The sequence below is a fragment of the Myotis myotis genome, unplaced genomic scaffold (genome assembly GCF_014108235.1).
Source record: "Myotis myotis isolate mMyoMyo1 unplaced genomic scaffold, mMyoMyo1.p scaffold_m19_p_7, whole genome shotgun sequence".
Taxonomy (NCBI): domain Eukaryota; kingdom Metazoa; phylum Chordata; class Mammalia; order Chiroptera; family Vespertilionidae; genus Myotis; species Myotis myotis.
In genome coordinates this window covers 18,016,238-18,088,326 of record NW_023416379.1, presented here as the reverse complement: position 1 = coordinate 18,088,326, position 72,089 = coordinate 18,016,238, and the positions used below count along the sequence as shown (strand labels likewise).

General features: G+C 40.8%; 2 protein-coding genes across 16 annotated transcripts; one reads left to right on the top strand and one right to left on the bottom strand.

Moving 5' to 3' along the window:
• Positions 1–40,967: 40,967 nt before the first annotated feature.
• On the top strand, positions 40,968–55,017 carry ECHDC1 (ethylmalonyl-CoA decarboxylase 1). 3 transcript variants are annotated; one of them, XM_036317791.1, is made up of 7 exons: positions 40,968–41,219; positions 42,161–42,250; positions 45,721–45,942; positions 46,835–46,977; positions 48,690–48,742; positions 50,424–50,504; positions 54,526–55,017. In XM_036317791.1, the coding sequence occupies exons 2-7, from the start codon at positions 42,235–42,237 to the stop codon at positions 54,932–54,934; spliced, it is 924 nt and encodes a 307-aa protein (XP_036173684.1). In that variant the 5' UTR covers positions 40,968–41,219; positions 42,161–42,234; the 3' UTR covers positions 54,935–55,017. The 3 variants fall into 3 exon arrangements, with proteins under 3 accessions (XP_036173684.1, XP_036173686.1, XP_036173683.1); XM_036317793.1 differs by lacking the exon at positions 42,161–42,250; XM_036317790.1 differs by lacking the exon at positions 40,968–41,219 and having other exon boundaries at positions 41,661–42,250.
• Positions 55,018–57,372: 2,355 nt separating this feature from the next.
• RNF146 (ring finger protein 146) lies at positions 57,373–71,345 on the bottom strand. Of its 13 annotated transcripts, XM_036316829.1 has the most exons (5): positions 71,235–71,319; positions 69,873–69,948; positions 69,046–69,151; positions 61,831–61,936; positions 57,373–59,246 (listed from the first exon to the last, which is right to left on the bottom strand). In XM_036316829.1, coding segments are annotated over exons 4-5 (1,074 nt in total). In that variant the 5' UTR covers positions 61,833–61,936; positions 69,046–69,151; positions 69,873–69,948; positions 71,235–71,319; the 3' UTR covers positions 57,373–58,174. The 13 variants fall into 13 exon arrangements, with proteins under 13 accessions (XP_036172722.1, XP_036172724.1, XP_036172734.1 ...); XM_036316831.1 differs by lacking the exon at positions 69,873–69,948 and having other exon boundaries at positions 71,235–71,321; XM_036316841.1 differs by lacking the exon at positions 69,873–69,948 and having other exon boundaries at positions 61,831–61,931; positions 71,235–71,321.
• Positions 71,346–72,089: the final 744 nt, after the last annotated feature.

The window sequence follows — 72,089 nt, the reverse complement described above, 5'->3', positions numbered from 1 at the left end:
TAAAACAGAAAGCCCCAGCAGGGCTTTAAATCAAGGAACTACATGATCTTACAGTTTTAAAGGTGTTGCTCTGACTATATTGAGTTGTTGTGTGTGTGTGTGTGTGTGTGTTTTTATGTAAACACAAAATTCTCCTTTGCCTTGAAAACACTGAGTCCATAAAAGTATTTTATACAGGGGTTGGCAAAAGTAACTTTACAGTTGTTCATATGGAAAATAATAGAATAATCTATAATAATAAAAGCATAATATGCTAATTAGACCGGATAGCTGAACGAACTTCTGGACGTCATTCCAGATGTCCTTCTAGTCAGTGGTTCTCAACCTTCTGGCCCTTTAATTACAGTTCCTCATGTTGTGGTGACCGCCAACCATAAAATTATTTTTGTTGCTACTTCATAACTGTAATGTTGCTACTGTTATGAATCGTAATGTAAATATCTGATATGCAGGATGGTCTTAGGCGACCCCCGTGAAAGGGGCATTCGACTGCCAAAGGGGTCGTGACCCACAGGTTGAGAACCGCTGTTCTAGATGAAGCTGTGGTGGCGGGGGTTGAGGCAGAGACAGTTAGTGGTGATCAGGCAGGCAGGCAAGCAGTTAGGGGTGATCGGGCAGGCAGGCAAGCAGTTAGGGGTGATCAAGCAGACAGGAGAGAGGTTAGGGGTGATCAGGCAGGCAGACAATTGGTTAGGACCCAGTGGTCCTGGATTGCAAAAGGGTGCAGGCTGGGCTTAGGGACAACGCCCCCTCCCCCCCACAATGCACAAAAGTCATGCACCAGGCCTCTAGTTAATAAATAACAATACAAGAATAAACTGTGTTTTGAGTAATCACAACTGTAAACCTGCTTTTGCCCACCCCTGTTTATCAACTGAAAAAAAAATCCCTTGTCCTTTGTATACACACACACGAAAAGTGGCAAATTCATCCTCACTTGAGCATTTGGCTGGAAAATGGTGGTAGTGTGGGAGCAGATCCACCCACCCCTCTAAACCGCCACCCTCATGACGGTTACACACCCAGGAACCAGCTGGTCAGGATTAGCTGCTTCCTGCCCCCACTGAGGAATGAAAGGAAGGTGTAGGCCACAGCAGCTTATTATTAGAAAGTGCAAGGTGTACTCTTATCTCCCCTCCTGCTCCCACTCACCAGCTTATAAAAGTAAGATTTCTTTACTTCAATTACTTTATCTAAAAAAGCAGAGTGCAAAATCACCCGAGTGAAATGCACAATCCCAACCTAACACGCAAGGCTTCCTCCACACAGCCCTGTTCACATTTCCCATTTTTCCTGAGCACGGACAGGGAGCTTCAGTCAAACCGAACAGCTGTTTTCTGTTCCTTTGTTCATACTATTTGCTACACTTAGCACGCTTTTCTAACTCCCATTTCTCCTGGTCCAAATCAGACCCCAAATGAAGCAACAAAATGAAGGGGAAAGAGCAAGAACTTAAAATGAGAAGCCCTGGGTGACTAATTTAAATTTTGGTGTCATTACTTTAAACTCCTCAACCCATTTCCCTATCTCTTATTACCGACCTCACAGAATGTGTTAGACACCGGCTAGATTATGCACGTAGACTGCAGAAGTAAAAACGCCACATTAATTTATTGAGTCAACAAATATTTATTTCATTGAAAAGGAAAGGCTGCCAGCCAGCATGGCTCAGTGGTTGAGCATCAACCTATGAACCAGGAGATCATGGTTCAATGCCCGGGTTGTGGGCTTGATCCCCAGTTTGGGGTGTGCAGAAAGCAGCTGATCATCATTGATGTTTCTATCTCTCTCCTCCTCTCCTTTTCTCTCTGAAATCAATGAAAATATATTTTTTAAAAAAGAGAAAAAAAGAAAAGGCTGAGGAGACTAGGGGGGATGTGGGAAGATAGTTAGGAAAGCTCAGTGGTCAGTACTATCTCAGAGGGCGTCTGTGGCTGCCTGTGGAATCTCCCCGCCACTGTACCTGTCATATGGTGGGAAGCAACCTGTTCCACCCCTAACTTTGGTGAGGCTTGGGGCAAAAGCACAAACGGAGGCCCATATTTATATGTCACATACCTTCATAACAAATTGCAAAATCTGTGCAAAGCTATGGTTTGTTTATATGACTTGAAAGTCTGTTTCATATTTGGTATTCTGTTTATAGACTGGTGATATGTTGAGTCATAAAATAAAAGACAAACATAATTAGTGAATAACCATACCCTTCCATTAACTTTATTTTTCTTGCTTTCATTTTGACAAAATCATTAAAGATGTGTTATGAATATAAAATATACAGTTTGAAGACTTGCTACCAAAAAAAATGAATGTGTATCTCATGAATAATCTTTATTGGTTGTATATTGACATAATACTTTGTATGTATTGAGTTAAATAAGACATTATTGAAATTTAAAAAAATCATATAGCATGCATTTACTTCACATGTTTCAGATAATACTAGACACTGAGCAGTCTAAATCTAATTTGGGATAACGCCCCTTTTCATTTTATTTCTGAGGCAGGGAAAATGATAGAGCAATCTTAGTGATCACTGGTCCTTCAGTTCTTTCCCTGAACAGATATGAGAACATACCAGGAGCCAGAGCGGGAGGTTAAGAACCTGGCTCAGGATCCGGCGCCCTAGGTTCAGTCAAGCCCACCTTTGGCTACGCTCTGCCCTGATCTATCCCTACCTATGGAGTTGCTATGAGCCTGATCATTAGACTGAGTGGATGGAGGCAGGGAGGGCTCTGAATCAATACTGGCTCTGTGAGCGGGAAGAGCCTGCATCGCATGGCATGATCTCAGAGTTCCCAGAACACCAGACCCAGAAACCTTCTTCCTCAGAGAGACCTGAAATACTGGGAAGAATGTCCTTCTAAATTAACGTCACAGGAGCAAAGGGACAGCCCCCAAACTTCCTCACACACAACTGTATTTCACATAGAAGTCAATGAGCAGCTTGTGAAACCAAGGACTTCAGAGTCCCCTGAAACCCTGAAACTGAAGTCAATGTAAGTGACTTAGCGCCTATCAGATAGTAAGTAGGTCCACACCTTTACACATAGCACTGCTATGAATTATCTGGCTAATGACTCTAACTTGAAAGGCTTAAATCTCTCTCTCTCTTTTTAATCTGAATGAATTAGAGTGTGGAAGTAACCCAGGGATTTAGAACATTTAGGATATATGTGTGGGCTGGGGCCTGGGGTTTGACCACAGGGACAGGGAGGTGAATTTCCTTCCCAGGAGCAGTGAGCTGTTTGGGAGAAAGGTGTTGAGGTACCTGTGTGGGGCGGGAACTTCTCATGGAACAGCAGGGGAAGTGGGGAGAGTGAGGGCCAGTGCACCTTCTCAGCACGGGCCTCAGAGCAGAGCGAGATTAGCACTGAGTGGGGAGAAGGTAAAGTGGTAACAGGAGAAAAGAGACAGTAAGTCTGCTTGCTTTCTCAGTCTCCTCCTGCTGCCTTTCACCCAATAAAAACCACATGCACACAACCCCTCATGGGAGAAGCATTTCCTGAGCATTAAAATACCAGGGCTGTATCCAGGATACAATTATGTTTTCATCTGAAGGCAAACACGCGCGCTCACATGCACACACACACACACACATGCACACACACGCACACGCACACACATGGACACACACAGTCCTTAAGAAAGTGCTAATGAGGCACTTCAAAAGAAAGCCCGTGCTAGAGTGCACCAACACCTCACAGAGGTGACCAGGGCCACTAACGGCAAAGGCATCAGGCTCAGGGCCCAGTGGTGACAGTCAGGAACCTTTAACAGGCCGATCGGAGGCCAGGAAGCCAAGCAGCCAAAGAGGTGGCAGAGAGAGAGAAAAGCTGTTGACACTGAGTAGCGGACCATCTGTTATAAGAGAGTGTTGTTTGTCCAAGCCGGAGACAAAAGGATACCATGATTGGTAAGATACTCCTAAGGTGCAGGACTCCTCTGCCTGGGCTGTAAAATGTGATGTGTAGCTTCCGGCAGGCAGAGAAAAGATTGAGGGAAAGAATCCGATTAGGAACCTCATCCACATGAGGGTGAAATGTAACACAAACATTACTGTCGGTATCAGGGTTCAAATGGATGTTAACTTAGAGAAAGACAGGGCAAAGCTCCTCCCTGATTTTTTTTTTTTATATCTTTAGGTTTATGCTATAGTGTCTTTAGCAATCAAAGTTAGCCTGCCCTTTATTATTTATTCTTTATTCTGGAGGACAGATATGCTGGTATTTGCCTTTTTTCATTATTCAACAAAAGTTCACTGGCCTTTTTCTTCTACTTAGATCACAATGAAGAAGAAGAATAAGAAGAAGGAGGAGGAGGAGGAGGAGGAGGAGGAGGAGGAGGAGGAGGAGGAGGAGGAGGAGGAGGAGGAGGAAGAGGAGAAACCTTCTAATCTTTTGACTCTTTTTATGATATAATGTAAAAATAACTATTCTGATTAAACATTTCTGAAAGAGTTGATGTTTGTATGAGTACTTAGTAGCCTTTGAATATGGAGAATATTGATTTTTTAAATCCAATCCAGACTGAGCAATTGGAAAACTATACTAAAAGCATTTACAAAATTATATTTGGGCAAAAGCTACTTGACAATTATCAACCAGCTACAGGAAAGATAGAAGGTTGAGACAATATGCCAATGTGCACATTATCAAAAGGAGGTCATGCTTCAGGGCAACTGCCAAACATCTTCAGTAAAGTTTTTTCAGTCTGAATTTTCCACGTGCCTGGGACATAATTTCATCACTGTAAAATATTATTTTTAATTTGAAGAAATATACCTCATTGATTCATTGCTATTCATTAAATAAACAGTGAAAACATGTATGTATTAAAAAGGCAAAGATAATTATACTGAGGAGCTACTGATGTGATTGCTTACGTGATGAACAATCACATAAACAATCTCTGTTTTCTCTGTTTTCTAAAATTTGGAATATCTTCTATGAATTAAATAGTAGTATTAGGAGGAGAGGGAAGTATTTGTGCCTAGCCATGTCATTCACCTGGGGAAAAAACTCAGATTTAGATCAGTCCGATGGTTTCTTTGCTCGTATCTATTGGGACTACGGAGAAACCCGGAAGAAATCCTACACCTTTGAAGTTTCTGTGTCTCCACAAAGGGCAACCCTCAAGTTTGCCTGGGCCTCAGTGCCTGGCACTCCTTCGGTTTTCCCGAGTCATCCCTCTTCCACTGCGCTATGGACGGTTCAGTCCTCCACTTTTCCCAGACCCTCTACTTCATAGCCCGTCCTGTTCCAGCGGTTTACCTCACCTCATTTTTAATTGAAAAAAAGAAAAAAGAGGCTGTTCTGCCAGAACAGGATCACCTTTCTTTCCACACTCACGCCAAGCCCATCTCCTGTGCCCTAGATGCTATCTCCAAAGTCCTCTGTCATGTTTCTGTATCCTAAAGTTCCCCCTCTCTACAATCATTTTCATGTGAGTCTTTAAATATGTTCTCTTTAAAACATGTCCCCAACTCAACGTGCCCCGTACCCCAAGTCATCTCCCTTTTCTCTTTCTGTGATTTCTATGGCTTTGTTTGCCTCACAGCTGTTCCTTGATGCACAGCATTCTGGCATGTACCCATATGAACTCTATAAACTTATTCTTCCCCAGGGCCCTCAGTAATTTCCTTGTTGGAAGTAATTTGGAAAGTTTTCAAATTCTACTCCCCTCTTTGCAGCATAAGTCATTAAAAACACTGACATTGCTCTTTCTCTTGAAAGATTATGTTTTTCCAGTCCTCTGATCTTCCTTTAAATGTAGATGGCCCATGGTCTTCAGTTCTCTTCTTTTTATACTTTTTAAAAAATTTATCTTTATTGTTGAAAGTATTACAGATATCCCCCTTTTATGTACTTTTTGTATATTTCCCAGGAAATTTCACTCACCATAATGGATTTGATTAAAGCTTTATTCCAGTCTCTTATTTTTTACTAGAGGCCCAGTGCATGAAATCTGTACACTGGGGGAGCGGGAACCCCTCAGCCCGGTCTGCACCCTCTTGCTGTCCAGGACCCCTCAGAGGATGTCTGAATGCCTGCTTAGGGGAGTGGGCCTAAGCTGGCAGTCAGAACATCCCTTCTGCAGTTTGGGACCCCTTGCTCCTTACTGCCCGCTTGCTCCTGCCTGCTTGCTGCTCCTTACCACTTGGCTAGCAGCTCCTTATTTCCACGGAAGTGGGAGAGGTTCCCACCACTGCCTCTGCACTTGCCAGCTATAAGCCTGGCTTCTGGCTGAGCAGCACTCCCCCTATGGGAACACACTGACCACCAGGGGGCAGCTCCTACGTTGAGCGTCTGCCCCCTGGTGGTCAGTGAGTATCATAGTGAACATTTGTTCCACTGGTCGTTCCACTGTTTGCATATTAGGCTTTATTATATAGGCTTGCTCCCTATATATCCACTATTATCGGTATTTATGTAAAAGAATAAGTATTTATAATTAATAATTTAAAATTTTACATTATTTATACTGAAATGTAGGTCAATGTGATGGTTTAAAAAATGGCCACAGATTCTTTCTCTTCCTGAACCCATGTCATTGCAATATAACTTTAAAGATCTTCCCATCAAATGGAGGGATCTAGTTTTCCACCTTTGATTTGGGCATTAGCAAAGGAGACACGAGCAGCAGAAGCTTCACAAGCGCTCGCACCTTGGAGCTTGGCTATGAGAACAGGCACACAAGGCTATTCAGGTCAAGGATGGCGAGTCACATAGAGCAGAGACAGCCGAGACCTCCCAGACCAAACCCCAGCCAACCTGGGCTGACTGCAGACCTCGAAGACCTGCAGACCAATGGAGCACAAACAAAATGGCATAAGCCCAAATAAATGTTTGTTGCCTTATGGTGCTAACGGGTGATATGGTTTGCCATGAAGCAAACCCAACGGATATAATCAGTACATTAACATTTAAGCCTAAGAAATAAAAATGAACAAAAGCAAGTAGAGCAAATCCAACCACAACCATGTATGTTATCTCTCTTGTGAGCTTTAACTCAACATGGTATGGGATAGTAAGCAAATTCTAAATAAACTATTAATCTCCTCCTGTTATTCACTCTATTTTTAAAACATATATATATATATATATATATATATTTTAATTGATTTCGGAGAGGAAGGGAGAGGGACAGAGAGATAAAAACATCAGTGATGACAAAAATAAACTCAAAATGGATAAAGGACTTAAACGTACGACAGGAAACCATAAAAATTCTAGAAGAATCCAAAGGCAACAAAATCTCAGACATATGCCGAAGCAATTTCTTCACTGATACAGCTCCTAGGGCACTTGAAACTAAAGAAAAAATGAACAAATGGGACTACATCAAAATAAAAAGCTTCTGCACAGCAAAAGAAACCATCAACAAAACAACAAGAAAACCCACTGTGTGGGAAAACATATTTGCCAATGTCATATCTGATAAGGGCCTAACCTCCAAAATTTATAGGGAACTCATACAACTTAACAAAAGGAAAATAAACAATCCAATCAAAAAATGGGCAAAGGACCTAAATAGACACCTTTCAAAAGAGGACATTCAGAAAGCCAAGAGACATATGAAAACATGCTCAAAGTCACTAATCATCCGAGAGATGCAAATCAAAACAACAATGAGGTACCATCTCACACCTGTCAGACTGGCTATCATCAACAAATCAACAAACGACAAGTGCTGGCGAGGATGTGGAGAAAAAGGAACACTTGTGCACTGCTGGTGGGAATGCAGACTGGTGCAGCCACTATGGAAGACAGTATGGAGTTTCCTTAAAAAACTGAAAATGGAACTCCCATTTGACCCTGTGATCCCACTTCTAGGAATATATCCCAAGAAACCAGAAACACCAATCAGAAAGGATATATGCACCCCTATGTTCATAGCAGCACAATTCACCATAGCTAAGATCTGGAAACAGCCTAAGTGCCCATCAGTAGATGAATGGATTAGAAAACTGTGGTACATCTACACGATGGAATACTATGCTGCTCTAAAAAGGAAGGAACTCTTACCATTTGCAACGTCATGGATGGAACTGGAGAGCATTATGCTAAGTGAAATAAGCCAGTCAATGAAGGAAAAATACCACATGATCTCACTCATTCATGGATAATAGAGACCATTATAAACTTTTAACAATAATAGATACAGAGGCAGAGCTGCCTCAAACAGATTGTCAAACTGCAGCGGGAAGGCGGGGGAGGGTTGGGGGGCAGGAGGTAGAGGGGTAAGAGATCAACTAAAGGACTTGTATGCATGCATATAAGCATAACCAATGGACATAAGACACTGGGGGATAAGGGAGGCTAGGGGACTGTCTAGGGCAGGGGGATAAAATGGACACATATGTAATACCCTTTGTAATACTTTAAGCAATAAATTAAAAAAAAAACACACATCAGTGATGAAAGAGAACCTTTGATCACAACCCAAGCATGTGCCCTGACCAGGAATCGAACTTTGACCTCCTGGTTCATAGGTCAATGCTCAACCACTGAACCGCACCGGCTGGGCTGTTATTTATCACTTTAATAAGAACCATGTGTCTTAGATTTCAGGTAATTCAACTTTTTTTGTTTCCAGGGTAACTGATAATGGTTTGGTTCCAGGTTTTTTTGTTGGTTGGTATACATGTTTTGTTTTAATATGCAAAATTAAAGAAAACCAGGGACTGCATTCTTTACTGATCTTTTAAGAACAACCCTTTACAGAGCATTGTCTCTCAGTTCTTTTGGGTGCAGTCCACCACCTAAAAAAACAGAAAGCAGAGTTTCGTGTTCAAGCTCTCCTTGGCCTTTCCCCTTTCATGGTGATTGTCTCTGATGATATTTTCAGTTGCTCACAATAAAGCTCACCAATGAGCATTCCCAGTCCCACGCACAGTTTATTATAGCCCACGAGAAATTCTTTCTTCTTCCAATGTCTCAGCTTTCTTCCGGGTGGGGATGAAAGTGAGCAAGACACATAACAAAGTTAACATTGAAGACAGAAGTCTAGTTCAGATACCAGCTTCGTCACTTAAAACCACGGGCACATTATTTAACATTGCCATTACTCGTTTTTCTCATTTGTAAAATGGGAATAAGTGATAATTTATAGGATTGTTCAGAATAAATGAACATTTATAAACGTATTTTGATAGTGTTTGATGGAATAAAATTCTTAGTAGAGGTGTTTTATTATGATTTTCATTTATTTACTACTAGAGGCCCGGTGCATGAAATTCATGCACAGGAAGGGTCCCTAGTCCTGGCCAGCAATCAGGGATGATCAGGGCTTTCCAGCTGCTGCCAGGGCCTTCCTTTGTTCTGCGCCACCCCCTGGTGGTCATCGCACATCATAGCGAGCAGTCGAACTCCTGGTCTCCTGGTTAACTTCTGAAAGGACACTTTGCATGTTAGCCATATATATATATATATATATATATATATATATATATATATATATATATATATATATTTGTCTAAACACATTGATTCCCTTCTGACCATCCAGACATAATGAAGATAAACCTGTAATGTTAACATTAATAACAGTAACATATTTAGCACTTCAAAATATTAAAAGCCCTTTCATTAGTTTATCTCAGACTTCAAAATAATCCTATGAAATGGTTATTATTATTCCAAAACTTACTCCATCATTGTATTCTGATGTAACTTAAGTGAGATATTTTTGATCAATGAATATACAGTATTTCATTTTGAAAAGAAGAAATCATTATTGGGTCATGTAATAAAAAGATCATATTAAGAAAAGTAACAAGTGCTACTTAAAATTACTTAAAAATCAGTGATAAAAGCAAATTTTTACTGCTGACTGTCGTCACAGAATGCAAAGACTTGTATCACCAGAACTGATTGGTGTGCTGAGCTAATGCTCAGCAGATGCCAGGCAGACAAATATAGATCTTACAGTTGCTCCCATCACTTCAGCAATACGTAATTGTGTGATTAGCGCCTCAGTCCTTGTTAACACACCCTAGAGGCCAAGGAAAATATTCGATACAGCATAGCACTCTCTAATTTACAAGTTCTATTAGCAATCTCTTAGTGTTGATTATTTTAATCCACAGAAATGTGATTAACAATTTTATAAATGAAAATAAATAAATAAAATTAAAACGTTACAAATGAGCTGCTCGTTTGATAAAATGAGAACATTTTAATATATTTCCTCATTAGCACAGCAAGCAATAATGAGAAATATATCCACAATGCCAGAATAATGCATTATGTTTTAAATGTTAAAAAGTGAAATCTTTTAAATGGCTTCATAAAGCTGATAAAATGAGATGACTGATTTCAGGGTTGGGACAAAGAACGTGCAAGATGAGCCGGGAACCCAATATTGTAGCAGAAATTAAGGAAGTGCTCACCAAAAAACCCCAAACCAAAAACAATGGAGGCATAACTAAATAACAGAGAAGCCAGCCTGAAGTGTCTCCCCCTTGGCAATCTGAGGCATTTTAGTTATGAGAACAGAAATATGTTCAAATAAAATAGGAATCCATGGATCCACAATGGAGATGGATAAGGAGAGGAGAGGAAATGGCTCTTCCTTAGAGTAGAATGACAACTGACCAACATGGAAGGAGTACTGGAGTTGTGAAATCATTATTTTGCCTCCAAGATAGTAAATATTGCTTTAGGCAAGAATAATCAATGGGTGGATATGAAGGCAAGGTGTAGGAATTAAATTTGACAAAGAGCAGAGTGTTTTCATGGTTTCAAAGTGTCTCCCCAAAGATTGTTGAATAGTTTCAATGGGAAAATTAGTAATTATATAGTAAGAAACCAGACAATACATTGAGCAGTGATCAAAATTAATATCACCAAGGAGGGCATAGATGGATATCATGTGCCTCCACATATGACACTCTAGAAAGGACCAACACTGTTTTTGCAGCATTCTTACCTACATCTAACTACAAGGAAACATCAGAAAAATAAATATTTAGGAATGTTCTATGAAATAACTTGCCTGTATTGTTCAAAATCTCAATGTCATTGACTGGAGAACTATTCCAGATGACAGTATACAGGGACAAGAAAACTTTCATCAATGTGTAATTCTAGATTGGTCTTGTACTGAAGGGAAAAATACTACATGAACATTATGAGAAAATTAACAAAATTGTAATATAGATTGTAGATTTGAAAAAAACTATTGTATCAATGCTAAACTTACTGAATTTGATGACTATACTGTGGTAACATAAGTTATTCAAATTTTTCTTACAACTTGTCTATAAATTTGAAATCATTTAAAAATAAACTTTTTAGAAAAAAGAACATATATTATATTGTTCTAACCCAATGGTTCATAATACTTTGTAATAGATTATGTAGATACATCCAAAGAACAATAGACATTTGAGCCAAATAAGCAGAAAACCAAATTACCCACTGATGTAAATCAGTTAATTTTTTTTTGTATAAAGGCTTTATTTCCCTTTATTTCCACTATCCAGATCTAATTTATTTTTATATGTGTGCTTCAACTTTGTGCAGGCTCTATTCATTTGCATTCATTCTATTTCAAGTCATTTTAATAACAAGTATTACAGGTTATGTGTGTAACTGTTTCAATTAATTAAAAAACTGATAATACTGGAAATCTGGACCACACTTCTAATGAGGTCCTGGGTTAATGAACTAAGTGCAGTAGAACTGTGGCCCAGCTTTCCAGTATTATTATCACTAGCCGGAAATAAAGTCTTTTTTTAAAATTAGTATCATCCACTGTATTTATCTATTCTTTTATCTCCTGGTTATTGAGAACAAAGCAAGACCACCTGTTTTTGTGAAAACTGTTTTTATACGATTCAAAAGGCATAATAATAAATGGCCTACAAATGACCTCTAGATTTCATACATTCTCAAATGTTCCAAAATGAGCTCTATGCTATATTCCTGGACTTGCTTGCAAATGTATCTACAACGTGCACTGTTTATTCTATTTTCTAAGATAGAAAGTTTGGAGCTTCTTTTTTCCAACATCCATCCAAAAAAGTTCTGGTGATGTTACATCAGAAGTATCTCTTTATTTTGCCCACACGAAACAGCTTATCATTTCCCACACATCACAGGTCCCTTTTATAACTTTGTGCTTTTGTACATGCTATTACCTTGCAAGGAAGAGTTTTTCTCCTACTGTCTGGCCAAGTTCTCTCGTTCTTCAAGTTCTGTGTCAGATGTCCCCAAGCATAGTTGGTAATAGTCTCTCCTGTGCTCCAACAGTAGTTCTGTAATTTTTTGTGATATCCTGGTATGGTAATTTATCTGTTTACATACCTATCTGTCACAGGAGACTGTGAAATCCTTCAGAATAGGAACGTATCCATCATTGCATCTCATCCAGGATGTGGAATGTGCATCATATAAGGCACATATTTAATAAATGCAAAATGAAAGAATAATAAAGAAAAAACAAACAAATCGTGGAAGAAAGCAGGAGAATAAAATTAAAGAGCTAAAGAAAGGGAAGGGGGCAAGACTTTTTAGCAAATAAGAGCTAGAAACTTTTAGCCACTGGGGATGTATAGAATATTCATAAACATCTGTGTACTGTCATTTTTTTTAATGAAAATTATCTGGGGTCCAGAAGAAGAGTTCCTAGATCAAACTTAGGAAAAACTCATATCAATGCCAGAAAAAAAGGCCTGGAAGTCTTAGTTTGCCAGGTAGAACCAGCCAGCCAGGTCCCGGCGGGAAAGTCCTTTCTCTGAAAAACAACAACCCTTTTGCACAGCAACTCTGTGAGCTGCCTTCTGGCATGTGACAATTCTTACTTTCCATGCAATTATATGGTGCAGACCATCTCTCCCTTTCTTTGATCATTCCTCACCTAGCACTCTGAATCATATATCTAAGAATTGCATGTCCCTGTTCTGTATAAAACCCTACAACTTCACCTTGGTTCATGGGATAGCCTTCTATCTCCACCAACAGCTGGCCTGGCCTCTGATTCTTCTATCTATATACACTGAGTGGCCAGATTATTATGGCCGGCCTGATTATTATGACCACCCCATCAGTACAATGAAGTGAATTAGTTATGCAAATAATAATAATAATAAAACCTTGAGAGAATTTGCTTAGGAAGTTTTCAATATTCAGTTTTTTTTGGAAGTGTCAATGAAGTACTGATGGGGTGGTTATAATAATCTGGCCGGTCATAATAATCTGACCGCTCAGTGTATATAAAAGCCTAAGCCAGTGGTCGGCAAACTCATTAGTCAACAGAGCCAAATATCAACAGTACAACGACTGAAATTTCTTTTGAAAGCCAAATTTTTTAAATTTACACTATATAGGTAGGTACATTGTTATTAACTTAATTAGAGTACTCCTAAGGCTTAGGAAGAGCCACACTCAAGGGGTCAAAAAGCCGCATGTGGCTCACGAGCCGCAGTTCGCCGACAATGGGCCTAAGTGACTGGCTGACCAGCCAACCAGGCCGACTGGTAGCTATGACATGCGAAGACCACCAGGGGAGCAGACGCTCAACACAGGAGCTGCCGAGTGACAGCAACTTTGCAGAGTGCCCTAGTCTAATATAACGGAGAGAAACTTTGATGATCCTGAGGCTTCCTTCTAGCTATAAAATATTGTGATTCTAATGTTAATAATGGTAATATCAGGTTACAATGACAACACAGGTTACCCGGTGGGTTGCCAGCTAAAAGTCACCAGTCTGTACCGTGGATAAAGGTTTCTGAGGCTGATCGTTACATAACTCAAGGTGACTTTTGCAGTGGTGGGGCTGAGAGAAGCCACACGTTTAGTAAGCCACCTGGCCTGAGTAGGAAGCTGTGTCAGAAACCATGTGCTGGGCGTTCCCACAGAAGCGTGGGCCTCTCAGTGTGGCCCAGCAGAGCTAAAATATCTTAGACAGCTCTTATGTCTCTGAGGCTCAGTTTTTGCGAAAGTGAAAAACAGAAAAACAGTGTTGGATTAGGCCTTTCATAAACCATAAACTGGAAATACCAAAACACAAGCTTCCACTGGAAAGAAGGGGTCCGGATTTGTCATCTGCCTTGTGTGAGGGAGGGAGCAGGATAATTGATATGCCTGTTATTTATATCCAGGCAGCAACACCATGCTGGTAATTAGAACTTTGTAAGAAAGGAGTGTTTTTGATTTCTGGATAAGAGTTGGATCATATTTAAATGATTCCAGGCATCCAAATGAGAAAAAAAAACCCAAAAAACTTTTTGTGATCTATGAATGGGAAGGTAAACGAATGCTTTGAATGTTCTACAGAAAGCTACATATTTGATGGAATTTACATATTCACACAGATCATTCTTTTTTTTAATATATTTTATTGATTTTTTACAGAGAAGAAGGGAGAGGGATAGAGAGTTAGAAACATCGATGAGAAACATCGATCAGCTGCCTCCTACACCCCCCCGACTGGGCATGTGCCTGAAACCAAGGTACATGCCCTTGACCGGAATCGAACCTGGGACCCTTGAGTACGCAGGCTGATGCTCTATCCACTGAGCCAAACCAGTTAAGGCTTTAATATATTTCTTTATTGATTTCAGAGAGGAAGGGAGAGGGAGAGAGAGATAGAAACATCTATGATGAGAGAGAACCATTGATTGGCTGCCTCCTGCATGCCCCACTGGGGATCGAGCCTGCAACCCAGGCATATGCCCTTGGCCGGAATCAAACCTGGGACCCTTCAGTCCACAGGCTAACAGCTCTATCCACTGAGCAAAACCAGCTAGGGCCACACAGATCATTCTTGACATTACACAGGTATGGCCTTGGCAGTGAACCACTCTAAGGAATTATGGGCTTTGGACACAGGCTGGTGAATGGGTTGTCTGTGAGCTGGGTTGACCCTCCTCCTGTGAAATGTCCACCGAGCTTGCTAGCACGCAGTCACTGCAATGAGGTGCACACTTGTCCTGCCAATTAGTCTGTATGTGAGGGGTTCCTGCCTCTGTGATGATGTTAACACATCACATTCTTAGTCCTGGACATCGCTGAGCGTTGCAAAAATGTGTGATGCCCTCTAGCCCACTATAGTTCTTCATTCAGTCAGTCGAAGTGCCCAGCGACTTCTTGGCCCTATGAAGTGTGTGTTCTCATTCAAAGAAAATTTTTGGCTTGTCTCTGACCTTTTTTCATGAAAGGTATTTTGAGCTCACTTATTGTACTAGTTCTAGTAGAGAACAGAATATTTAAAATCTGTATGAGATGTTGAATTAGATTAGAAGGAAAGTGTTGTTACTACGTTTTTACATAATGGAAATATCTAATAAGTCCGGAATATGTTCTGCCATATATCTCTTTCTTCAACATCTTAAAAAACTGGCATGTTCAAGTTTTTCTCTTCATTTTAAATAATTTATGCAATGGATGACACCAGTATGCAGCTCTTATGAATGTTATTGTATTAATTTTCATCTATCTCAGAAGGGAATTACTAGGTAATTGGTAATTTATGAACCTTGTGGGTTAATTTTAAGTGAGACTTTTAGTTTTTGAAAGAAACTAAAATCAAAACTAAGACAAATCTTGTAAGAAAGGCACTTGGTAGAAAGAGCATGATTTTTAAAATCAGGCATGTCTGGCTTTGAATCCGAAGTTTGCTCCTTATTAGCTCTGTGCAATAGGAAAAGTGACCACTTCTACGAACCGGTTTCATCATCTTAGAAATAGGAAACTATTTTGCATGGAAAATGTCTTTTTTGAAGATTTAACGTGGTAACCTGTCAAACTCCTAGTGCACTGAAGGACAGATGCGGCATCAGGAAATGTTAGTTCCCCATCTACTCCTCCTTTCTTAGTAGCCTTAGACTTTGTTACAAGAAATCTCTCTTCCCCTTTAATTTCTGTACCCGGTAGAATAATAACTGTTACTAGGCTGTACCCATTATTTTGTTTGGTTCCAAAGAGCTTCACAAAAGAACTGGTTTGGAGCAGGGTGCCAAGCGCTGGAGCCTGGAGAATCGGGTCACCATTCTGTTGGGAACCTGCTCTGTGTCAGTTCACAAACGGGACTGCGGCCAGGGTTTCTCAGACTTGCACAGCCCTGATGTATAGCTGTGCAATAGGAAGAATGAGCGTGGGTTTGCATCTCTGCTGGGAAAATTCTTAGAAGCTTTCCCTGCAAAGTTACTGCTATTCTGGTTTCTGGCCAAGAACTCCAGGAAGCCAGTTTCTTATTACTTAATCACCTTATTAAGTGAGAATCCCTTTCAAAAGCTGTTCACTCAGCATTCCATACAATGTGTTCTTTATACAAGTCTGCCCGACATTCCGCTTTGACTGGGAGGAGAGAGACTATGAAGGGGATGCTGGTTGCCCAAACAGATATGCTCAGAGCTGTAGGGACACAGTAGTGACCACTTGGGCAGCGTGTGGAGAAAGCAGTTAGAAGAGAGATTCCTGCTAACTCCCGCTGTCACCACTCCTCTTGATGCACGTCAGAGCAAGACAGGCCGAGTTGATGTTGTAATGATCATCAAGTCAATCCAGGAGGCAAGAGCTTGTCTCAGTCTTCACAACAATTATACCCTCAAGCTCTCTGATTACCTACTGAACAATAGGGAGAGCGCTAATTCACTCTTAAAAGTCCCTTTAAGATATATTTATAACCAGTGAATGAGCATAGAAAATCCCATAAATCCAAAACTATCATATGTGATATAAAACATACTTGGAAACATGGTCATTTCACAGTGTTTTGTCAAATCATAGTTAAGCTGTACCTGAGGAATAGGACATGCTAACAAATCAAGGCAACTGTTTGCATTTAATTTAATAAATGTAAAAAGGTTGAAAAGGTGATTGCCTTTGAGTCATGTGCCTTGAAATGTTGTTTAAAATGTGAGCATTATTTGCAAGATACTAGCTCCTTACTATTTGGTAACAGGGCTGATGTGACAAGTTATATACACTAATAAGGACCAATGATCAAGGACCGTGATAAGGACACTATATATTATCCTGAGGGCAATGGAGAGACCTTGGAGACCCAATGAAATGTCACAATGTACATCTAACCCCACAGTTAGATCTAATATCTGACTATTTAACAGGTATTCAGGCGTTGGCTGACCACAGACATTGATAGCAACAACAGAAGTGAATTTTCAAGGCTAGATGTAATTTCACCTGGACATACTAAATTTAAATGTTAGGGAGAATAGACAATCAGACTTATGTAATTGGTTTTTTAGTGCTAGTGTGAGATGTCTGAACTACAGGTAAAGAAGTGAGAGTACCTATCAATAATCTACAAATATAAAAACTAAAGTAATAGTTAAAACTACTTAAGAAAATGATGGCATTTCTTTGAAAAAGGCTGTTAATGGAGCCTTGGGGAAAAGTTGCACCCAAAACAAATTTAGTAATTAGCAAGGACAGTTCCAATGGAGAAAATAGAACCCAACTTCTATGGGGAAAATATAAGAAACTAGAGGCCTGGTGCACGAATTTGTGCACTAGTGGGGTCCCTCGGCCTGGCCTGCAGGATTGGGCTGAAACTGGCTCTCTGACATCCCCCGAGGGGTTCCGGATTGGGGCTGGGGAGGGACGCGGGAGGTTGGCCAGCCAGGGAGAGGCCGCGGGAGGGCTCCAAGGCATGTCCAGCCCATCTCGCTCAGTCCCCATTGGCCAGACCCCAGCAGCAAGCTAACCTACCTGTCAAGCGTCTTCCCCCTGGTGGTCAATGCACGTCATAGCGAGCAGTTGAGCAGCCTTAGCGTATTATTAGCATATTACACTTTGATTGGTTGAACAGCCATCTGGTCAACCAAATATTTAGCATATTAGGCTTTTATTATATAGGACTAGAGGCCCGGTGCACAAAAATTTGTGCGCTCGGGGGGGAGGGTGGTCCCTCAACCCGGCCTGTGCTCTCTCTCAGTCTGGGACCCATCGGGAGATAACGACCTGCTGGCTTAGGCCTGCTCCCGGGTGGCAGAGGGCAGGCCCAATCCCTAGGTGCAGCCCCTGGTCGGGCTCAGAGCAGGGCCGTGGGGGAGTTGGGGCACCGCCCCTTGTCATGCACAGAGCAGGGCGATCAGGAGGTTGTGATGCCACCCTCAGTCACGCTCAGGGTAGGGCCGATTAGGGGGTTGGGGCACCGTCCCCTGTCACACTCAAGTCAGGGTCGATGGGGAGGTTGAGGTGCCACCCCCTGTCATGCACAGAGCAGGGCCAATCAGGGGGTTGGGGCACTGCTCCCTGTCACTCACAGAGCAGGGCCCATCAGGGGGTTGGGGCGCCGCCCTCTATCACCCACAGAGCAGGGCTGATCAGGGGGTTGGGGTGCCACCACTCTCACACTCTGGGCAGGGCCGATAGGGAGGTTATGGCTCTACCCCGTCACACACAGAGCAGGGCCCGTGGGGGAGTGGGGGGGTTGGGGCGCCGCACCCTGTCACACACAGAGCCACAGGGCGATCAGGGGGTTGGGGCGCCTTCCCCTGTCACGAACAGAGCAGGGTGGATAGGGAGGTTGTTGCCCCTCCCCCTGTCACACACAGAGCCGCAGGGCAATCAGGGGGTTTGGGCGCTGCCCCTGTCAAGCTGATCCCAGTGCCAGGAGGCCTCACAGCTCCGCTGATCCCAGTGCTAGGAGGCATATTACCCTTTTACTATATAGGGTAGAGGCCTGGTGCACAGGTGGGTGCCGGCTGGTTTGCCCTGAAGGGTGTCCTGGATCAGTGTGGGGGTCCCCACTGGGGTGCCTGGCCAGCCTGGGTGAGGGGCTGAGAGCTATTTTCAGGCTGGGGATGACTGAAGCTCCCAACCACTCCTTTTTTTTTTTTTTTTTTTTTTTTTTTTTTTTTTTTTTTTTTATTCTGGGCCAGCTTTAACTTTGAGGCTTGGCTCCAGCTCTTAGGCCTCCACTGCTGAAAGTAGGTTTCTGGCCTTTGCTTACAATGTTGCGATCCTGCTGGCTGAAGCCCGGCGGACTAAAGTAGGTTTCTGGGGTTTTGTTTAGCTTCTATATTTGTTACATAGTTGCTTAGAGTTGCAGCTCAGAGGCCTGCAGCGGCAGGCGGGGAACGTTGGAGTCCTCCGTCACTGAAGCAAGCAAGCCTCATGTTAGTTTCAAGCTGCCTGGCTGCCGGCCGCCATCTTGGCTGACAGTTAATTTGCATATCGCACTGATTAGCCAATGGGAAGGGTAGCGGTCGTACACCAATTACCATGTTTCTCTTTTATTAGATAGGATAGTATTGGAAGGTAAGGAGCTCTGAAAGAAAGAAGGGATAAACTTCCACACTATCCCTGATTGTCGGGGGAATTTTTCTGACCCTGAGCACATTGCAAAGGAAGGAGTTGGGTGCTAGCTAACTGGTGATTAGCCAGCCCACTGCACTATGCAGGGGTGGGGAACTTTTCTCCTGCCAAGACACTTGGATATTTATGACATCATTCAGAAGCCATAAAAAATTACCAGCTTAAAAATTAGCCTTCTATATTTGGTCAAACATCTAGTTAACCAAATGATTTCGAGGGGCCTTATATGGCCCATGGGCCGGATGTTCCCCACCCTTGACCTAGGGTGACAGCACAGGCAATTTATAGAAGATTTGAAGTTTTCACACCCCCCAGGGTCCATGGGAAGAATCCTGTGATACTTTCAGCACCTTCTGAAGTGATTGGCAGACCCACAAGTCACCTTTTCCCGGGAGCCAGCCCCAACAGTAGGAAGTAAAGGTCCCTAAAAGCTATGTCTGAAGAAAATGACACCTAACTACACCTCTGTTTATCATAATTGTCTATTTCCTTGTCAGAACCCCCACTAGACTGTAAGCTCCATGGAGAGATGGAACATGACTAATTTGCATACCAATGAAACCTATGCACTTAGCACAGGGCCTGTCATACAGTAGTTGTGGCAATATTGTTTACTGAGTGGAGGATTTAATGACCTAAATACCTTGTCATCCTCACCATGGCATATTTGGCCAACTTGGCTAAATTCATTTGTATTTTCACACTAAAACTGCTAGTACTACTTTCTTCTTATTTATTTTAGGGCTTCCATTCACATTGCCTTACAATTTTTTCTTTTTCTAAATCTTAAACCTAAGTCAGTTCCTTTGCTGTGTACAGCCAAATTTATCGTGAGCCCATACTATGAGCATAAGATCATGACTTTACTCAGAAACTGAGTTTCAAATATGAAAAATGAAGTACAGACTGGCAAAAAATAGCAAGTAATGTAACTTGCAAGGAATCACAAACATCTGGCCGAACAAATTATTTTTTTCTGGTCCATCCCTCCATGTGAGAAAATCAGTCATCTGTTGGTAGGCATCTAGTGTGGCTAATGCAATTTGCCAAGCATTAGTGCCCTCGCAGTCTGGGTGTGGCGGAAAGGAGTGAGGGAGGTGATTGTCTAGGGAGGGATTTGGGTCTGTATAGAAATAGCTGTGGAGAAACTGGATCCTGCCATGCTATTCACAAATCCTTTCTTTCTTCCTTCCAAGATCTGACACGTGAAAACATCTGACCTAAGGATAAGGGATCTGAATATTTTCCATGGCTTTCTGGGGAAAACAAAAACACCCTTGTTATAGCATTTACTGATTTCCATGGTGAACATTGCTTCTATCACGGTCAATGTCCGCATACCAATGGGCTATCAACCAGCTCACAGAATCCCTTAGTATTTGTCAGCTGAATCTCTGAACTGGTGTCAGTAAACTCCGGTGCACCTGGAGGACTGTTTTTCACATAACTCAGCCCATCATGTAGTTTGGTTTCATCTACTAACACATGCATCCTTCTATTTGTTTACCAAACTAACTTTTATGAAGTGTCTTGTGACAGAAATGGGAGCTAAAAAGATTAACCTTATCTTCTGAGGGTGGTAGTCTAACCAAAACAAGTTCATGTCCTATTAGAGATATGTACAGAGTATGCTGGACCACTAACAGCAAAGTACTTAAATCTATCTGGGGCAGCCAAGGAACATCATGTTAAATATTTAGTCATTTAATAGCATGCTTTTAACAATGACTATGTACCAGGAACTGCTAAGTAGCTGATCATACAAAATCAAATGAGATATTTCTATAGAGGGTCTCACACCACAATAGGAAAGAGAAGTGTGCAAAAGATCATAATCTAGTGGAGGTACAATTATATTATGAATATTAGAAACAGTGATGGCATATAAAAAAGCAGAAAATTCACCCTGCTTAGCACAGCTGACCAGACCCCAAGTCACAGTGACCCTTCACTCCTCGCTAGTCTCATTGTGGCCACACCACGGAGCCCAAGCTCCAATGTAACTGAGCATCCTGAAGCTCCTCTGAAATGCCTGCCAGGCCCCCGCCATTTCCTGCCACCAAATCGTGGGCTTAGCTCTTCTGGATCCACGTGGAACTGAATATCTCCATCTAACTTTTTGGAAGGGAAGCGCGCTAGAATAGTCTTTGTCCATCTTTCTGTCGGACTCTCTTCTGTTCTTTGCTTTTTAAAAAGTCATCTTAATTCATATAACTTTCACATAATAGCATAATAAAATTTACCATTTTGTTTGTTCAGCAATCGTTTTGCATCCCAAACTATCTTACTTCCTCTGAAGCACATCAGTAAATGCTGCTTTATGCTGGGCAGTAGGTCAGTAGTAAACTCAGTTTTCTACTTGTAAATGGTATTTTTATTTTCCTCTCATTCTTAAAAGGTTTGGCTAAACAGGCAATTCTAAGTTCAGAGTTATTTTTTCTCAATAGTGATTTCTTCTAGATTTCAATGTTGCTGTTGAAAGTGTTGTAACCTTATGGTTGTTGTTATTCTTTTGGAGTTTGGAGCAGAATGAATAACAATGGGTCTGTAACTGTTCCTCTCTTCAGATGGGCACCAGAAGCAAATTTAACCCTGAGCAGAACTCCTTGCAACTGTTGACTGGTAAAATTAACTAAGAAATACGTGAGTATCATGCAGGAGGTTCATGTACTGATTACAGAGCTAAGGATGCTTTTAGCCTGGTATATCTGTTCCATCCAGCTTGCTCATAGTAAATAGTCTGCAGTTTATAAACTGAATTGCACTGAAGAATGAAAGACATATAAACTAGCTCTCCTGGGCTAACTTGGCCCATTCTCTATGTTATGGGACTAAGTGGCGTGGCCCCTTCCCCACTGGGGACTGGGATGGAGTCCTCACAGTATCTCAAGAAAAAGAATTTTCTGAGACTCACCTGGGAGGATGAGTGATTTTTGTTTCTGTGGAATGACATCCCTGTGTTTCCAAAATCCCATTCCCCTCAGTTCAGGCACAGAAGTGTAGCTGGGGTTTCAGTAGAGCTAACATCAGAGCGAGTGTCCAGAGTTTCCTTTCCATGTTGGAGCTGGGTCCGGTAGAGCATTAGGCTAGCTCAGTCCATTAGTCCATTATATGTGGGGTCCACATGGCCATGGGCCACACAAGAGAATGAAGGAGAGTGTGCCCCAAGCCACAAGAGTCCCAAGGCACCAAGAGGAACCAAGAGAGCAAATTATTTTGTTCAGGAGATTCAGCATCCCAAATCCCACGCCCTTGCAGTGGCCTGGCCCATTCTAGCCACATGGCCTTTGTTCTCAGGTGTGACTGACAAGAAGCACCTTCCCTATGTCACCCCAACTTTGCTGGGCATGTGTTTACATCCCTTGGTTGGACCCCTGAGGAGTGTAAAGTTGTAGCTTTCCAAGTGACATGCCTATAATGGCTGACTTCCCCCATGTTCCTTTCCTGTTATTAATAACTAGGCTGATTACATCAGTATCATCAACACTCGAAAACTAAGCACTTACTGGTGAGGTGAAAGATCCTGGAAATGGGGTTCTGGAAGTTTGGGGCTTCCTCATGTGGAAGACACCTCAGGGTTTTATGTGATTCTGATAGTGAGTCTTTGTGAGCATCTGCAAGTGTCTGTTCCTCTTTGGCTAATTGTAAACCATTGTGTTTTTTTTAATCTTTGGTGTTTTGTAGTTTCACAATGATTTGTCTATGTATAGATTTATATTTATAAATTGCAATACAATTTATTTTTTTAATATATTTTATTGATATTTTTACAGATAGGATGGGAGAGGAATAGAGAGTCAGAAACATCAATGAGAGAGAAACATCGATCAGCTGCCTCCTGCACACCCTCCTCTGGGGATGCGCCCGCAACCAAGGTACATGCCCCTGACCAGAATCGAACCTGGGACCCTTCAATCCACAGGCCAACACTCCATCCACTGAGCCAAACTGGCTAGGCTAGGGCTGCAATACAACTTTAAATGGAGAGGGTTTCCCTGAGACGTATAGTACAGAACAAAGAATCGCCAATCGTTGTAAGCCAGGCAGCTGGAGGGGGAGTGGACAGCCGCACAGCACAAAGGGTAAGAGCCCAGTTCTACATCCTGTAACACAGGCTAAAGCCTTAAAGGCAAACCAACAAAGGACCTTAAACTTCAGGCTGTCATTTCTGACAGATCATAAAGGATAATATTTCACTTAATTAATTTTCAACGTAGATATTAATGTTCAAAGTTACATTTTGTTTGTATCTTGCTGTCTTTTTAAAATATAAGTCACTGTATTCACCTGGACAAAAACAGTTGGTGATTAGTTTAAGTGCAGATAGCACAGGCACATTTTCCCCTAGAGCAGGGGTGGGCAAACTTTTTGACTCGAGGGCCACAGTGGGTTCTTAAACTGGACCGGAGGGCCGGAACAAAAGCATGGATGGAGTGTTTGTGTGAACTAATATAAATTCAAAGTAAACATCATTACATAAAAGGGTACGGTCTTTTTTTTTTTAGTTTTATTCATTTCAAATGGACCGGATCCGGCCCGCGGGCCCACGGCTGCCCTAGAGGTATGGCTTCTTTCGAGTTATATTTTCTTCCATGATATTCAATTTTTAAAGATCTCAAAAGAAGCATTTCTAAAATATAAATGGTGACTGCAGTAGAAAAAAAATCCACCTGGTATTTCATCAGATTGAATGCTGAGTTTAGCTGTAAAAGCAAACGAGTTCCAGTTGCATATTTGTCCAGATCTGATATAGCCATGAAGTCAAGAGGCATTGAGGTCAAAGCCAGCCTTACTTGCCTGAGGAGGCCGTTGCCTGCCTATGCAATGTTCTTTCAGGGACAACAGGAAGGCTTAGAACAACTCCTCTGTCTAAAGACTGACTCCTGGTGCCTTTACAGAGTAAGAAGACTTTCATTCTCTCTAAAAAGAGACTTTTAAAAGGTTGCCAGAGAAAGTGGGCTCTTGTCATGTCGTGAGAAAAGAAGTTCAGGGACACATCCGTGGTAGAAGCTTAAACGTAGTGGAAAAACTTATTGGGGTGAAAAGAAATAATATGCCGTTGGGGATGTAAAGAGTGGGCAGGCTCTAAACAGCTGCCCCAAAGTTCTTGCTAATTCCACAAATATCTTCTTGTTTCAGGAACAAGCAGGTTGTCTTTCAAACTATCAACCTCTTTCCTGATTCCTCCTGTAGCTGTGCTGGGCCTCCCCCTATCCAATCCCTTTCCTGGGTCTTCTGGGGTTCCATGCCCTTATGCTATCTGATCCTTTCCCCATTTTCACAGGCTAGACTCCTCCCCTTTTGGTCACCATTTTTGCCTCCTTCTGTGCATGCCTCAAAGTTCTGCTTGTCATCTGGCTCCTACTGTGCATGTGCCCAGCAAAGGAAATCCCCCCTGGCTGTATATCCCTCCCCAGGGAACCTGGGAGAATGGGCAGGTTGGGGGGGGGGGGGTGTTGGGAGCCGGTCTTTCCTGTCTGCTCAGGATTAATGTACCTTTGGTGGAGGATGTGGCTTCTCCTGGGATGTCTGTGAAGCGGCCCCTTCCTAGTTAATCCGGCTTAATTAGATGCCTGGCTCCCTTCTCTTCTGTTAATATCTAACGAGCTCCCTACACTAACAAAACCAAGATACTCTGTGCAACATAAGGAGTGGGCTTAAAATCACTTCAAGTTATAAATGAATGAAGTTGATTCACTCTTGCCAGCAGAAAACTCACCTTTGATCTAATGAGATAATTGATCACAGACCACAAGTCTGCCCAGGGAAAGTCTGTTGGAATAGCAACAAATATCCTGGATCACTGATTTACTCATTTAAGTAACTTTCTGAAATACATTAGCAAATGCAGTTTCAGTTTTTTCTACTACCCATAACCATATCATTTTTGTATTGAGTAAAATTTAACTTCTCATGCCAAAACCTTCAAATTTTAAAACGTAAAAAAAAAAAAAAAAAAAAAAAAAAAAAAAAATCATTCTAAAGAATATAGTATTTGATCTTTACTAGGCACCATTTCTTAGATATAAAGGACTTCATGCTATTTTAGGAAAATAAAATGTCATATGAAAATGAATCTGAAATGTATTTACTTTTAGATTCTATGTCTATTGTTGCAAAAGAAGTAGCAATTGGCGTGTAAAATAACACAGCTTTCAAGCAGATCCCATCGGGAACTATCAATAGTCGGTCTCCTTTAGGCCAAAGAAACAAAAGGGCCATTCAACGGAAGCAGTCAATCTGGCATCTAAGTATCTGTGTTACAAGGAAAATCTAGTATATATGTTATAGGCAACACCTGTATTTTAAGTGTTAGAGATTGCAAACATGAGTTCCTGTTTTAAAAATTGTCGTAAGTGTACCCAAAAAATAAATTACAGAAATGAGACAAACATGATCATGTACTGCTGGTGGAAGGGTAAATTGGTCTAACCTTTCAAGAAAACAAGTTGAAAATAAATATCAAATGCCTTCAAAACTTACTCATGAACTTTTGCCACTTCTAGCAATTATCTAAGGAATTTATCAGAGATCTTTTTAAAAAATTATATGGATGTTTTTCACAGTACTCTTCTTTTTTTAAAAAAACAACAACATATTTTATTGATTTTTTACAGAGAGGAAGAGAGAGGGATAGAGAGTCAGAAACATTGATGAGAGACAAACATCAATCAGCCGCCGCCTCCTGCACACCCCCAACCGGGGATGTGCCCACAACCAAGGTACATGCCCCTGACCGGAATCGAACCCGGGACCCCTCAGTTCGAAGGCCAATGCTCTATCCACTGGGCCAAACCGATTAGGGCTCACAGTACTCTTCTTAAGAGCAAAAGTTAACTCTACAACCGTAGAATACTTAAATACAGGGTGTGGCAAAGTAAGTTTATAGTTGTTCATATGGAAAATAGTATAATCATTAACAAATAATAACACAAGAATAAACTTTGTTTCATGTACTCACAACTGCAAGCCTACTTTTGCCTCACCCTGTAAATCATACCATTTCTACATTATGAAACATTGTGAAGCCAACAATCCTGTTATGAAAACTTTCAATATTATTTTTAAAGTTTTATAATTTAATATTAAACTTTTAAAAAATGGGTAAAATTTTACATATGTGACCATCAAAGTTTGTAAGTGAATAAATAAAATGATAGTATTCCAGTTCTTTGTATTTTATACTACCAGAAAACAATGGCTGCTAATTTATTGATGGGTCAACATTAATTCTATTAGGTCACATAGAGCAAATCTATTTCAACTTCTTCACCTTTCAAATGTTTGAAGTTGGGTAGAAAGAACTACCACATGATCTGTCTACTTATCTCCAACCCTAACAAAATGCCACCGTCTCTCTAAGTCCCATTAACCATTTTCTGTGTGACATTTTTATTTATTTATTTAACATGCTGTTATATATAATGCTGTCTATCTGCTGGTTACTCTTCTGAGTGCTTTACAATGGTGAGTTAAAGAAGCCTTCAGAGTATCTCCGGTTGGGGTTATCTAGATCTGTGTTTGAAGGACAAGACAGAAAAAAGAAAGAAGGCATTGGGGCCATTCCAGGTGTAGAGTTGCCCTGGAGTCATGCCCTCCCACACCTGCACAAAACTATGAACTTTGAAGGCTTATGCCTTCTGTCAAAGGATAAATGGGGCAAAAATCCATACAACTGATACCCTTGTAATTAGCTAGCTATTAATAGAAGGGAAGGAGCAAAGGGAAGACCAGACATTATAAGCATGTTCCCAGCAAAACACAGGGAGAGATCCAACACAGGGAAGATAGATGCATGCCCAGTAAAGTTGGGATGATATAGGGAAGGTACTTGCCTATCAGGCACACCTGGAAACAGACATTGTTGGCCAGAATGGGCATGGCCACTGCAAGCACAAAGAAGTTCACTCTCTTGGTTCCTCTTGGCACACTTGGCTCATGGCTCACGTTTAGCGTCCTGGCATTCTCCCATGTGGCCACAGCCATATGGACCCACACACAATGCACTAATGGACTACAACTAGCCTGATGCTGTACTGAATCTGGCTCCAACTGGAAAGGAAACTCCGGATACTGGCTCTAATTTTAGCTCTACTGAAACCCCAATTATACTTCTTCTGTGACTGGACTAAGGGAAATGAGACTTGGGAAACCCAGGGATGTAACTCCACAGAAATAAAGCTTTTTTTATTTCCTCCTGTGCAAGTCTCAGAAATTCTTTTTCTTGGGATGTTACAAGGACTCAACTCCCACCAGCAACAGGGGAAGACGAGGCATAAGTTTTTCCTATAATACAACCAGATGATGTGTCTGGCTTAACTTGAGCTATGAGTGAGGAAAAAGTCTTCGTTGAGAATTTGTAAACACAGGCATAATTTAGGCAATCTTGGGGATTTAATTTAAACCACCTGCATGGCATGGGAGGTAGCAAGTTGAGAAATATACATGCAATGGCCCTCATTGGCAGAGCCTCGGTGTCTGGCGAAACATTTTCCCTGAAGGGCATATGTTAAGCCAAGCTCTCAGAAGTCCAGAAGTCAAGGAGATAAAAAGTCACGCCAACATGACCTCACACCCCACAAATTACAAAACTCACAAAGTTAAAAACGTTCAAATGCTTGAGAAAGTGAAAAGAAATAAAAACTAAGCAATTAGCAAGATACTATACTTTTGAATATGGACAGATTTGAAAAATAAACAAATAGAAGTTGCAGAAAACATGTAAACATTAAAGTTAAACATTCAATATGGCCTAAATACAAGACTAAACATAGCTTACAAGAAAAAATGAGAAACTGGAAGCTAGATCTGACTTAATTTTTGAAAAAATAGCAAACAGAACTAAACAAATAGAAAGAGAGCTATTAAGATAATGAAGAATAGAATGTCAAAACATACATGTAGTTACATGTGCATATATGTATATACATATACATACATTTATACATATATGTATATTGATGTTCTAGAAGAAAGAAGCAAATAGAAAAAGGCAATATTTAAAGAGATAATAGTTGGTACATTTTTATAGTTGATGAAAGACAAATCCTTATAATAACAAAATTCTTCTTTAACATATCATAGTAAAAATAAAGAAAGCAAAGACGAAGAGATGATCTTAAAGTAGTCATATTGTCTGTGGAGGTGGAGTTCTTAGGATGCTGTGGGGAAGAGAATTTCCCGAGGCCCCACAGATGATGGGGTATCATGGAAAGTTTTACTGATGGTGTAAAATTAAGAGGGTTGGCCTCCAAGGTCCCATATCTGTCTGTCTCGCCATGGAAGAAGCCCAATCTTGTCTTCAGCAGAAAGAGAATTAAGGCCACTGCCCACGGATTCTGCTCCATGTTGAAGTCCATTCGAGCATCAGACTGTCTTAGCTTGTGTTCCCAGCTGTAGTCCATTGCGTGTGGGGTTCTGTATGGCCATGGGCCATGCGGCTGCTTCCCGCCACATGGTTATGGTGAGAGGACAGGTAAGCACACAAATGAGTGTGGGGCACCGAGCAAGAGAGAAAATGGGGACAAGAGCGAGGGAATTATTTTGGGGGGATTTTTACCCCTCCAAGATTTTGCGTGCTTGCAGTGGTTTCGCCCTCATAGCCAATCCATGGTTCCCTCAGCTAGACTGACAGGCAAGCACCTTCCTTAAGTCATCCTGACCTCACTGCGCATGCGTCCATCTACCTCTTTGTGGGACCCCTTCCCCCAGTGATCTGCAGGGAATGGGCTAGTGGTTTCCTGGAAGTTGTAAACCTGGAGCTTCCGGGTGAAACTGCCCAGATGACTATGTTGAAAATGTCTGGCCTCCCCTTTGTTCTCTTCCTATTATTCATATCAGCTGGCTAGTTCCGACAATAATACCAGAGGGAAAAGGTTACCTACAAAGAAATAACAATTAGGCTCAGTGCAGACTTCTCGGTCTCAACGTAAACCAGAAATTTTTCGAATTGCTGAGGCAGACTAATACTATCCTGTAATTATATACACAGATAAGCTATTATTCAAGAAATGAATAAATAAAAACATTTCAGAACAACCAAAAATACCCAAAACTCAATATCAGATAAGTCCTAAATAAAGTCCTAAATATGATAAACAAAAGCATATGACTTTTAGAAATAGTAAGAGACTACTTTATGATTTGGGGACAGAAAAGAATAAATAAAAAAGTTTACCTTATTTGAGAATTTAAAATAATAAACCACATGCAAGGAGAAGACATTTGCCGAAACCGGTTTGGCTCAGTAGATAGAGCGTCAGCCTGCGGACTGAGAGGTCCCGGGTTCGATTCCGGTCAAGGGCATGTACCTGGGTTGCGGGCACATCCCCGGTGGGGGATGTGCAGGAGGCAGCTGATCGATGTTTCTCTCTCATCGATGTTTCTAACTCTCTCTATCTCTCTCCCTTCCTCTCTGTGAAAAATCAATAAAATATATTTAAAAAAAAAAAAAAAAAAAGTTTACCTTATTTGAGAATTTAAAATAATAAACCACATGCAAGGAGAAGACATTTGCAGCTTAAGAAAGGCCCTGCTCCTTGTTAAAATCCTATGTGGGCCTGGCTGATGTGGCTCAGTGTTGACCTATAAACCTGTCAGGGCATTGCCTGGGTTGTGGGCTCAACTCCCAGTAGGGGGTGTGCAGAAGGCAGCCGATAAATTATTTTCATCATTGATATTTCTTTCTCTCTCTCTCTTCCTCTCTGAAATCAATAAAAAATATATACAAAAATAGAACCAGAGACATAGAAGCATCGAACAGACTGTACAACCTCAGAGGGAAGGCGAGGGGTGAGGAGGTAAGAGAGCAACCAAAGGACTTGTATGTGTATGAGCAAAACTAATGGACACAGACAGTAGGGGGTGAGGGCGTGTGCTGGGGGGGAGAGGGGGGTGCGGGTGAAGTCCATGGGGGAGAAAGGAGACTCATGTAATACTTTAAACAATAAAGAATTTTTAAAAATCCTATGTGGGATTTTTCAGGCGTGACACAGGCAATTACAAAGGCTTTACCCAGAGGTCATCCAGAGAAAACAGGCCACCTTCTCTCACCAGATTTGCTGCATGGCAGCCTGTGAAGGGAGTTGCAGTCAGGGGCGCAGGTCCCCGTGGCAGGTGGTGTTCTGTGCATCTTACCCTTCCTTCCTAGATCTCTCTCTGCTAAGACCTTATCTGGTAGAGGAGGAGGAAGCCTTGAAGTTTTTCTCTCTCTGACTCAGTATTTTTCATTCCTAGCCCCTCCCCTTCAGCCTCTCCCCATCCCAAGGCTCATAAAACTGGATGGAGCCTTTCATTAAGGGCTCCCTCCACAGAAAAATATACTCCACCCCCGCAGCCTCCTGTGTCGAGGCTGATCCACCTGACCCTGGACCAGGGCACCTCCCCGCTGAGGAGAAAATGGAGGGCCGCGGGGAGTCAGCACTTTCTCAGGTTTTAGCCTCTTGCTTACCCCATGGCAGTAAGTCATTAAAGGCCTGGCCCTTTCCATTTGGACTTGTTGTTTCAATCCATTACTCTGGCACCTGACAGAGCAGTTCACTCTCTTAGTTCAGCTGAGCTCCAGACAATACATAATTTATAAATGGTTAATACCCAGAATATAGTGTTTCCTACAAATCAATAAAAGGGAAAAAACAGGAAGTGGGGAAAGAACATGAACAGACAGTTCACAGAGAGGTAAAGAATGAGCTACAAACATACCAAAGATGCTTATATTTTCCCAGTGTGGGATAAAACAAAAGTTGGAATTTGATAATAAAGTGTTGAAAAGGATGTGGATAAATAGAAATCCCAATATACTGGTGGCAAATATGTACTATGACTTTGGAGAACAAGAATCCAAGTGGGCCCTAGCTGGTTTGTCTCAGTGGATAGAGCTCCGGCCTTCCGACTGAAGGGTCCCGGGTTTGATTATAGGTAAGGGCACATGCCTGGGTTGTGGGCTCGATCCCCAGCAGGGGGCATGCAGGAGGCAGCTGGTCAATGCTTCTCTCTCATCACTGATGTTTTTCTCTCTCTCTCCCTCTCCCTTCCTCTCTGAAATCAATGAAAATATATTTTTTAAAAAAGAGAAAAGAATCCTAAGTGGTATAAGGGGCAGCATAAGCACCACCACCATCATGAGTCTTGTAAATAGCACACTGTCAACTAAGCAGCAATTTGAATGAATCATTTATAATTAACCAAAAGGAAACATCACACATGCAAGGCTAGTGCTGCCAGGAAATCTCACTCCTTCTGTAACCCACCCCTCTATTCTTTTAATATTGTTTCTGTTAAAAGTGTTTTTGTTAAAGATGAATTGTTAACTAATATGTAACCTGTGGGTAAGCGGCATATTTGTGTAAGAGTTCTAGGAACTAGCTTCGCTGACTCCAGCAGCTGATGTTCTGGCTCCGAGAGACTTGCTGGCTCTCAACCATAAAAACCGGACCTCCACTTGGCCAGTTTAGAGATAATCATCAAAATGGACTGTGCCAACTTACACACAGAGAACAAATCTTTTCAGCAAAAGATTTACTGAATTACATGGAGTTTCGATTCCTTCATAGCAATATTAATAGACTAGGTCACGTACCAAGAACTAGGAAAAAGCTGGATGAGAATATAAAATGGCTCAACCAGTGTTGCTCAGTGGTTGAGCATCGACCTATGAACCAGGAGGTCACGGTTTGATTCCCTGTCAGAGCACATGCCCAGGTTGTCCCCAGTGGGGACCAATCAGTGATTCTCTCTCATCATTGATGTTTCTATCTTTTCCTCTCCCTTCCTCTTTGAAGTCAATACAAAATTATATTTTTTAAAGAATATGAAATGCATTAGATACGCACTGCAATGATATGGCTAAGTGAGATGGCTGTGGGCTATGGATAAACTCATTTTAGTTTGCTTCTGATCCCCTTCTGGATATTCTGTATGATGGCTTCAAGGCTTCCTCCTCAGACAAGAGGAAGTGGAAGTCTTCATTGAAATAAAGCAGAGCACATCGCCCTCCACCTATTGTGCTCAGGAGACCAGCACAATCTGTAATAATAAAGGTGTAATATGCTAATTAGACTGGACGTCCTCCTGGACGACCTTCTGGATGAAGCTAGGGCTGGGAGGGAAGCCGGGGTCCTGGGTGCCAGAGGGAAGCCAGTGCCAGCAGCCAGGGGAAGGAAGGCCTACTCTAATTCTAGGCCATTGGAGGACATCACAATGAACCCAAAGCCACACAGAGCAGAGACAGATGAAATCACAACTCCCACACACTGGAAATTAACATTTGCTACTGTCAGGAGCACATTTCAAAAGAAAATACTGCCTCAATAGTTCAAATAAAACGTTTCTTTTGATCCGGCTAAAATGCACACTGTATTCAACTGTTTCCTCTTTTTTACCTTCAGGAGCTGCTATATAAACCTGCCAGGGTTATTAATGCCTCTCACTCTGTTACTCTCTGCTTTACTAAATATGGGAAGATCAGAGAAGCAGTTCCCTGCAAGCAGCAAATGTTGCTGCTCTTGAGGAATGAAGGTTTTGCCTTTCCCTTTTCCAGTGCTTGGGGTGCTGCAGACCTTCCAGAGAGGAGTGTGTGCAAAAGAGAAAAAAAAAGAAAGAAAAAGGAGCTCCATCCATTAAAGGTAACAAAATGAGTTATAGAACAAGAACACGTATTTTCCTCACATCTTAGGAAATGCCTTGCCCTAATAAAGGGCTTCCCGAGTACATGTTGATGATGGGTTGACATTTTCATCCTGTGGCTATTGCTTCACCTCTCTAAAGTATTTTGGGTTATAAAGTTTTGAAGTCATCTTTGTTTCCTCACAGCATTGTTTTTTGGGTCATGAATAATTTGGAAATGACACGTGGAGATGGACTCAGAAGTTTCATTTTTATCACCTTCACACAGACGATCTTGTGGGTGGACTCATGCTGATTGCTCCCACGCCCCCATCACGGGGGCGATGCCCCGGCCTTGCTCATGGTTCCATGATCTAAGGCAAGTGGGACTGGTTGTCCCTGTTTTCTCAGAACAGGTAGTCTATATCCGCCCTTTCACATTTATATCACCCAGCCAAGTAACCGTTCTTGAATTTATTCTTTTTTTTTTTTCCTCCACTTCTTCTTCCCTCCCTCCCGCCTTCCTTTCTTCCTTTCACCCAGCTGTTGAGTAACTATTTCACTTAGGCCCTGTGCTGAGCTTTTGTATACTTTCTCTTGTGTCAATCCTCAACATTTATTTTTAAAATCCAGAGAGAGAGAGAGAGAGAGAGAAGCATTGAAAATTGAAATGCAACAGTGTTGTTTAGTTGCCTACATATTATTTTGATTTATAACTATCTAAAAGTGTTTGAAATCAAAAGTACAATCAGCTCAAAAACATTTTAAATTTGAATAACTTCTCTGCAACCGAGGTACATGCCCTTGACTGGAATCGAACCTGGGACCCTTCGGTCTGCAGGCCGACTCACTATCCACTGAGCCAAACCGGCAAGGGCCTATATTGGTTCTTTATTTATATTTTAATTTAACCCTCATAGAACCCTGATTAACTGATTAGTTGGTTTTAGAGATGGAAATGATTTTATAGGTGCACCTGAGAGTGGGAACCAGCTATGCACAGCTCACCTCCTTTCATGCCCCTGCCTTTGGGATCAGCCTGCCAAATACAGCCATTCTGCTGGCCTCCTGAGTATCAAGGGAAAAGCCTCTGCTCTCCGTGCCAATTCGATTATAGCTGGGTCGGGAAGACTATGTGATTCATGAGTGGTTTCATAAAGCCAGTGTTAAGCACACCTAAGCCTAATTCTCTAAAGAAGGATTTTTATAATAAAGATGACATGTGCTCTCTGCTTGCCCAATTCCTCTCCCTCCCCTTTCAACTGATTCTGCAATTAGGCAGCAAAAAGAGGTGTGATGTACTGATTCCTTATGTGCCAGCTAACCATTGTAACATCACTGCCCCCAAACTGAGCCACACAATCTCAGTGACATGAAATCAACGAGCATGGATTTCACTCCCGGACCCATTGGTCAGATGGTGCGGCTCTGCCCTGTGCGTTCCTCCTGGTGTCCAGGCAAAAGAGGCAGCAGCTGCTCAGAAGAATGCCTCCCCATCATAAAAGCAGAAATTCGGAGATGCCAGAGGTCAAGTCCACATCCTCAAGTGCATTCCAGCTTCCTGCCTGCCTTCCATCTACGTACATCCCATAGGCCAAAGTAGAAGCTGGGAAGCACACTCTGCTTCAGAGAAAGGAAATGGCGAAGGGGTGGGTGCAGGGAGAGACAGAACAGAGGTAATAGTTCAATCTTCCAGACTCTAAAATGCTCAACAATTGTAATAAGGAAGAAAAGAGAAATGCTGGCAGCTTAAGTAGGCATGGAGGTGTCTGTCATTCTTCCCACCTCAGCGACAGAGCTGTATTTCCAGCTCTCCACGTGAACCATACTGCTGTAGACTACAAAATGTGCTATGAGAGAATTTCTGGTTTACAGCCTTCGATGGCTTCATATCTCCCGTTCTAACTGGTACCACAGTAGCTACGCACTAGGACATGCTATTCTCTGGGCTGTATGCCGCTCGCCTATTTTAATTTTGTGTGGATATTTTAAATTAAAACAACAGCTGGAATTTCTCTGTCCCTTATCCTAAGTGGATCATAAGAACACCCCAGAATAGCACTTCAGATATGTTACTGACATAAGAGAATTTGGATTCCAGAGGAATATTTAATGTTGTGTAATTTCTTTACACAAAGTAATTATTTTCAGCTCATAGCTCTTTGATGCTGACGAGGTGATTTTTACCTAGTTTGGGTACTTCTTCATTTTCTTTCTTTCTTTTTTTTTTTTTTTTGCAGGAAATGAGTTATTTTCTCACAATCATGGCAACCAAAGACTGAACTGACAACTCCCTCCTTTTCTTCAACCATAGTTTCCTCCTGTTATCCCCATAAAGAAGGAAAAGAAAGAACAGAAGGTCCTCCAGAAATGCCAGGAAGATACACATTGAACCCTTTCATGATGAAACAGATCTGAAAAGTCTGCAGGGTCTGTCCAAACCGTGACTTCTGGGGCGAGCACTGTTAAAAATCAATATATCTTTGCCTGGCCGGTGTGGCTCAATGGTTGAGCGTCAGAGCCGTGAACCAGGAGGCCACAGTTTGATTCCCAGTCAGGGCACATGCTTGGGTTGTGGGCTCAGTCCCCAGTAGGGGGCGTGCAGGAGGCAGCCGATCCATGGTTCTCTCTCAGCATTGATATTTCTGTCTCTCTCTCTCCCTCTCGCTTCCTCTCTCTGAAATCAATTTAAGGAAAAATAATATATCTTTTAGGATTTGTGAAACGTCAAAGTTAATTATTCCCTCTTTCCTACCGAATTAAAGTAAATATTCATGCATTTCGAAATGCGGAGTCATTTGACAGAAAAAAAAAACAAGACAGGAAACAACAACTTTCAAGTTAAAATAAAACCTGTTCAGTGCTCCCTTGGTTTTACTTTGGTTCTAAAAGGCCACACCAGGCTTAGCATCCCCACTGCCAGCTTCACTGGTTAGTTTCATGAAGTTTTTTCTTTTGTGCATTCAAATATCCCACTTCTACTTTATTTGAACAGATGTTACCTGTTTGTGTGCGTGTGTGACTTGACTTTTCTTGGTGCCTGAACCACCTGAGGATATACAGAACAAGAACAGCTTTGTCTTTTCTGCTGCTATTTTACCTCATTATTCCAGGACAACAATAAGAAGTGAGGAGGAGACAGATGGTTTGAGGAGAGAAAAACTTTTTTGCATGTCTTATTCATCCATTCATTCTTTCAAGCACCTCTCATCTGGCAATCACTACCCAATACCCAGGTGAGACAGACAGGCCTGATCTCTGCCCTTATGAAATGAAGAATTTGGCCAAGAAGACATTTATTAAACAGATATTCACAAGTATGCTGATCTTTATAATGAAATCTTAAGTATTTGGGGTGTATTAAAAGATTTGATCAGAAAAACAAAAAACATCTGAGTATTTATTTTTAAATCTTTATTGTTGAAAGTATTACGTAAGTCCCATTTTTCCCCCATTGACCTCTTCCGTCCTGCCCCCTCCCTGCACTCCATATACTCCTCACCCCATTGTCTGTGTCATGGGTGATGCATATAGGCAGACAAGTTCACTGGATCTCTTCCCACCACCCTCCCCTGCCTTCCCTCCGAGGTTCTACAGTCTGTTCCTTGCACATCTGAGTATTTAAAACAGCAGGACTTTCTGCAGAGCAATGGTTAAAAAACAAACACACAAGCCCAACAGAGAGAGGACAGGTAAGAAGACCCAGGGATCAGCAATAGTAGTTGCTAATTACCTTCCCCATCTCAGTTTAAAAAGCAAAAGGCAGAAGTAACATTATCAGAGCACAAGGGTCAGGGTCATCTGGCAGAAGCTGGAGCCACATCAGAAAACTGCTGCCAATTACGACACCAATTACGGCACCAGTTACGGCAAGGAGAGGGACAGAAGCCAGGGCTTGCATCTTCCTCCCACTCTTCGGTTTCTCTCCAGTCATTGTCAGTGTCAATAAACCAAATGGCATGGGGATTCATCCTTTTTCAAAACAGAGCAGACCAAGACAGTGTTTGAGGACAAATTGGCCCAGGACCTGCACAGGAATATAAAACAAGAATTAGGACTATCTAACCTAGTAGTGGGAATATCAGCTCTGAACCCTCTCCTCCCTTCTCTGCATCAGCCAGTGGTCGGCAAACTCATTAGTCAACAGAGCCAAATATCAACAGTACAATGACTGAAATTTCTTTTGAGAGCCAAATTTTTTAAACTTAAACTATATAGGTAGGTACATTGTTATTAACTTAATTAGAGTACTCCTAAGGCTTAGGAAGAGCCACACTCAAGGGGCCAAAGAGCCGCATGTGGCTCGCGAGCCGCAGTTTGCCGACCACGGAGCAAGGCTATATAGCCACACAGTCAGAAATGTTCGCTGGCAGTCTTAGAATACTCAGACATAAATCCGAATAAAGAAAAAAGTGGAGTAAGCTCTAAATATGATATAAGAAACCAAATGGAGAAGGGATTTTCTTTTTTAATATGGCTGAGTAATCAGTATAGATACAAAGAAGAAAAGTAACCATTATTGAAGCACTGTAAAGAAGAAAAAAAAAATCCCTACAAGATTTGGGTTCAGATGATATATTTTGTATTTATAAGCTGTGAGGCTTTGGTAATTTATTCAATTAACTTGTTTCCTCATCTATAAAATGAAGTTCATAGTACCTGCCTTGAGTTTGCCATAGGATTTTTATATGGTAGAGACTCAGGGGTGGAAAGCTGGTTGGAGGTGGGGGAGTGAGGCCTTGAACTCATTTGCACAGAAAACAGCAATGCCCACTTTGTACTACCACCAATTAGAGTTCATGCATGTGAACCATTTGGATACATACTAGGTGCTCAGTAAACATTTTTTGTTATATTTATAAATCATTAAGTAAAACTGTGATGTTTGTTCATTTGGAATTCAGGTAGATGTTGACAGGAAAATAATTTGTTTTGTCATCCTAATCTCTCTGTTCACCTATTTCTTGCCAATTAGAATAAACTAAAAAGTTCTGTAGAAAAAAAAATCTCCATTTCTTCTTTCTCAACAGAAGTCACATTTGTGACTATTTGTTCAATGTTTGTCACCGCCACCTCCTCATGGAAACCTTATTCCCTGCTAGATCATCGGTGTCATAGGACAGGGCACCCTGTCCTGAAGTCACATTGAAATGCCGTTTAGTAATTGATTGCTTAAGTGGTAATTCTGAAATAATTAGATTGCTGATAGGTAGAGTTCAAAATTTAAAGACTGCTTCCCAGCATGCCTTCATAGATGAAAGATTAAGCCTATTGCTTTCATATTTGAACAAATGCTTTACGGAAACAGTGCTCACTGGATGAGTAGTCACGATCAACTACATTCCTTAGGTGACAGACAGTCTAATTCTATTGAATGGGAGCTGACTATAAAGTTCCAAAAGTTGTCATTCAGATAAGCAAATCTTAACATAATGGCTAACACTAAAGAAGGGCATATTCTCGGGTGAGTTCCTTCTGTGGGAATCAGAAAGACTGAGGTTGTGGATAACAAAAAATAAGACAAATTATATCTCTGTGTCAAATATCAAAATAATTTTGAAGATGAGACATAATTTTGAAAATTTTATGTTATTCTTTCCAAATCTTTATTGCAGCATCTCCCAGTTGTTACAAAACATCCCTCCCAAATCATCTTCTTTCGTAACTTTAACATGAGGTTGATAATTATCTTCTTCTTTTATCCCCTGCATGTGTATATATATATATATATATATATATATATATATATATATATATATATATTCATCAGAAAGCCTGGCCTCATCATTTCTCAAGTTCCACATTTCCCAAACTTTGATCTTCACTTCATTTCAATTCGTCTTGTTACAGGATTCCAGGGCAGGAGGAATAGGGGAAAACGGAGACAGGAAAATTAAAACAAGGCCAAACAGTGCGAGCAATTTGCAGCTGAATAATGAGCCACTATCTCTCCCAGCGAGGGACCTTGAGAGCAAATAGTTAAAGACCTCCCTAAGGAGAGGATGCAGAAAGGGAGGGAGAAAGGGAAAAGGAAAAAATCACAGTTTTTACTCCCTAACGGAGAAGTCAGTAGTCTTGGGGCTTGGCAAGATAAAGTTGCCAGAATTCTGGGAAGACCACAACAAAGAGAACTTGAGACTTAATCTGTACCCAGATATTTGGCAAAAGAATCTTTGAAACCTATAGGCAGGAGGGTATATTACTCCTGGAACCTGCTCCAGACATTGGCTTTTCCGGATTTGCCGGGAAAGCCCATCTGCCCTCCAAGCTGGATGAAATAAAACAGATTTGCTTGCTTTGCTTTTTCAATAAAGGTGCATGCTTTAATTGCATTAATAAATGGGCTTTTCACAATGCAGTCAAGGTCTCTCGTGTAAGTTCACTTATATGAGTTTATTTGAGCCAAACTCTCGACAATTGCTGGGCAGCAAACTCTCTACATACTGGGATAATGTTGCGGAGAATGGCGGTTTTTCACCTTGTTTTGTACATTACAATCAAAGGAGATGTCAGTGGGTTCCATGAAATACATTGGTGATAGACTAGGGAGGTGGGAGGAAGTAAAGTGGGGAAACCTCTGGGATTGGATAAAAAGTAAAATGATCTTCACATACTTCTTTCATATAGGTGGGTACAGAATAGTTAACAGTCAGCAATCAACAAGATAACTAACAATGAGGGAATTTGTGATCTTTGCCCTGGTGCCATTCGTTGTGTCTGAGGGGTCCCGGAGGAAAAGGGTAGGTTACAAGTTACCCTGACATTCCACAGATATGTTGTCTCAGATGCAAAAGGACAAGAGGCTCAAGTAAAGATCAAAGTTGATCTTTGTCAGGGAAGATGCTGGCCTAGGACAGGACTACCCACTATAAATTGCTTTTTAATGAGGTTTTAATTTCGGACCACTCTTTGTGGTTACTTTAGGTCTCTTGAGCTTGCAAGGCCATCAGCAGGCCTTCCTTGAGTTAGGTTAGCATGTGGCCCCTTTTTGTTCACACAAGCAATGTGATGTTCTTTTCTTTCAATCATTTTCACTTCTATTCTGGCGCCTCAGTTCTGCATGGATGGTGGGCAATTTTATCCCCAGATTTTAAGGGTTATTCCTCCTTGTCCTAATGTTGTGGCAAAATTCTGAAAGGTTTGCATAATCCTGCAAAGGCAGGCCATCTAGTCCCTGAGAGAAATCCATAGCTGGTGCTGACATTAATGCAACCCCATGTGAAGGACTCTCCCAGCTTTCTGTCTTTCTTTTTTTAAAATATATTCTTATTGATTTCACAGAGGAAGAGAGAGGGTGAGATAGAAACATCCATGATGAGAGCGAATCACTGATTGGCTTCCTCCTGCACGCCCCCTACTGGGGATGGAGCCCGCAACCGGGGCATGTGCCCTTGTCGGAATCCGACCAGGGATCCTTCAGTCCGCAGGCCAGGGCTCTACCCTCTGAGCCAAACCAGCCAGGGCTCTCCCCGCTTTCTGCCTCCACACTTCGGGGCACAGGCAATTCTCTGCAGATCTTCTGGGTGCTCATGATACCAGCGACGCAGGTGCACTGCCATCAGGGACACTGTGGGTCTTCTCGCTTGGCCACGCGAGCTGGCCGCAGCCTTTCTCATTGCCGGTTTCCGAAGTCAACGTCGGAATCCGAAAATAAACGGGGTTTGGCAGCTCCTCTCCCGCACCAGCTTAAGCCTCTGTCGCAGAACCGAGAACGGGAAGCGCGTACAATAGGAGTCCCCGGCCCGGTTCGCTGGGGACACCAGGAAGGGCGCAGGTGGACTTGAGGCGGCGGAGGGCGGGTGCTGAAGGGCGGAAGAGGGGCGCGTGAAAGCGGAAGAGGGGCACGTGGGAGCGGAAGAGGGGCACGTGAAAGCGGAAGAGGGGCGCGTGAGAGCGGAAGAGGGGCACGTGGGAGCGGAAGAGGGGCGAGGGGGAGCGGAAGAGGGGCACGTGGGAGCGGAAGAGGGGCGCCTGAAAGCGGAAGAGGGGCGAGGGGGAGCGGAAGAGGGGCACGTGAAAGCGGAAGAGGGGCGAGGGGGAGCGGAAGAGGGGCACGTGAAAGCGGAAGAGGGGCGAGGGGGAGCGGGAGAGAAAGTCAGCGCCAGCCTTCCAAGAGTTTGGCCGCAGGGGCTGCATTTTAGGTGTCGGCTAGGAACGAGCCCTGGCAAGGCACTGTGTAATGGACCTCAGCGTTTATCCACACGAATTGCATTCCGGGCCCCGCCGGGCCCCGGCGGCGCGGTACCCGCGGAGCGGCCGCGCGGTCCACTGCCCTCTGCTGGACGGGCGGACGCAGTGCCCAGCGCCGCCGCCGGACTAGGCCAGGTGAGAGAGCCGGAGGGAAAAACTTGCTTGAGAACGTGGGGAAATAGCTGAATCGGGAGGCAGTATTTCAACGCACGGATTTAAACTAGGAATACCTTCCAGGCCCTGTGCCGAGTAGTGTCATGATAAATAACGAAAGAACGTCCAGCTGATGCAAACAGATGTTTCTCTTTTCAGACGGTCACGAAGCGTAGTGTGTCCGAGGATCGCACAGTGGGTGGGGGGCCCAAAGCTTTTATAGGACAAAGAACAAAGAAAAAGTGAGAGAGAGGAAACATCGGGTTGGCTGGGGCCACACAGGCAGCCTTGTGTAGGTTGGGGAGGCCCCGGGTTGGCTTGGCGTTCGGGATTTGGCGGAAGGGAACGTCGGGATGGCAGAGAGTTCTGCCTTTGTTTGCTGGTGTGCAGTCCCGGCCAGGTAAGGTTCCCAAGGGCCTGGACGAGTGCCCTTCTCCCTGCTTCGCTGTTAAATTATCTCGCTTCACGGAAACTACATAGCGTGCTGCGTGCAGCCAACTTTCCAACCAGAAGAACGACAAAAGCTGTTCACCTTATGTTTGGAATGTGTTGTAGACTGTTTTTGAGCTTCAATAATCCTTTTATCGCTACACACACGGTCACCCAGGTAGGGGATCAGAACCACAGATGACCTAAAAGACTTCCATGCTGAAAAGACTGATAAGGGCTTTGAGAGGAAATCTCCATGGGCACCCCCTCGTCCCTCACTTCCACATCTGAGAGCCTGCCGTTGACCAGCTCATGCTCTAGGTGCTGGAGGGATCGGGGTCAGTGGATATGATCTGTGGAGACCTGTAACTCTTGGAAGAAATAAGTTTAGGGGGAAAGATATAAATTGTGACGTCTGCTGGAGGAGGAAGGAACATAGTCACCAGACCAAGCAGCTGACCTTTTGTTGACGTTTTTCTTGTCTGACTTGAAAGCTGAGTGCATACAGTCAGGTGGAGCACAGGCAGTGATCATCGGTCCCATAGGAGAAACCAGCTTGCAAAGAGGAATGGAGTCCCAACAGGGTGAGTGGTGCGAATAATAAACAGGGTAGATGGAGAGTTGGTTGGTGGACAGATTTTTTTTGTTTTTGTGTTTTGTTTTGTTTTTGTTAATCCTCACGCGAGGATATTTTTCCATTGATTTTTAGAGAAGGTGGGGAGGGGGGGAGAGACGAGAGAAACATCGATGTGAGAGAGACACAGCAATTGATTGCCTCCTGCAAGGGGATCGAGCCTGTAACCGAGGAATATGCCTTTCACGGGAATCGCGTCCAGGACCCTTCAGTTCGCAGCCCGGCGCTCTGTCCACTGAGCCAAACCGGCTAGGGTTTTTGTGGACAGATTTTTAAGCCTCCTATGGCGTTATGGATTCTGAAGCCTTGTATGCCAAAGGTTTATTGACAGATACCATTTTGTCAAGCGCGGTTCTAAACATGCAAATGACTTCCTCAAGGAGGTGATCTGGAGTTACTCTGAGGAAGAGAACAGTGTAACAGGTAAGAATCACATTGACAGAGGCTTGGAGTGAAGAGAAAACCGGAAGGATTTGAGAAACTGAATTTGGCTGGTGATGAAATTGGCTGTGTGATGAAAAGGGTGTGTATGGCATGTAATGAAACTTGCATGGTACAATATAGAATGACAGCCTAAAACCAAATCCAGACTTGAAAACACGTCATATATTGACTGAAACAGAATATTTCTGATTTTTTTGTTTGTTTACTACCTACCTTAGGCTAATTGTTTTCTTGTTGAGTATGCATTTGTGTTAATTTTTTGGTTTATTAAATTTCAGGATGTGTAAAATGGGTTTTAAGAGAACAGCTAGCTTATTCCCTGTGCAGAGAGGGGAACTCTTGTCACCTGTGCAGCACTGTGAAAAAGGAAGGAAGTGACACCTTTGATCTCAGATGTCTGTGGGGCTCCCTTCTCCTTCCCTTTCCCTGTGGTGTGGTTTAATTCCGCTGAACGGAATCTGCATGAGGCCCGAAAGCAAAGCATTCTGCATGGCAAGTGTTAAACTTGCACTTTGCCCTGAAGAAAGTGTATGAGGTGTAAATGCCCTAGAACCTGTTCATTGTTTTACGATTCTAGAACTAGCCCACAGTGCTGGTGCTCAACTTCATGTTTATGCAAAACTTGAATCTCAGCCCTCGTTCCTTCACTTGTACTTTCAGGTACCATAGTAGCTTAATAGTAGCTAACACCTTGTCATCTCCTCAGCACTGATGTCTTTGTCTCTGAAATTAGAATTGCGATGAAATTGTACATATTGGCTGTGATCAGATTTCTAGAATTGGATTTCCAAACAGAGGTCAGAAACCTGGTAGGCAGGTCTCTTGAGTTTTCATGGTACTATTTTGTGGCACAGACAAGGGAATATGAGGAGAGAAAAGAAGGGAGAGTTAGTGGAAGAGGGCAGGAATTGAGGGCGGGAGAGAGAAGAGAGAACATGTGGAATTAATAGAGAGAAGGCTACAGGAAGTATTTATGTTTCCTTGGGAAAATCAGCATATCAAAGATGTCTGATGAGGTATAATATTAGTTACATAAATCTTTTTTTTTTTTAAAATACATTTTATTCATTTTTCACAGAGAGGAAGGGAGAGGGATAGAGAGCTAGAAACATCGATGAGAGAGAAACATCGATCAGCTGCCTCCTGCACACCTCCCACTGGGGATGTGCCCGCAACCCAGGTACACGCCCCTGACCAGAATCGAACCCGGGGCCCTTGAGTCCGCAGGCCGACACTCCATCCACTGAGCCAAACTGGTTAGGGCAGTTACATAAATCTTTTAAATTGTAATGATTTAAGGATAAAGAGAAATAGATCTGATGGCATCTGTACCAGTTGTCTTTGTATTATTGGATTGGAAAGAGGGTAATTACATGACTCTTATCCTTACTTTGGTGACATAATTTGTGAGAGAAGATATACTATTTATTAATTCCATTATACCACAATAATAATTTAAAATGCTAATGATTTTATGAATCATACTTCATTATTTTCTTATTTAATTCTTTGTTCTTTTCCCCGAACAGAATATAGGCAAATTTATTTTCTAAAAATAGCCACCCAAGTTCTTATCAGGTTTCTTTGGCACATTTCTTTTATACTGAAGTATTGTGGAAAAGATCAAGACCTCTGCTCCAGTTTAGTTTTCTGATGAGTTGTCTTTTGTATATCTGACATATCCCCAGGGGCAAAACATGCATAAAGCATACTCCAGGTAAAAGCAAGCTTGGACATGGAGAGAGAGAGAGAGAGAGAGAGAGAGAGAGAGAGAGAGAGAGAGAAAGAGAGAGAGAGAGAGGACTTTTGACTCTAAGTCAGCGTGGGCAAACTACGGCCCGCGGGCCGGATCCGGCCCATTTGAAATGAATAAAACTAAAAAAAAAAAAAAGGCCATACCCTTTTATGTAATGATGTTTACTTTGAATTTATATTCACACAAACACTCCATCCATGCTTTTGTTCCGGCCCTCCGGTCCAGTTTAAGAACCCATTGTGGCCCTCGAGTCAAAAAGTTTGCCCACCCCTGCTCTAAGTACACATAATAGCAATAATGGATGTTGCAAACATAGTGGAAATCAGACACAAAAGAGTATACCATATTATTTAATTTATATAAAGTTCAAAGCAGGCCAACAATCTTGGATATTAGAAGTCAAGATAATTGTTATTCTTATTTGGAGTGGTGACTGAAAGGTGGCATAGCAAACCTGAGATTCATGTTATCTACTGAGTGCGATTATTGGCTTACATGTGTTCAGTGCTGTTCTTTACTTAAATGTAGCTCATGAAGCTGTGTACTTTTCTGGATATACTAGTATGTTTTATGTCAACAACAATGCTTACATAAGAAAAGCCTGTGGGCTGAGTTGGGATTACCCAAGAGAAGAGAAGAGTGACAGAACCCTGGGGAATAAAGAAAACACAGACACATACATCCCTATTTCTTTCCCCATTTTCCTCAGGACCCCTTCCAGCTTTTTCTATGAAAACATTACATAAAGTGAGGATAACGCTAAGAATAAAATTTCTGTTAGAGAACAGGATTGTTCTTAAAACATTTTTGCATTAAGACCGTTTCTAAGTGGGCATTTGGATTGAATTTCTTTTTAAATTTTGGGAAAGTTAGAGTTGGAAAAAGAACAACTGTCATGAGAAAACCTACCTGGAGTCAGGAGATGATGCTAAATACGGAACAGCAACATTCTTCTAAACTTTCCTAGTGTATTAGGACCTAATAAATGCACTGTAACTGTGTCATCATATCTCTGATGTACTGAAATAATATACTTTGTGAATTATGTGGTTTGAGAAAGGGGGGAAAGGAAAGGAATTCCATACTGACCATCTTTCTTCAAAAAGTTGCTTTTAGATGTGGGAAAGTCCTCCCAATTAAACAGAAAGGCCTATTAACAAAAAACTAGTACCACAGTGTCTGTTCATCTGCACTGTTGTATGCTTATGTCTCTTTTCCAGAAATGGCAGCAAGTCTTTTGAAGACATCATCTATGTCTCTAAGGACAAAATTGCTCCATCAGACGGGATTGTCACTTTATAATACATCTCATGGCTTCCATGAGGAGGAAGTAAAAAAAAAACTTCAGCAGTTTCCTGGCGGATCCATTGACCTTCAGAAGGAAGACAATGGCATTGGCATCCTTACTCTGAACAATCCCAGTAAAAGGAATGCCTTCTCAGGTACAGAGAGCTTTCTTAGGCTCGTTAAAAAGTGACACTAGTTCTAACCTGCTATTACATGACTCTTATCCTTACTTTGGTGACGTAATCCGTGAAAGTCATGGTACCCTTTGTAGAACATGGAAACAAAACAAAACTATCATATGAACGGGAACATTTTTACTCATGGTGGAAGTTTAAATGATTTTCTTATTTAAAAACCTGGGAATACAGATGCTAATGAAAAGGAAAATATCAAGTTAATCTTGATTATTTTTTCCATTGAAATTTATTAACTGCTTACTAACTTCATTTGTTTGTGTTCAGCTAATGTTACTGGGAGACAAAGGAAAGGTGGTTTAAAAGATTTTTAACAACTAAAGAGAAAAACCTATAAATGAAAAAAGAAATTACTATTTAGTTTAAATTTTCCTTTTTGTGAATTGAAATAAGACAGATTTTAAACATGTAATTTCAATCAATGAAAACACTGCACTTGCCTATCTATTTGTTTCTCATTTCCTAACTCGGATACTGGTAAATACCTTCTATTTGCTAGGCAGCACTCTTGGAATATAAAAATTTTATATTTAAGAGACCTGAAGGTTCAGGATACATGTTGATTTGTCATTTTTGGCCAAAGCTCAAATTCGAATTGTGCTGCCATGATGTTATGCAAAAGATCACTAAGCTTTTAAACCAGGGACTGTTATGTATACCTCTTTTGTATGTACATCATAGTACCAACACAATAGGTATTTGACATTCAGTAAATAATTTGTATAATATATGACATAAGAGTCTTGTTTGAAGCCTTATGGTTTCTAAATTATTTCTGTTTCTTCAGTATCTTAGCTGTTTATGACCCCCCCCCCCCCCCCCCCCCCCCCCCCCCCCCCCCGCTCTCTGGCAGGTGTTATGATGCTACAACTTTTGGAAAAAGTGACTGAATTGGAAAATTGGACAGAGGGGAAAGGTCTCATTGTTCGTGGGGCAAAAAATACATTCTCCTCAGGATCTGATCTGAATGCTGTGAAAGCCCTAGGAACTCCAGAGGCAAGTATATATGAATTGCATACTGGGCTCTACATGTTTACCAGAGAGCTATGGCTGAGCTATTTATATTTTACTTATATGGTTATGATGACAGCTACTCTTTAATAGCTTTCCAAGGATCAGAGTTTTTGTTTTGCTTCTTCAAGATTAGGTTGCAATAGTGTGAAGTATTGAGGGGGGGTGGGGGGTGGGGAGGAAGAACGAGGAGATTAGCAATAACCAAAGTACATTATTGAATACAGCAAGAACTTGAATTTTAAGTGAAAGCCCCTTAGCATCTCCTGAAAAGGAATTTATATGAGGTATACTATATAGAATCTAACAGCTTTGGTACTTTGGTACATAGCAAGCTTCAACAAATGATAACAATTTAAAGTTTTGCTTTGAATTATTACTCTGATAGAAAAAGAACCTTAATCATCTTCCATTATCAGCCCTCCAAGGAACTTCTTTTTCTTGAATTCAGGCTTCCACACATCCCCTAGGCCCCAAACAACAACAACAACAAAAACAAAACATGAGAGAAATGAAAAAGGAAAAAAATGTATTTGTTGCCATTAAATTGTAAATGTAGGCTGTATACTTTTAGAGCAGTGGTTCTCAACCTTCCTAATGCCGCGACCCTTTAATACAGTTCCTCGTGTTGTGGTGACTCCCAACCATAAAATTATTTTCGTTGTTACTTCATAACTGTAATTTTGCTACTGTTATGAATCATAATGTAAATATCTGATATGCAGGATGTATTTTCATTGTTACAAACTGAATTAAAGCATAGTGATTAGTCACAAAAACAATATGTAATTATATATTCAACTAGAGGCCCGTTGCACGAAGATTCGTGCAATAGGCCTTCTTTCCCCTGGCTGCCAGCACCAGTTTTCTTCTGGCATCCGGGACCCAGACCTTCACTCTGGCCACCGCCTTCCATATTCACTCTGGACACAGTCTTCACTGCAGCTGGAACCTTCAGTCTTTGCTCCTTGCTCCAGCGGGAGTCTTCATTCTCCAGCCAGAGCTGCTCCTGTAGCTCCCTCTGCCCCCCACCCTCTCCCTCATAGCTCCTGGGTCCCGGGGGGCCGCCTTGCCTGCGGCCCAGCTTTCCGGTGGTTCCTGGGGTCGCACACGGGGGCCTGGATGGCGGCTTCCGGTGTCCTGCCCTTCCTACAGTGTGCAAATTAGCCACCATCTTTGTTGGCAGTTAATTTGCATATCGTGCTGATCAGCCAATGGTGATGGTAGCGAAGGTACAGTTAATTACCATGTTTGTCTATTATTAGATAGGCTATGTGTTTTCTGATGTTCTTAGGCGACCCCCAAAGGGGTCGCGACCCACAGGTTGAGAACCGCTGTTTTAGAGGCTCTGAGTCTGGGATAATGGATGGGGTATGTTATGTCTCTTCCCCCCATATTACCCGAGTAGAACCCATACTGTCAGGGGTGTGTGACCTAACTCTCACCGCTAAGTCTTTGCTAATGCCTCATTCCAAGCTGAGCCCAGGAGTCCTAGAACACCAATAAAATCCAAACTGCATCATTTGCATTTCAGACAGCCGTGCCTCAAAGAGTTTTAAATGAAAACCTCATTTAAAAAAAAGTTAGGTATATTATTGGCTTTATTTCTTTCTAAACCCTGAAAATATGTTTGTTTGTTTTTTAATTCTTATGCATTTGCATTATACCTTTGTGTTTATGGTTATTTTTATTTAAAGGATGGAGTGGCCTTATGTATGTTCATGCAAAACACCTTAACAAGATTGATGAGGTAATGTATTTTTCTTTTTCAAATATGATTTCTAATAAAACAAAAATGGGTTTTTATTATTCTGTGTTGTACCAGTAAAAAATAGCTGATTTTTCAAATTATATTTATTCTAATGAACTGTTTGTGCCATCGAGGATAGTCATTTAATTAAATGTTAGTGAAATATGCACAAGTATTTAAAAATAAGAGACATGAGAGATAAAAAGAATTTAAAATATAGTGCTTTCCCATAAAGAGATTATATTACTAGCCGTATGTATTTAGGTATAGACATGGGAAAGTTAAAATACTGATATCAGAGCAGAATAAAGACATGATCAGGAGAGGACACAAAGATTACCTAAGCAGAATTAGTAGAACATCTAGCGAAGTGGTCCGTATCCTGAAGAGAGAAAAAGAGCTACCGACTGGAGAAAAAGAACTACAGGTTGGTGAGGAAGGTGGATTCACTTTGCATTTGGGATTATAAACAATGACATGTTTGGGCTGATGAGCTTTCTACTTCTATATTCCAACTGGAAACAACTTAAAAACTATAATAACGAAGGAAATTTCCATTTATTTAGTATATTAATGAATTGGACAACACTGTACTTTTGTTGTTCTTTGTATGTAAGAGTCTAAGAAGAACAATGGAATCGTAACATTACTATTCTAAAATACTTTTTTCATTGTATTGGCTCCTGTTCACCTCTTTCTATTATATTTGGCTTTGTTTCTTAAAGTTTTTTTTAAAAAATAATATTATTGTACTGATTTCAGAGAGGAAGGGAGAAAGGAGAGAGAGAGAGAAACATCAATGAGAGAGAATCATTGATCAGCTGCCTCCTGCATGCCCACTACTGGGGATCGAGTCCGCATGTGCCCTGGACCAGAATTGAACCTGGGACCCTTCAATGAGTATGCAGGCCAGTGCTCTATCACTGAGCCAAACTGGCTAGGGCTTTAATAATTATTTTTAATTGAGAGAAGTGTATTAAGAAATTTTCAGTTACTGTACTTTACAGCTATGCATTTCAATTAGAACCTACAAAAAAAATCCATACTTCCAAAACATTTTCGATTTACCTTTTATGCTGATACAGCCTTGCACTGCAAAGTGGGTCTTTGCAAACAGGAAGAGATTTGTTTTTACTGGCACTACAGAGCCATTTCTTTATACAGGACTTATCTCTGGACCATCTGAGTGAGCAGTGAAAAGACAGGAACCTTTATAACTACAGTTTTGGAGCTCATTCTTCTGTCCCACATTTCCTCCCTTTGGATACAGTCCTAACTTTTCCATCTATAACCTGATACCAATAAAAACGAAATAAGGCAATATCACATGGAATTATTCCTGATTGCTAGTAAGTAGTTGAGAAGTGCCAGGAGCTGTATATTGTCCAAAATCATCCATTTTTTTGGAGTAAAGTTAGAATCTGACTCTGGTTTTAAAATAAACAATGATTCAGAGAGGTATTTTGATAAACGTATATGGCATTTTGTATGAATTGTATATCTTCAGTATTATACTGATTTGCTCCTCATAATGCACTGAGTATCCTTTGAGATTTGTTTCTTATTTATTATAAACATAGTTCAGTAATTTTGTTTCTATTGCATCTCAAGTTTTCAATAATGTTTGTAGATTAATATTGAAATTTAAAATGTTAACATACATTTTTCCTTCAATATACAGACTTCCTTTGATAAGTGTTGCACTGGTTCAAGGTTGGGCATTGGGTGGAGGAGCAGAGGTTACTACGGCATGTGATTTCAGGTAGGATGAAAATTGCATTCCTGCTTGCACAGATATAATTAACATATGCTCAAAGTTATTTTTTGTCTGAATATAAATATTTATGTACTCTTAAATAGGAAAATCAGTTAGTGAATATTTATTTTTGTTAATCATTAAAGTAGATAATTTTAGTCAGTTGAGCTCTACTATTACTTTATTACCATGCATTCAAAAAGTTAACGAAACAAGTTGATTTTAAGTAAATCAAATCCATTTCAGCAAAATCCCTGAGAAGGGAAGCCAAAGAAATATATGAAACTTTAAGATTCAAAAGAATAATACAAAGAAAAGTAAAGAACTAAAAAAAAAAAAAAGGAATGGAGAGAGACTGCTGTAGTCATCCTCTTAACCAATAAAAATAAGTTTTCTGTACTTTAAAGCTACAGCTATACATTTATCTTTACTGTGAATATAGTGACTGGGTTGATTAGGGAATCAAGTTATTTGGGACCAATAACTCTTCAACCCCTAGAATTCTTCTTAGTATTGGATAGCTATGCTTTATAGGGATGGCATCATAGAACCTGATGCTTTACATGTGCCTAAAACTGTGTTCTGTTACCATTCCTAAGTCCTATTAGCTTAACTACAAGGAGAACCAGTACAAATGTTCTTTGACCTGTACAGATTTATACATTTGAGCCTCTATAAAGTGCAAACGTAGTGTATATATAACATACTTGGAAATAAAATGGAAAAGGCAATAAAAAGCTGGAGCATTAGAGACAGAAATTTAGTTTCAGTCCCAGTTCGCCACTTTTATTTATTTGACTAAGATCCATACAGTAACGATGGGTGTATCCACATTTGATTACTTTCCTCATTTCCCCTCCTCCAAGGTGTCACAGGAAATTTTAAACATTGCCAATAATAATTACATTAATAAACAGAAGATCCTTATAATATTTTTACTTGCCAAAATAAGGGAGTTTGATACAGTTTTATAAAATTGAGTCTCTAGTAAGTCTTCAAAATTTCAAGATTTAGGTCTTCCAGTTTTCTATATAGATTAATATTCTTTGCAATAAATGACATTACAGGTGGTATCAGGTAACTGAACGTAAACTCTAGAAGTAATCCTGTAAGGTCTATCAGGAAGCAGTTCTATCTTTGGATATATCTTACTGATTGGACATTTTCTTCATAAAGTACGGTTATATTAATTTTTAGATTACTAAAGAGTTTTGTGAAAGGGTACATATTTCTCTCATTGTTAAACTATCTGTGTTCTCTTATCATTAACATATTTTTTGGTCATATTAACTAGCATGTATTAAATGTGTATCAGTATAGAAACATACCGTAGGTATATGATATGTAATGAGTGGAGGTCAGAGTTTAATCACAACAGGTATTTTTACAAAGATTACCGCAGGGTTTGTTAGAGTTATAAAATACAGTTCAGGAAGGCATACATCACCTTGTAAATGTGGCAAAGGAAAAAACACACACATGGTATAAAGATGATAAAAATTCTTCTTTAGAAGCAAAGAATTCCAAATATAAATAACTTTTGTTGTTATTTAGATAACTTTTGTTGTCATAAGTTCATCTTCATTATCCCAGCATCTAGGGCTTTAACTTACTTTTATGTTCAGCTGATTCTAAATGTATTCCTGACATAATCCTTTTCTGTATTGTAGGAATAGCTCTGAGCCAACATTTGTTTCAATTCCAGTTGTAATTTAGAACTGTGATATATTGTTTATTTCTGTGAAAAGCTATTTTATAGGATTGTGTTCAATGTTAATATTCCTGTCTCTAAGACTATTTAGCATTATTTCTGTAATTTATATTCTGCTCTCTTCATTTTTGACATTGTTTTCTGCAGACCCTCTCTCAAATTTGGGGCTAGGTTCAGATTCTTAGGATACTTGTTCTCTCTTCCAATTTAAAAATTATGTATTTTCATGGCTATTTGACTCTAAAAGCAATTGTTCATAATTAAGGAAAATTTACCCGTGTAGGAATTCACAGCTCTGAAGAGAAAGTTCTCTTTCCCAGTGGTTTAATAAATAGGCTTTTGTGAGAATTCTCTACTGGAATATTTCTTATGATTAAAGGACCAAAGACTAAGAGTTTGTTATTGTTGGTGCAGCTCTGCATTGAACATTTTAGAAAACTAACTTGTAGTCTTTTTTGGTAATGAGTATTTAAAACAATACTTTTAAAAAAAATTAAAATTCAGACATGACCTTTTGTCCAAATTAAGGTTTTAACATAGTGAAAGCTTCTCATTGAAGCCTCCATATAAAACTCATAGGCACCATTCCCTAAAAGTCTATTAATAGTGCACAAGTATTTAATTGGTAAATATGAAGCCTTTTGCTATGCTCACTAATTTCTTTGTGTTAACTCCCCTTTATGGTTCCACTTTGCTTATTAATCACCCTATTTATAAAAATCCCAAGATTTGGGGAAAATGAATTCCTGCTACAGGAAGTCATTGCTCTGTCTCACCCAAGCTGTCGTCAACTTTCTTACTGGTATCCCTGCTTCCATTCCTGTCTAACTATTGTGTGTGAGGTTCAGAGCACATGAAGTTAAACCTACTGGGTTTCAATTCTGTGATCTAGCTGCACTGGAGACCTTGAGTGAGGTATTTATTTCATTACCTCAGTTTCCCTGTGTAAGATGAAGATATTTCTACATATGGTTGTTCTGAGGATTATTGACATGAAATTCCATCAACAGCCGGGCTGGTGTGGCTCAGTGGTTAAGTGTCAACCCCATGAACCAGGAGGTCACAGTTCAGTTCTCAGTCAGGGCACATGTCTGGGTAGTAGGCTCGACCCCCAGTAGGGGGCAGCTCATCAATGATTCTCTCTCATCATTGATGTTTCTGTCTCCCCCTCTGAAATAAATAAAAACAGTTTTAAAAAAAGTTTTTAAAAAGTTCCAGAGACAAATAGTGTGCTATTGTCTGCTAAATAAAGTCTTAACACAGCAACCAGGGTAACTCTCTTGAGTAACCTCTAAATAGCTTCACACTTGAAAACCTCAATTCCCATCTTAGGCCTCTAAGCCCGCTTCTCCGATTTCTGCTCCCATTGCTCTGTTTACTCCATTCCAGCTACAGTAGCCTGTTCCAGAGATACGAAGTTCTACTTCAAGGGCTTTGCACTTGCAAGCCCTCTTCCTGGATCACTTGCCCTGCAGATTTTTTCATTGCTTACTCACTAGGGTAGCTGCTCAAATATTCAGAGGCCTTTTTCATCTAAACTAGCACATCCCCAACACACATATCTTTATTCTCTAGTCTCTTGCCCCATTTTATTGTTTTCCTTTTTTATTTTATTTTAAAGAAAGGGAGAGAAACATTGATGTGAGAACCACCAATTGGTTGCCTCCTGTACACATCCGACTAGCAATCAGATTCACAACCTGGGTGTGTGCCCTGACCAGGAATTGAACCTGCCACCTTTTGATGTATAAGAAGATGCTCCAACACAGCCACACTAGCCAAGGCCCATTTTATTTTTCTTCATAGCACTTATCACTGCTGACATATCACTCATTGCCTTTCTCTAACAGGAATGTAAACTGGCATTAATAGTGCTTAGTACATATTTGCTGGGAGACTGGATAGATGCTGGGTTAAACAGTTTTTCTTTTCCTAAGGACTATTGACCCGAACCATGCATTTTTTACCCATGGTATCCACCTAACATTTCCAACTCCCATATTTTCACTTAACCTAGGTTTTCTCATTAGGCTACCACTTTACTGATACACTTCGGGCTTTTAGAACTTAACATAAACATTAGATTCTTATTTGCAAAGTAAACGATAAGCAAGCACAACAAAAATGTTGAGTTTTCAAAGGGAAGTGTTAACTACTATGTATAAATTGAATTCTATACTTAGCCAGATGTTTTGAACATTGTTTTTAATATATCTATAAAGAGATATGGAGATTTCAGATCAGATCATGAATAGGCAGTACTTTATTATTAAAGCATACATAATTACAATTAAGTTTTTTTTTTCTCTTTTGCAGATTAATGACGAGAGAGAGTGAGATCAGATTTGTTCACAAGGAGATGGGTATAATACCAAGCTGGGGCGGGGCTACCCGACTGGCTGACATTATTGGCAGTAAACAGGCTCTCAAAGTGTTAAGTGGGGCCCTCAAACTGGATTCAAAACTAGCTTTAAACCTAGGAATGGTCGATGAGGTCTTGCAGTCTTCAGATGAAACAGAGTGTCTAAAAGAGGCACAAGAATGGCTGAATCAGTTCATCAAAGGGCCACCGGAAGTGATCAGAGCTTTGAAAAAAACTGTTTCTTCAGGCAAAGAGCTTTGTTTCCAGGAGGCGTTGCAGACCGAAAGAGATCTTGTAGGAACACTTTGGGGTGGGCCGGCAAATTTGGAGGCTATTGCTAGGAGAGGAAAATTCTGTAAATAGTTGCTTTTAAATAGGTGTACTACAACTCCAATTTAATGTGTAGAAAAGTTAAATATTAAACATGTCAGTTACTTTGAAGGGTAGCACTAGTATTTGGGTTTGTTTTTAATCATTTTTTGAATACCTAAACTCACTGGCATGGCTTTCAGTATACTGTAGTCCCCCTTACCTGCAGGAAATAGGTTCCTTGACCCCCAGTGGATGCCTGAGACTGGACAGTACTGAATCCTGTGATGCTTACATACCTGTGATAAAATTTAATTTATAAATTAGGCACAGTTGCCGGGGTCCAACCCCAGCAGGTCCAGGGGTCCCCAAAGGTGTGGATGGAGTCGGCGAAGAAGGAAGGACACGGAGACAGTCTTCAGTTGATCAGCAGCCTAGCCAGGATCTCCAGCCAAGTTCTGGTCTGGATCTCCAGAGAAGTTCTGGTTAGGATCTCCAGCCAGGTTCTGTAGTCATGTTCCCTCGCTAGGTTCTCCAGCCAGGTTCTGTCCAGGTTCTCCAGCCAGGTTCTCTTACCAGGTTCTAGTCAGGTTCTCTTGCCAATTTCTGTAGTCAGGTTCAGTCCAGGATCTTTTGCCATGTTCTCTCGCTAGGTTCTGTCTCTAGGTTCTGAGGCCAGTTTCTGTCCAGGAACTTTTGCCATGTTCTCTCCAGCGAAGTTCTTCTGTCTCTAGAGAACGTTCTGTGTAGGTTCTGTGCCTAGGTTCTGTCTCTCTTCGTTCTGTCTTGTTACATCTGTATTTATACCAGTTGATTCCAATCCTATCAATCTCTATTCCAAAGGTTAGGGCGTTTCTTATCTCCATTCCAGGGAGTAAAGATTATGTAGCTTAAGCATGATTGTTCGTAGTTAGAGTGATTAATTACCCGCCTGGCACTTAGTTAAGAGGTTTTATTCCCTCCCTAACTTCAGGGGAAAATCCCTACCTGGGGAAACAACCTTTCTCAGAGACCTTGGTTAAAACACATAGTGCCAAGCAGGTGAGCAAACATATTAAGAACAGTATGCCATATATGCCAGGTCCCTTGAAACAGCAAGCATGGAACGGCTCCCGGCACACAGTAACTAATAAACAATAATAATATAATAAGTTATGTGAATGTGGTCTCTTTTTCAAAATATTTTATTGTACAATACTCACCTTTGCACTATGCGAAGCACTTCATTGCCTCTCTTTGGCATATCCAAATTGCCAGCATCACTGTTCTGGCACTTTGGGGCCATTATTAAGTAACATAAGGTTTTCTTGAACACCAGCACTGGGATCCTGTGACTCTGATAACTGAGATGGCTACTAAGTGACAACAGGCAGGTGGGGTATACAGTGCAGATATGCTGGACAAAAGGATTCAAATTGGGCAGGATGATCAGGACAGTGTGAGATTTCATCGCACCAACAACAGCGTGCAATTTAAAACGTATGGTTTATTTCTGGAATTTTCCATTTAATATTTTCAGACTGCAGTTAACTGGATAGCTGAAAACTCAGAAAGTGAAAGCACAGATGGGGGAGGAAACTACTGTACTTGGGTATTTACCAAGTAAACCTGCATACTTTTGGCTTAAAAATTATTACCAATTTCCCAGTTCCCTTAATGGTTCTTAGCCTATAACCAAAGACCAGTTTTTAAAGGAAAAACTACACAAAACCTGCTCATGGTGTTATTTTTCATAAGTCTTTATTCTGTCTTATCTGGAAATAATTTACAAAAATAAAATACTTAATGAAATTTGTGTGCCCTGGAATTTACTCGTTTATGTCATAAAATCTAACTTTAGATCAAAACTGCCTAAGACTTCAAAGGACTCAGAAGCATTCTGTAACCTACATTTGCGCTTTACATCAGATTTCTATTTTTTTCTGAAAAAGTAGCCTTCTTTTATAACTAAATTTAATAAAAATACACAACTCAAAAGTCATGATTATCTCACTAGCAGACTTTAAAAAACATATTAAATTGAAGTAGTCCCAATTCTAACATTGTAAGAGGTAAAAGATTATTTCAAAGTAGTGAGTTTTTATTTGCTATTTGTAAAATTCAATTCACATTTTAAAATTATTTAAAATAACTTACACGTTTCATCAACATGATCCTACTGTTTTGAGCTAGGAAAATGTAGTAAGATAAACTTACATTACTTTTTTTGCAGAACCAAACTCTGGATTACCAAGTGAACCCAGTATTTCCTACCTTGTCACAGGTTCTACAACATTTTGTGTAAAAGTAGTTTGTGTCTACCAATACTGGTAAGCCTACCATTTAATTCAGATGAGTATCAGACCACTAATGAAGACTGGCAAGAAAAATCTAAAATACGTATGGTCTCTACTACGTTATTGAAGAAATTTGTCTCACAGGCTTTAGGTCTATTTCCATATGTATTTATTCCATGCACATTCCCTGCAGATTCTGTTTAAATACTCTCTATGAAAAAAAAAAATCAGACTTTTCTGAGCAGGTGACTCATTTAAGCTGAATACCAGTAATTGAAACCACGTTTTGATAGACCTTTGGTTACAAATGTCAAAATGTTAACATCCTCTTTCCAGACTCAAGCAAGAGACAAATGATTTTTGATAAATTCTAGTATTTATTAAATTATAAATTTTGTAACCAAAAAGAAAACGATCAAGAGAAACTTCAAACTACAAGGACTAGACAGCAAAGTCTATGGGAACGCCATGAATATGTTACAGACAAGATTATGAAACATAAATTAGGTGTTTTCTTTACATTTCCATTTCAGTAACTTTACTATTAAATAGTTTTTGTCTATTTTAAAACCCCAAATTCACATGTATTCTCACATTAATTAAGCTTCCTGTTAAAACTGATACGACATCTCATAGGTGCCAAATTTTAGTAATGGCTTTATGTCAATCCATGCAGGAAAGTAAGACAAAATGCAAAAGTCAGATGGGACCATTAATGCACAGATAATACATACACGCCGGCCAAAAGAACGGAATTTTTTAAAACTATAAAATAAACAGACTTCAAGAAAACTGGGTTATTACTAAACAGCTTTCAACTATTAACACCCAAGTTCCTTAAATAAATTTCTCAACAGAGACATGTTAGACTGGACATTTTAATTATAGGTCTATCCTTCCTATACCCCTTCCCACCCCAACTCCCAAAAATGTACTACTAGGGATGAGTATAATGTTATGTGGGCAGAAATTTACAGATAACCATTTTAACCTTGAGCATGGAGCTGAAGACTTTTATTTAAACTTCAGTTACTGTGCACTGTCCATCAGGCCTTCTAGATCTGACACTGGCACTCACTGTTCCACCCCCTGCTAGTGATCCATCAGTTACTGATCGATCAGATACTGTCTGGTTTGCATTAGGAACCAAAAGTCTCTGTTGGGTCAAGGAGTGTTGTGCAACAAGCGCTGACACATCCTCACTATCACTACTGGCATCTGATTCAGTTTCTTCAATGGAGGCGTCTGGTGCCGGTACCCTGCCTGAGGACGGTAATTCACGATCTTCTTCTCCTTCCCCCCTATGACTCCTTTCAGCCAGGCTGTCTCCACCGAGTTGTAAATGAGCAAAAGAGTCTTCCAGAGAAGTGCTTGCATCAGGGGATGGTGTCACAGGGCTCGTTAACTGACCATCTACCGACGTCAGGGGCCTCACAGACGACGACACTAGAGGCTGAACCGAAGCTCCACTCTGTGCCGATACACTGTCCGCTCCATCGGCAGAGCTCTCTCTTGCTAGGTTTACGGTATTAGCATCACAGTCCAGCCTAAGTCCGGCTACTCCCTTCTTTGGTATATCTATTATGTCCCGCTTCATCTTCCTGCGACGTCCATGTTCATTTCGCCTATATTGAACCATATTTTCAAGATCAGCAACATACAGAAACCCGGCAATTAACATTTCAGTGCTCTTTTTACCTTTGGAAAAAGCATCTTCCAGCTCCCTACTCGTGCGTTCGTCATACTGCCACCACCCGTTTCTTCCTTCATAATACCATGCGTATTCACCATTTCCTCTACTTGCTGCCTTGAGTTCTTCTGGTGACAATAAGGTTGGCTTGTCAAGGAAATCCTCGGGAATTTCTTGTCGACAGAGGGCACATCGCTTTCCAAGCCATGAAGCTCCCTTTACACATAGGTAGCAGAAAACATGCTTACAAGGCAGACTGACTGGGTGAACACATGTTTGCAGACAAATGGCACATTCGGGGACAGTTAGAGAAGGTGCAGTATTAGCACAGGATTCATTCGCTTTCCTGTTCGTAGGAAGCATGTTTACTGAGTGATCAATTTCACCACAGCCAGCCATCCTAAGAAAACGAAAGGAAATACATATATTAAAATCAGGTTTTAACTCTTAAATCAACAATTCAGAAAAAACTTATTAAACACCTATTATATGCAAACCACATACTAGACAATGAATAGGGATACAGAAGTGAAAATAGAGAAAAAAACTGTAACTTGTATAGAGAAACCTTTTTGGTTTGTATGTCATTGATTTTTACTTGAGCGTGCGGGGCGGGGAATAAGGCATACAAATGTTAAGTCAAAAGTAAAAAAATACAAGTAAGGTATAGAATGGTTTTTAATATACCGTTTCTATTCAGTCACAGACCTTGTAAGATAGAACTACGTGCAAAGATTTTGAAATGCACAGTCCACTCTACACTGACTTTGACAATCAGTCTGGAAAGCAGAGAAACAAAATGCCTGAAATCAGATGATCACAGAAAGCGACGGTTTTGTAACCTTTCAGTTACTAAGTGTCAATTTTGCAAACAGTACCATATGACAATATACTTTTGGTACTTGACAAGTATACCATATGAAATTAAGACTAAAGGTGAAATCCCAGAAGTTCCTTATCCCTGCGGTAAATCTGAAAACACTGGTTAAACTGCATTCCCTCTCTGTGACCTTTTTATAAGCTATGTGCTCTTCTTGCTGTGCTCTTTCAAGATGACCTCATCTATTCTCAGGGCTTCAACTGTTACCTATATACAAATGATTCACAATTGACATCACCAGCCCAGATCTCTTTTCAGCCCTAGCCCTAATCGCCTATTTTAGATCTCTTCGTGGATGCCTTGAAGGCACAAAAACTATTCAAGATCTGCTTCCTCCTTATTTACTCCTTAAAAGCCCCCCACCCCCGTGACACCGATAACCATCTGCTTTTTCAAGCTAGAAATCCAGACCTGAAACTGCCCTTCTCTTATCCTTCTCCCGTCCAAAACATGTCTTATCAATTTTATCTCCTAAATATTTCCTGAATCATCTACTACCCACCTCTACACTTCCCTAGCCACCAAGTAAACTGTTTAATTATTGTATATGCCTTTTAATTTGTTCAACCATATCCCTTGTTGATTTTACAATAAAGACCAGGATCTATATGCCCTGTATGGTCTGGCCCCCACCTCATCTCACATGTAAGTTCCCCTGGATCAGCCTTCTAGATACACTGGCCAATATGAAGTAGAGAAACAAAAAATGGCTGAAAGTAATTCAGATGACAAGTAGGTCAGATGACTTTGTAACCTTGACATAGTCTACATTCCTTGACAGCTGGCACCTAGACCAGTGGTCATCAAACTCATTAGTCAACAGAGCCAAATATCAACAGTACAACGATTGAAATTGCTTTTGAGAGCCAAATTTTTTCAACTTAAACTATATAGGTAGGTACATTGTTATTAACTTAATTAGGGTACTCCTAAGCTGGACTTTTCTAAAAACGTCCTCAATCTGATTAAGGTACGTTTGCTGAGGTCGACCCCTTCCAACTCTCCCATCCACACTCGTCTTGTATACTTGTTTCATCTATCTCCTTTCCGAAAACCAACTTCTGCGCATGGGCCACGAAGTTTCAATCGCACTGTACGTGCGTGCGTGCCCGCACGTGGTATTTTGTGGAAGAGCCACACTCAAGGGGCCAAAGAGCCGCATGTGGCTCGCAATCCGAGGTTTACCGACCACTGACCTAGACTATCTGAGCTACAGGATTAAAAATATATAGACAGATAACATATGAATAGAATTAAATAAAATATATATTTGCCCTAATTGTAAAGAAAAATGCTTACTGGTTTCAATATATATACATATATAGAGAGAGATTTTAGAGAGGAACGGAGAGGGAGAGAGAGAGAGAAACATCAATGATGAGAGAGAGTCATTGATCGGCTGCCTCCTGCACGCCCCCAACTGGGGATCAAGCCCACAACCTGGGCACATGTCCTTGTCCGGAATTGAACCCAAACCCTTCAGTCCACAGGCTGACGCTCTATCCACTGAGCCAAACCAGCCAGAGTTGGTTTCACTTTTTATGAAATTCTCAACACTAAGAATGATATGGTCACACTTTTAATGAGTATACATAATCAAGGCATCATATTGGAAAAGACTAAATGATAGAAAATAACTAAAACTGGGGATTCCAGTGAATTCTCTCTGTATAAAATGCAATAATTAAAAATCCAGTTCAGTGAAACAAGTTTTTAGTAACTAGTGTTTTATAACCCAGTAAGTCCCTCTTATTTATAAAAGCTGATACTGTCTACCTAACTTGGTTATTTAAGTAAACAAGTTGCTATGTAAAAAGAAAGAAGAACCTAGAAGAAACTGTAGCTCTTTATAGTTTTTTAGCCTTCTAAGAGCAAGTGCTGTCTTCAGTTTCACTTTTTTAGGAAGACTTTCCTCGATGAGATTTTGGGAAATCTACATTAGCAATAATTTAAATAAGATTGCTAACTCAATAAAACATCTAAAAAATCAATACAAAACACTCATATTATATTAACTGGAAATGATAGATATTTGATTCACTGCATTTTATACCAGTACACTTAATTTACTGTAGCTCTGGAAAAACGATGATGCCATACTTACATTTCTATTACAGATCTCACAGATGCTGGTCACAAAAATAAAACATCATTTTCACATCCATTAGCCAGTTTGTAGTATTTTCTCTTCAAGGCTGGTTCATCCTGTGCTGCAAAAGAAAAATTTTAAACATCAAGTTCTCTACAGACTAATTAAGATCACCAAAATTTTTTAAAAAAATACATTTCTTTATTGATTTCAGAAAGGAAGGAAGAGGGAGAGAGAGAGATAGAAACATCAATGATGAGAGAGAATCATCAATCGGCTACCTCCTGCACATCCCCCACTGGGGATCGAGCCTGCAATCCAGGCGTGTGCCCTTGGCTGGAATCGAACCTGGGACCTTTCAGTCCGCAGGCCGACGTTCTATCCACTGAGCCAAACCGGCTAGAAGAGCAAGATCACCAAATTTATTAAATTTTGCATGATCCTTTCATTTAACATATGTCAGTGGCAAATTTTATCTTACAGGTTGAAAAATTTCAAGACAATGATGCCTGCTTTCACCACTGCTATTCAACATTATACTAGAATTGAAAAGACATTAAAAGGCATACAAATTGCTAAGAAGTTAATTTCCCTTATTTGCAGAGATAGTAAAACTATTTCTGTTCTCTATATTGAAAATCTCGAAGAATACACAAGAAAGCTACTAGAGCTAGTAAACAAGTACAGCAGCAGGTTGCAAGTTCAGAGCACAAAAAAGCCAGTTTTATTTCTATATCTAGCAGTCAACAATCCAAAAAGGAATTCAAGAAAGCAATTCTATTTACAGTAGTATCTAAAAGAAAGAAATACTGAGGAATCCACTTCACCAAGGAGATAAACGACTTATACAAAGAAAACTATAAAACACTGCTGGGCGAAATTAAAAAGCTAAATAAATGGACAGACAACCTGTATTCATGAATTGGAAGACCACACTACAGATGAATTGGATGACAACACTACACAAAATGATGTATGTACAGATTCAACATAATTCTTATAAAAATTCCAACAACCTTTTTTGCAGAAATGGAAAAGGCAATCCTTAAACTCAAATGGAATTACGATGGGCCCTAATTACCAAAATAATCTTGAAAAAGAAGAACAAAGCTGGAGAATTCACATTTCTGGTTCAAAACTTACCACAAAGCTATAGTAATCAAGACAATGTGGGTACTGGCCTAACAATAGACAAATGATGCAATAAAAGAGTCCAGAAATAAACCCATATATCTATGGCCAATTGATTTTCAAAAAGGGTGCCAAGTCCATTCAATGGGGAAAAAAAAATAGTCTCTTCAACAACTGAATTTCCACATGCAAAAAAATTAAATCAGACCCCCACTTCACACCATCTACAAAATTAACTCAAAATGGATCAATAACCCTAATGTAAGAGGTAAAACCACACAACTCTTAGTAGAAAACAACGGGGTAAATCTCCATAATCTTGGATTTGGCAATGGATTCCTAGATGCGACACCAAAAGCATGAGTAACAAAATTAAAAATAAATTGGACTTCATCAGAATGAAAAGTTTGGGGCATCAAAAGACATTGTCAAACAAGTAAATGACAATTTAGAGAATGGGAGACAATTTTTATCAATCACCTCTCTGAAAAGGGCTTAATCTCCAGAATATAAAAAGAACTTCTACAACTTAACAACAAAAAGACTCCCCCCCCAAAATAATTTAAAAATGGGCAAAAGAAAGACTCTTTTCAAAGATTTATAAATGGCCAATAAGTACAGGAAAAGGTGCTTAACATTATTAGTCATTAGAAATATAAATGAAAATCATAATTATATGCCATTCCACATCTACTTGGATGGCTACAATTTAAACAAACAAACAAACATTGTAACAAGCATTGATGAGGATGGAGAAAATGGAACCCTCGTACACTGCTGATGGGAATGAAAAATAATACAGCCACTGTGGAAAGTTTGGTGGTTCCTCAAAAAAGTTAAACATAAGATTGCCATGCAATTTCACTCCTCGGTATATATCCAAAGGAACTAAAAACAGGGATCAGATACTTGTACATCAATGTTCACTGCAGAACTATTTACAAAAGTAAAAAAAAACCAAAAAACAAAACAAAACAAAAAAACACACCCAAAACCAAAATGGTGGGCACAACACAAGTGCCCAATAACAGAAGAATGGATAATATGGCATATCAATACAATGGAGTATTATTCAACCCTAGAAAGAAATAAGGTTCTGACCAATGCTACAACATTGATGAGCCGTGAAAACATCATGCTAAGTGAAATAGGCCAGACACAAAAGGACAAATGTATGATCCTATTTATATGAAATATTAAAAACAGGCAAATTCTGAGACAGAAAGTAGATTAGCAATTACCAGGGGCCAGAAAGAAGGGTAGAATTTCTGTTTAAGATGATGAAAATGTATTCTACAGCCATTACCTTCAAGGAAGTAGTGTGTGCAAAAACAAGCTCATCACAGTAAGACCTCCTGCTATTTATATGCATGTCCAAGTTTACAACCATTAAGCCAACCTTCTCAAGGTGCCTCTTGTCCAGAGAATCCAGAAGCACTAACCAAACATCACCTCAGTCATCAGACCCTTTCTTCACATTTAATATTTCCTCCTTCCACTTCACCAAGCATCATGACATAGCACTATCTCACTTCAAAATCTGGTATTTTAGTGTTTGAAAGACAAATGTTTTAAACATGATATATGTCCTTAAAATACAAGTCAGCTTATCCCACCAATTTAACAAAACAATGTTTCAAAACTAGAGAATTTTCTAAAGTAACTGACTAAAAAGGGTTTCTAAATAACATTTTTGTTTTACTTTGACTTTAGAACTTAGTCTTTACATGCTATGACTACAGTCCTGATTCTCCCTCCACCCCATCCTTTTTCTTTACCATCTACAGCTTCAAGTTGCCTACACTTCAAGGGCACACAGAAGACTCCATTCACGTCCCTCCTGCAGCCTACTCAAAGAGAATTGCCCATTTTCACACACAAGACAGGAGGAAACATTCTACTATTCAAACAGCATTACTCACTATTGGTTATTCTCTTCAAGTTTAACTCCTGACACATCACTGTGAATCTATTTAAATATCCCTGAGAATGAATCATCCAACACCTAACTCAGAGATTTTTAAACTTGCCCCACTGAAGCTGCTTGTTAAAAATATGCATTCTCCGGCCCTAACCCTCGAGATTCTAGGCCAATAGACAAGGATAAAACCCAGGAATCTCACTTCAAGTGCTACTGATGCAAGTAATGCTTCAAACACAATATGAGAAACAGTGTCCTCAGTTTTTAGTTCCTAAAATCCTGAATTCAAAGGATTTCACCCCCTTCCTCCAGAAACAAAGTATGATGGCCACATTTAGAATCAGATGCCACCTAAAACTGCTGCCTCTCTAAATCTTAACCTCATTCTCAGACCACAAACTCTGGTCCTTCTGGCTCACTTACTCATTCCCACACCTGCTCATTACTTTCACGGGGACTTCCAGTCTCTTAACCATCACCTTTCCTTTATCCAATTCCCATTCTCATTTTCTTTCCTGTCGAATCTGGAGCCCAAGCATTTTAACTTAACAGTACCCTTGGTTCCCTCCTATCTGTCTCCCATCTACACACATGCCACAAACTCCTATCCCTGTGTAAATCTTAACAATGTGACATCTCAGCTTCCATGCCTTAACCAATGAGTGCTAATGGAGAAAACGAAAAATTCTTTTTCTCACCCACACTCCAACCAACCACACCAAATTTGGTCAACTTTTACACCTAACTCCTTTGTAATCTCTCTCTACTCTCTTGCCATTGCTAATTCCCTAGTCTAGATATGTATCATTTCTCATCTAGATTACTGTACAGCCTGATTATCTAGCTTCAGTATCACCCCTCAAATTTATTCACTAAGCCTCTGAATGATATACTTAAAAGCCAAAATGGACCTCCCATATGTGAAGCTCTATACTGACTCTCCAACCTATACAATAAAAGCTTCTTAAGACAACATTCATAGGCCTTAATGAGCTGAAACCTATACAGAACTCTAGTATTATCCATTTCCCACAGCCACGCTAACAGACTAATACTCTAGTTATACCACCTTACTCAGCTCTCCAAACTTTCTTTTGTAATTCTGCATTTCCTCCTGTCTGGCATAGGCTACCTGTTTTACAACTTATTAATGCCACTGTAACTTCCTCTATCTCCAAAAAATTGTTCATTCACCTATATTTTGTACAGCCTTCTTCTATTAAACCATGAACCCCTTGTGGTTAGGGGCTGTTTTTATATCTCTAAGTGGCTAGTATAATGCTGATCAATTTTGTTGACTTAAACTGGTATTTCTTGGATGAATGAAAAGCTAATTCCTAATATAATTGTTAAGAGAAATAAAATATCAAAAAGCTAAACTTATTTACTTACATATCACAACATTTGAGTCTAACTGTGAACAAGGCACTCAGCCACAAAAATATATAAAGATATCTAAGTTCTAATCCTTTCTTTAAAGAGCTTAAAGTCAAACAGCAGGAATCACTACATTTACAAATATAACATTCAAGCCATCTTTTTATCTTTTGATAAGCACAAGATTTACCTAACTATTGTTCACTGACAATGAATTCTCCAGAATGCAGATAAAAATCCATGAATAAAACCAATTTTAATAAATCTTGCAAGCTACAGTAACTTTTCCAATTTTTATATCCTATGGATAATTTTCACAGATTCTAAATAGACAGTAACAACTGGGGTAAGGAAAATGAACAAAAACCCATATAGTAATCCAGATATTAGCTATGTAAACTGTGATCCCCAACCAGTATCAGGATCACCTGGGTACCTTACAAATGAAAAGTATGGATCCAGGTGATTCATATGCATATTAAAGTTTGGAAGCACTATTAGACCCACATCATTGGATGCTCAAAACAACTCTGGGAGATAATGACTATATCCAATTAGAAATGATGAAACCCAATTTCACAAGGATTTGATAATCAATACTGGGTGATGGGATTCAAACTCAAGTATCTTAAAAAGAATTTTTTTTCTTCAATGTACTGTATCTCAGAGAAAAGGCCTAAAAATTCAAATTTTCTCTTAGCCATATTAAGAATTAAAAAAACAGTAAAATTAATTTAAAAGTATATTTTATTTAGCCTAAAATATTCAAAACATTATCATTTCCACATATATTCAGTATAAAGAAATTATTAATGTGGAATTTTACATTCTTATATGTGTGTGTATATACTCTTTCAAATCCAGTGTGTTTTTTAAACTTACATAGCACAACTCCATTCAGACTAGCCACATATCAAGTGCGCAATAGCTCCATGTGGCTAGTGGCTACCATACTGGACAGTTCAGGTTTAGAATGTTTTGTATGTTAACTATTATTTTTTAACACAAAACTGGCTATTTACTACCAGACTCTCTAAATACAGAAAATGATCTCCATGTTACTTTTCGCTCATCCTTGCTGGCAGATAAAAAGAAAATTTGCATATTCTATTGAGATAAAAAATTGAGAGATTTAGGTGGTCACAATTCTGCCAAACTGACCCATTAGCTCTAACTTCTGCAAATGGGTACAAAATAGGGCATGGAATGTTAACATTTAGAAGGACATGTGAAATAGCTCTCAGAAATCATCTACATTTGAAATCAAAGATTTTTTTCTTAAATGGGGAGAGGGAGAGGCTTTTACTTTCAACCCAAAATCCAAAAATAGTGTAGTGTAATTCTAACTACAGGCCAGAAATAATTTGGCAAGCATAAGTAATTCAACCATACATACTAGTAAGCCCTGCTGCAATGGGTGATTTGTAAATTATAAATCAAACTCAATACAATTTGTGAATCACTATAGTAAACTTTACACAAAATCTTAACATGCAAATATCAATTAGTTAATACATTAATATTCCTTCTCTAGAAAGATAACATAAAAAGCATAAAAAGAGAAAAGACTTAAAACTAAATTAAGATATTTCCCTCCCTTAACAATTCTGGAGGGGAAAAGAAAAGTGAGAAACTATATTGAAAATATATTGAAGGAGTTTAGAAACCATCAGTGACTTGACATAATTCACCGACTCAACTAATTAAATAAGTATAACTGAAAAAAGAAGTAATATTGTATTATTTATATCTTATGGCCACTCAACAAATTCACACTCCTGATATTTGCATATACTGTTATTTTTTCTGAAAATATCTAGTATTATAATTCCACTTTTCAAGTCAGTCGTAAGGTGAAAACAAAAAAAAAAACAAGTTTATTTTTCAGATAGTAGATTCAAATGAATATCTTTTTAAAGAGCCAAAGAAAAAGATAAGCATATACTAGTAACAGTTAAAATATCAAATTATAGAGATTTGAAGAATTCCTGTATTTTCTAATTAAACATTTTCTAATGTTTAATAAAATAGTTTTTACTTTTTGTTTATTCAAAATATATAAAACAGGAAAATATTTTATATAAAATCAAAGACAGAAAAGAAAAATACTTCAAACCTTCCAATTTTTGTTATACAAACTAAAAAAAAAAGGACCAGTAAAAGGAAGACTAGAGATGGGCTGTAATTTACCATATACATCTTTGGATTTCTTAAGAGTCCCAAACTGAGATGTCACCAAATGCCCTAATGTTTCCATTTTTAGCTCCCCCCCACCCCCCTCCCCGTTAAAACTCAACTTACAGAAAGCACAGGTCATACCGAAAAACTTGAAAACTCTTTTCCACTACATGGGGGTCCAATACTTTAAAGAATTATTTCCCTTATTGTATAGCACTTCCTTCAAAAAATATCACTGGATGGCTACCTATAGCCTTCACAATCTTCATACTCAAGCATTAAACCTTTAAATTTTCACCCCAAAATGCGGTTGGCTCTGCATTTTAACAAAACACGAAATGAAATGTGAACAAATATTGTCTTTTAATCGTATCAAACAGGAGCTTCATAGCCTACAATTATTTGTAAATAAGAAAGTCTCTGCCACTAATGGTCATGTCAGAACTCCCATGTCTTGGTTATTTCACCCTGCTCTCTACTTCTGTAATTCTAAATACTTTAACATTCACTTAACAGCAGGTTTTGTTTTAATTAACCGAAAAGGTAATAAGCCAGGAACACTAAATAGTCCATAAATAAGCACACATGGTTGCAGCAGAATGTTAACAAGATGGTTTTCATACCCACAGAGATTGCTCTTAATTCAGCCTGTTGTTTCGCAAATTCAGGTTCCTTAGGCACAATGAGAAGCCAGGCAAGAGAATGGAAAAGGTTCAGGACCTACTGTTACTGCACGGGAGGAAAGAAAGCACTGAAATATCCAACTGACAGCATGTCAGGTGCTTCATGCTAGTAAATAGCTAATACATAATACTATCTAAACAGGTCAATATCATGAAAAGAAAAGATTTAATACTATCATTTTTTTTCTAACGAGTTAGGAAATCATTTTTGAGTCATTAAAAAATACCTGCGCCATTCTTCTGACAATTCAAGTTGGTGGACACTGACAAAATATTTTACCAGTTGAAACATGTCTCCATTTCTTTATTCCTTCCTCTTTATTCCTTCCTCTCGTCTAATGACCAGCTCTTTAGAAATATAATTTTCCTGATGGTTATAACACTACCAAGATTTTAACGATCAGTAAGTAACAAAACCTGCAATGGTTTACCATTGTTTTCATTTTGGCCACAACTTAGTGGCCCCTTTGAAACAAATTCTAAATCAAAGATTGGGCTTAACAAAATGCTCCAATTTCAGATCTACAAGGCTAAAACAAACACATCCAAAACCTGTTTCTAGAGTGACGTTCACTCTCCCTCTTTAGAATGAGATTTACTTGACCTATTTCCATGTGTTTTTAGAACACCCGGGTACTCATCACAAACATTTGCTGGTCATAAAAAAACACCAAAACCAGCATCATGAACCCTATTTGTGCGGGTCGTTTTCTTCATGTGTCCTACATACCACGTCTCTAAAAAAAAATATCTAAATATAGACTCACTTTTAAAAAGAGTCTTAAGTCTTCCAAATTCTGTAATGATATTCTACTTTTCAATGCCAGTATATACTTTCGCATCCTGTTTAAAAAAGTAAACACATCGGGATTGGGGGTGGGGTGGGGGGAGGGCAACTGAAATGTCCATCACTCAGAGAGACACACAGTTTTCTAACACTTCTTGGCTTTCTTCTCCCCTCAATTCCAGGGCCAGTATTACAAAAACATTACGTAAACAAAACGTACGGGCTTCTGAAAACTTGCTCAATAATGCTCACTAAAATGCCAGCTAGGGAAAAGAAAAACATATACGGAAACGGATACCGAGGGGGGAGGGAGGCGGATCCAGTGGCCAGAATGTGTGTGCAAACTTAAAGCAATGTTGCAGCCCATCCGCAGGCACCTCTGGAAGATAAACAGCGACAACAATGGGGGGCCCGCACTTTTCCGGGCGGGCTGGGGGGTGGGGGGCGCTCCGCACCCGGCACCCGGGAGAACAAAGCCACAGCCTCCGCTTTTACGATGCACTGAGGGTTTTTGGAGGCTCCACCGGTGCTGAGAGACGTCCTCCTGGTCCCGATGCTGCGATCATCATCAAAACCGCTTGGCAGATGCAGCGCTGGGTTTACATGGGATCAGGCGGGGGGACTCCTCTCCGCGGTAGGCAAGACCCAGACACCGAGCGGGGAGGGGGACCCCCGGCAGGGAAGCGAGAGAAAGCAGCGGCCAGAGACACCCCAGCAAAGGACAGAATGCAGGGACCGTCCACCCCGGGTGCGACCTGACCCCCAGCCCCGGGGAGAGGCCTCCGCACGGGAAACCGGGAGCGGGCTACCCCCCAAGCCACCGCCGCCCCGAAGTCCCGCGGTCGGAAGGACCCCGGGTGGTGGGGGCCTGCCACCCCCGCCGAGGGGAGGGGAGAGGGACCCGGCGGCCGCGGAAGGCAGCGACGAGGACCCCGGCGGAAGAGGCTGCGCAGTAATGGCCGCGGCTCCGCCTCTCGCACCCCGACCGCGGCCGGCTGCGGGCCGTCGCCGGGACAGGGGCCGCGGCGGGGGCCGGCCACGCAGCGCCCGCCACAGTCTGCTCGCCTGCGACAGCAGCCGCGGCGGGGGCGGCCCCGGGGCTGATGGGCCCAGCGACCCCACCTCGCGGTGGACAGGGCGGCCGCCGCGGCCCAAGGGCGTCCCCCGCTACGCACCGGCCCCTGACCCCGCCGCCGGCCCTCCCAGGCCCGCAGCGCAGGGCCGGCCCCGAGCGTGTCGCGGCCGGAGGGGACGCCGCAGCCCGGCCTCCTCTCCCAGGCGAGGACCCCGCGGTGGCTGGCTCCCCTCCCGCCCCCCGCGAGGACTTGGCCCCGACTCCCACCTCTCCGGCCACGGCCGCGGCCACCTCGCCGTCTTTTCTCTTCGGCCCGAGCGGAGCCCGCAGCGGCCGGGAGCGCGCGCGGCAGTCATGTGACCGCCCGTCGCGTCGCGGGGGGCGGGGCTTGCGCGCCGGAAGCAGCGCCGCCCTCCCCTCCCGCCCTAGGTCCCGGGTCCCTGAAAGCGCGCGGCTGGCTCTCCGCCTTCTCCTGCCTTGGCGGGGCTGCGATTTCACGTCCTGGGGCCTTCTCGCTGCCTTTTATTTTGCTTTCGCTGCAATTGGGTGCAGAAGGCTCGGGAGGAGTGCAGGTCCCGCGGAGGGAGCTTTGGGGCCGAGGCAGTAAGACACGCACAGGACCAGCAGGTGGTGCTGCCTAGAAGCCCTGGGATGGGGGGGGAGAAGAGCCCTTGCCACAATACTGCTTGTTCTCGGTTAAAAAAAAGAAAAAGAAAAAAAGGGAGTCCTCTAGGTCCGTTCCAATTTATTCATTTTTGGAAAGGTTGAGCAATTTAATCGGGGGGAAATGGATCTTTCTTTTTGGACCCATTTTTCTTAGACTAGCGCAGGGGAAGCTGGAGGAAGAGATTAATTAGCATAAGACTCTAAAACTGAGCAAATGGTTTATTTTGTTGCATGCTTGTGGTTTTAAACAACATTTTGACAATAGCCTCATTTCATTTTAGCATATCCCTTTATCTTTTATGGAGCTGATGGTACTGTCTTAATACGGAGTAAAATGAAGAGGGTGGGAGAGCATGCTTTTTGTCTTTTAAAAGACAAGCATTCCATGCCAGTATCTTCTTACTTGCAATGCTGTTGCATGTGAGATCTCATTAACTGTTTATTCAAGGTTAGAAA

Bases quoted from the DNA above. Each gene is read 5' to 3' on its own strand.
- ECHDC1 (XM_036317791.1), top strand. The intron at 48,743-50,423 runs GTAATGTATTTT...TTCAATATACAG, and splicing joins ACCTTAACAAGATTGATGAG to ACTTCCTTTGATAAGTGTTG. The intron at 50,505-54,525 runs GTAGGATGAAAA...TCTCTTTTGCAG, and splicing joins ACTACGGCATGTGATTTCAG to ATTAATGACGAGAGAGAGTG.